The sequence below is a fragment of the Neltuma alba genome, unplaced genomic scaffold (assembly GCF_004799145.2).
Source record: "Neltuma alba isolate B1F8T4 unplaced genomic scaffold, ASM479914v2 tig00000307_pilon, whole genome shotgun sequence".
Classification (NCBI taxonomy): Eukaryota; Viridiplantae; Streptophyta; class Magnoliopsida; order Fabales; family Fabaceae; genus Neltuma; species Neltuma alba.
This window is the reverse complement of record NW_021632001.1, coordinates 1,885-73,973: the sequence shown is the minus strand read 5'-3', so window position 1 is coordinate 73,973 and position 72,089 is coordinate 1,885. Positions and strand designations below refer to the sequence as shown.

The 72,089-nt window shown below is 31.1% G+C and overlaps 5 protein-coding genes across 14 annotated transcripts in view; 2 read left to right on the top strand and 3 right to left on the bottom strand.

Annotated features, from left to right (window-relative positions):
* The window catches only part of LOC114720627 (E3 ubiquitin protein ligase RIN2), a 9,863-nt gene extending 2,300 nt beyond the window's left edge, over nt 1-7,563 (bottom strand). Inside the window, exons 1-11 of one of the 2 annotated variants that reach the window (XM_028906325.1) lie at nt 7,475-7,563; nt 6,530-6,974; nt 5,917-5,994; nt 4,171-4,257; nt 3,943-4,064; nt 3,263-3,359; nt 3,055-3,160; nt 1,411-1,580; nt 1,176-1,313; nt 1,014-1,081; nt 704-931 (exon numbers count right to left, since the gene is read on the bottom strand). In XM_028906325.1, coding sequence (XP_028762158.1) covers nt 704-931; nt 1,014-1,081; nt 1,176-1,313; nt 1,411-1,580; nt 3,055-3,160; nt 3,263-3,359; nt 3,943-4,064; nt 4,171-4,257; nt 5,917-5,994; nt 6,530-6,775 — 1,340 coding nt within the window. In that variant the 5' untranslated portion in view covers nt 6,776-6,974; nt 7,475-7,563. The remainder of the gene's footprint in view (nt 1-703; nt 932-1,013; nt 1,082-1,175; nt 1,314-1,410; nt 1,581-3,054; nt 3,161-3,262; nt 3,360-3,942; nt 4,065-4,170; nt 4,258-5,916; nt 5,995-6,529; nt 6,975-7,474) is intronic. The other variant, XM_028906399.1, reaches the window with a different exon arrangement.
* A 20,715-nt stretch (nt 7,564-28,278) lies between these two features.
* LOC114720777 (uncharacterized) lies at nt 28,279-31,325 on the top strand. Of its 8 annotated transcripts, XM_028906888.1 has the most exons (3): nt 29,829-29,970; nt 30,086-30,147; nt 30,957-31,325. In XM_028906888.1, the coding sequence occupies exon 3, from the start codon at nt 30,993-30,995 to the stop codon at nt 31,173-31,175; it is 183 nt and encodes a 60-aa protein (XP_028762721.1). In that variant the 5' UTR covers nt 29,829-29,970; nt 30,086-30,147; nt 30,957-30,992; the 3' UTR covers nt 31,176-31,325. The 8 variants fall into 8 exon arrangements, with proteins under 8 accessions (XP_028762844.1, XP_028762411.1, XP_028762639.1 ...); XM_028907011.1 differs by lacking the exons at nt 29,829-29,970; nt 30,086-30,147 and adding an exon at nt 28,279-28,513; XM_028906578.1 differs by lacking the exons at nt 29,829-29,970; nt 30,086-30,147 and adding an exon at nt 28,436-28,518 and having other exon boundaries at nt 30,928-31,325.
* Nucleotides 31,326-32,422: 1,097 nt separating this feature from the next.
* On the bottom strand, nt 32,423-33,808 carry LOC114719355 (probable glutathione S-transferase). Its single transcript, XM_028904862.1, has 2 exons — nt 33,402-33,808; nt 32,423-32,977 (listed from the first exon to the last, which is right to left on the bottom strand). Exons 1-2 carry the CDS (start codon nt 33,720-33,722, stop codon nt 32,633-32,635), a joined length of 666 nt encoding a protein of 221 aa, XP_028760695.1. The 5' UTR covers nt 33,723-33,808; the 3' UTR covers nt 32,423-32,632.
* A 4,827-nt stretch (nt 33,809-38,635) lies between these two features.
* On the bottom strand, nt 38,636-41,740 carry LOC114721251 (putative glycerol-3-phosphate transporter 1). The gene is made up of 3 exons (XM_028907111.1): nt 41,693-41,740; nt 39,843-40,919; nt 38,636-39,754 (listed from the first exon to the last, which is right to left on the bottom strand). Exons 2-3 carry the CDS (start codon nt 40,852-40,854, stop codon nt 39,198-39,200), a joined length of 1,569 nt encoding a protein of 522 aa, XP_028762944.1. The 5' UTR covers nt 40,855-40,919; nt 41,693-41,740; the 3' UTR covers nt 38,636-39,197.
* An 18,308-nt stretch (nt 41,741-60,048) lies between these two features.
* LOC114720504 (conserved oligomeric Golgi complex subunit 7) lies at nt 60,049-67,853 on the top strand. 2 transcript variants are annotated; one of them, XR_003737979.1, is made up of 11 exons: nt 60,049-60,415; nt 60,761-60,850; nt 60,959-61,078; nt 61,156-61,257; nt 61,335-61,615; nt 62,831-62,976; nt 63,607-63,805; nt 64,667-65,327; nt 66,254-66,416; nt 66,500-66,583; nt 67,082-67,215. XR_003737979.1 is itself a non-coding variant. In XM_028906182.1 (10 exons), exons 1-10 carry the CDS (start codon nt 60,131-60,133, stop codon nt 67,361-67,363), a joined length of 2,496 nt encoding a protein of 831 aa, XP_028762015.1. In that variant the 5' UTR covers nt 60,049-60,130; the 3' UTR covers nt 67,364-67,853. The 2 variants fall into 2 exon arrangements, 1 of the variants encoding a protein (XP_028762015.1); XM_028906182.1 differs by having other exon boundaries at nt 66,254-66,583; nt 67,082-67,853.
* The last annotated feature ends 4,236 nt before the right edge of the window (nt 67,854-72,089 follow it).

Below are 72,089 nucleotides of genomic sequence, written 5' to 3'. Positions count from 1 at the left end.
ATTTTCAGAGTTCAGAAAAACAATCATCTCATTTACATTGTGAGGTGTAGATCTGTCCGACTTTAAGAATTGGCCTCCCAAAATTTTCTTCCGTTTTTTTTTTTTTTTCGGGGCAAAGAAAATTTTGAGTGAGTTGGGTCAGAGGCTTACCACGGTAAGGAAAGGCCTCATAGCTCAAATAACACTTAAGAGATACTTACAATTTATCCACCAATAAGGTTCTCATATTGGCAGTAAGATTCACACCCACACTTCATGGGGTATGGGATCTGAACCATTATTTGTTGGCAACCTTTCAGTATTTCTAAGAAGCAACGGATTTGTCAGGCATTTTCTAGCAGAATAGCAGAGTCCTACAGCAAGATAATATTTCCCCAATGCCACTTATTTAGAGTTCTTTTCTCTGGGTTTCAAGGTTTGTCGGCTCATGGTCCTTCTACCCCAGGCAGGCATGCACGTTTCATTAACATAAATCAGTTAAAAGAGGTACTACGTACAATTTATTCAGAACATTTTTCAAACCTCCAAATTTATCTGAAATAAGAAAAGCTTTAGAGACCAATAAGAAACATTAAGCATATTTTAGGACCAGAATAGTGTTTTGAACTTCAAAAATACCAATCTGATAAACAAATAAAATTAACATCCTGAAAGCCAAGAATGGAGCCAGAGAAGCATAAAGCATCACATAGAAATTTTTAACCTCCAAGAAATGCCTTCCATGTTTGGTGTTTGGTTGGGAAATAATCCAGCAGCCATGACATGTCTACCAGTGTTTGGCTGATCAAGCCCTGAACCTATTTGGTGTGCATGTGGTTCTTCACTTGATGTTTCCCGTGTATTGAAGCTTGCTTCATTTTGAGGCCGGCCAACAAAAAGTGGCTTCCGACATGTTGGACAGGTATACATCTCTGTCAATCCTTGATCTAGCCTGTAATCAATTTGAGGCTGATAGTATCACGCTAAGATTCACTCCAACAGAAGAACAACAAAATGCATGAAAAGTATCATACCAAGATCTCAAACACGCAAGGTGGAAAAGGTGTTTGCAGTTTAGCTTTTTAGCCTTGGCCATGGGCTCCTGCCAAGAAAACAATTATAAGATTTGCAAAAGTATTTCAATCGCTAAAACCAACCAATGAAAAGTGCCTAGGAAAACTAGCAATCTAGCATACCCTGCAAATAGCACATTCATCATCATATGACAACAACTCCTCAGTAGTTGCATCAGGAAGAGCTGCATGTAGCGCACCTAAAGCCTTCCTTAACCTGATATAGGCTCTTATGCGATTTATAATTGCACTTAGCAGTGTCTGTTAAAAACAAGACCATAAAATCAAATATCATGCGAATCTCAAAATGAAAATTGAATCGACAGTCTAATTCATGCAGAGAGAATGAAATATTTACACAAATATTTACTCGTATGTTTAGAAATAGCACTGCATCTACAAGATGGAAAGCTATGCCATGAAGCCACCAAATATGGAAGTAATGGCCAAGAGCCGTAAAAGAAGTTGCCATGTCTAGTAAGAATCCCAAATTCCGAATAAGACTCCACTTCCATTCCAATAATGATCCTGCAGTCAGACTTGTAAATTAGGAAATTGGGGTTTCAATTAAGTTGATACAAGCAAGAGAAAGGCGCATCAGGCAGCAATATAAGAACAAATATGGTGTCAGCAGTAAAATATGTTTTCTTTCTTGGTGAATAGTATTATCAGTATTAACTAAACAGGGCCAATAGCAATAATTAGAAATATTGGGGAAAAAACATCATTGTGAATAAAGAAGTGGAAAAGAAAATTTCTACCACCCAGATACTCCCCCATCAAGCCAAGCACATGCAAGGATATACATGTCTCCAAAATATTAATTAAAAAAGAAAAGAAAACATTATAAAATCACAATAATAAATTGAAATTATTGAACTTATATTCCTTTTAACACGCAATCATACTGTAACAGTGTCTTAAAAACTAGGCTTTGTGCCGTTCATGAAGGCAAACTCGAGTTGCATTTTAGCATTTATTGTTGTTAAAAAATGGCATGCAACAGAAAAGATCACAGCTTAATAGCACAGAGAAAAATTACCAAACTAGATAACTTACGGGAAAAACACAGACATCATAAAAGTTTCCTTATGAGGGAAAGATAAGGGGGTAATAATTCTTCCCCCCCCCCCCCCCAATCCTAAGATTTGAAATTTTTAACAGAAAAGGCAAAATCTAAGTACTGAGATCAAGCCTATCTAGAATTCTGGCCTCCCACAATAGAAGCTTCATTTGTAATACCTAGGCACCTTTTAAGGCCAAGGATTTTGCTTGGACCATGATATTAGATAAAATTAATACAGATGCTTTGTTTCAGATCTAAAGGCCCAATATGGCTGTGCCTCCATATGTTCTGAAATGTGCTATCAGAGTTCAAAAATAAGAAATAATATGTTCTTTTTCTGCACAGTGAAGTAGAATGGAAGATGCGAATTACATTCTCTACTACTTTAGTGAGAGCATTGGGTGTGTTCAAGTGATGTACAGTTTTTTAGCCACTAAGTTTCTTTGTTTTGTGCTGTAATCACGGGACTGTGGTATCTTAGGTAATAATTCACGGCCTGCCTATTGTTTTCAGTACAAGTGTTTTTAGGAAGGTATGATTTGCAGATTTACAAAGGGATTGAAATCTGCTTTTAAGTCAGTGAATATTTAGTAACAGATTGAGAGTACACGGAGGATTACTTGTCTTCCCTTGTTAGATTGTTTTACCCCATGAATCGATGCTTTTTATTAGAAAAATAAAGAGGAAAAAAACTAACTACTACCCAACTGTTTTGACTGCAATTAATAGTAATACAACCACATTCATAGATGAAATTACCCCTAACTTCAGAGTATTCAGAGGATTACTTGTTTTCCCTCATTGGATTGTTTTCTCCGCATGAATAAATACTTTTTTATCGGAAAAAGAAAGAGGAAGAATCCTAACTACCCCACAACTGCGTAGATTGCAAATAATACAACAACATTTATACAAGAAAAATATTATCCACAGTACCTGCTGCTAATGTGTCGAAGAGTTTTGACCTTCCACTATCAGTGGTATTGCATGCTGAATGATGGAGCCATATATCAAGCAATTGAAAGCCATGTACCAATATAGCCTACAACTCATATCATACAACAATATCATCGAACCAAGCATCGCTATCACACTGCAAACTAAACTTTTTAGTAAGCTCAAACCTGAAGGGCCCTATACATACCTGCAGGGTCTCACAAGCGATACTAAGAGGCTCGTAGAATAGCAACAGAAGCATAGAGGATGGGTGTGTTTTATATATCGTCAGACATAGCCTTATCCTGGAAGCATTAAAAGGAGGGGGAAAACACAAGCATTTATAAACTTCAAAAACCACACTCATTTCATTCACCTAGTAAGAATATGCAATAGCATTCAAGATCAGAGAAACCCAAAGTTGACAATAGCAATCATGAAAAGAATCCAGCTTCCAGAAAAGGAAGGAAGGAGAGACTCAATGGAAGACAGTCAGACAAACTACGTTCCGTCTCCATAGAATCTCCAGTAAATAAGGGCCTCGTAGGATATTAACAAAGAAAAATGGTTTACTTGATTGTTTTTGCATCAAATTTACAACCCTAGATTTGAATTCAGAAAAAAATTTAAAATTCATCTATAACCTTATTGAGGTGCGTCTAAATTTCTAAAAGCTATTTCAAGAGTTTCCTAAGCTGTGAGAGGCTCTACTATCTACAGGTTGAAATTTTGAACTTGAACAGCATATTAGTCCGCCCAATCTTATATCATATTCCTAGTCAATAAAATTCCATGGCCAAAATAACAATCATGATAACAATAATGATGATGATGAAGATAACAGTGATGAAAAAAATAAGACAATGGACTAAAAAGAGCAGGCAATACCAAAATAAATCAACCAAGAAAACCAACAATAATGCTGAATATACACGGCCATAAGTCCAGGGTCTGGCAGATGGAGATGCATTCAATCGCTCTAAACGATCTCTGGCCAAAGTTTGGAACATCTGTGCAATGTGAAAAAGAAGTGTCAGAATAAGTAACACGGATTAATTTCGTTTGCATCAAATAAAACAGAATTTTTCTCATATGATCCATTTTGGCATCATATACCTTTAAAGAACATAGCACTATCATCCAACTAGACCATAGACCTGCCTGATATATTGTTGGAGGCACTATCATTGGTAGAAATGTCCCCTGTTCAATCAGCAATTAAACATAAATAATAATTAAACAGGGTCAGGATTATTGAACATAAAATTTCAAAATTACAATAGTATATTCAAAGTCAATATCATTTATTGTCAATACTAGATGCTTAAAGCCTTCTTCCTCCATTTCAAAAATCAAAAGGGTTGTAGTAATTTCATATCAAAAAACAATTTCACCCTTATGAGATGATAAGTGAAAATTTGGAGATACTGCAACAAAAACAAAAAGGGGCATATTCTGGAAAAGAAATTCTTTTAACTAAATTTAGTAACTAGAATGTCAGACATGACGGCAAAAGGAAACCAAAATTCAGCAATAGTCCTCTCGATCCTCATTTTTTGTCACCATCTTTTCCAACTAATCCACAAATAAAACATGCATATGTTATGTTGCATATATGTGCCATCAGTCCAAAAAGACACTCACGTTCTCAGTGGTCCTATACAATTTGAGCCCTTCAAAATGGAGGGAATCTAAAGTGATAGAAGCAAATACATTTCTATTCATATATTGCTAATGCAGGGTACATATATATTCCAATAATGACACTTAGCTGTTCAAAGGTTTAAGATTATCCTCAAAGATAAGGAAGTCAATGGCAAAATTTCAAGCAAGTTTTATACGTTTTTGGGAATCACAGATATTTTAGTAAACTTGAAATTTGTGAACATACCCTAGTGTAGGGAACAGGACTCCTTCAGATGATTCTATCATGTCATAACATTTCTTACGCTATTGTTCTAACTGCTTTCTGAATTGAAATCTACATGAAAACGAAACTAGGAACCAAAAATCCATTAAAGAAACCATAAGAACCTTTTTTTTTCCCCAATATGAACTTAATGTCGTTGGATAATACCATTGTAGCTTTTCAAAGGCTTGAAACAGCAATCTCGAACCCAAAGTTCATGCAATATTTCAATCTCACCTCTTCAATTTAAAAGCAACCGTTCTAAAGATACTTTTTTCAACGAACCCAATCCCAGCAGAAGGAAAAAATCTTCAAAATGCTTCCCAGCACAATGTTCTACAATCAATTCATTCATAGACCGACATAAAACTGCAGCCTCTCAACCAAATTGACATAAGAATTACCCTAAAGCGCCTGACGTCTTTATCAATTCCATCATAGTTGATGATTATAGCAGTTTGCTAGTTTCCTTAGCTAAATAAGCTCCATTTTCCAGGAGGTCAAATAGCCTAAAGCGCCTGACGTCTTTATCAATTCCATCATAGTTGATGATTATAGCAGTTTGCTGGTTTCCTTAGCTAAATAAGCTCCATTTTCCAGGAGGTCAAATAGCACACCTAACTTTTTATCATGGTTTAACTTGATTTAACAAAAATGAATCTCTGAAGCCAAGTCATAAAGAAAAAACCACTTGAAAAAAATGCCAATTCAATGTAATTTCAGACCAGAGTGTGTAAAAATCTGAAAAATTAAAAATAAAAAATATGAATGCAATGATTTTCATTCAAAAACTTCAGTTGTTAATAAAATTTAAAAGCAAAGCACATTGAAATCGATAAACAACAATATTAACCTGGAAAACAACGTACTTAATGAGATGCTCAACCAGATGCCAAGTCAAAGAAGCATACACCTCCAATAAAAATCATTAAAATCCATAGAAAAAATTTAACCTTGTAGATGACATAATTAATGAGACACTCAACCAGCTTCCGAATTTCAGCAGGATACAATTCAGAGAAAAACATAGTCTGCGAGAGGAGACAGAAAGAATAACATTATTTAGGTACAATATTAACCGAAAAAATTATGGTAATCTACAGAATCAGGGATTAATTCTGGACTACTTGAATATGTCAAACGAAAAGAGAAAGGAACATATAAACACCATCAAGTAAAGCATTATCAGCGCTAATTTGCCAACTAAATGCTAGTTTGCAGGAAGAAAAATAACAACCAATACCAATTAACCACCATACTTTCTCAGGAACTCTAATAAAATAACGAAAAGAACAAATTCTAAAGTAGCCCAAGAAACTTGCACCCTGATAAATTGGCAACTTTTATAGCATCGATAAGTTGTATCCATAATCCAGTGCCCTGTTAATCTTCCAACTAAGTTAAGCATCAGTATCTCACATGAAAAAATAGAAGTTACCAGCTCACCGCTAAAACAAAAGAAATCATCTCATGCAGGAAGCACAGAACATATAAAATAAAATTTACATATATGCATAATATATGACCATGTAATAAATAGTTAATCTGTTCACACAGTAAACTTACCTTGAGACAAAGATTGAGAAGGATAAATGCATTGATCACAAAATTTGCGAGCAACCATATGGTGGTGTACGACCCCAAAAACAACTCAATGACATGATTGGCATTCTCCTTATCCAAGTGAATTAAATTCTTGCCAATTATTCCTTCTGATTTCAGTTTACTGAGAGACAACTCCGAGCCAAATTGTACACCCACAAGGCTTAAAGCTGTAAAAACAGCCGAAATTGCTATAAACCTGGAAGACATTAGTAATGCTCTCAGCCTGTCAACCAGCACCGATCTCCTGGATTTTCATCAGAGTTCAATCATAGCAGCCATTTGCCCATTTTAGACATGGTTCAAAGTCAAACACAAGCATAGCGAAAAGCTTAAAGCCAGCTTAAAACGCCACCACTGCTAACTCAAATGTTGGTCATCATAAGCCTCCAAGACGAAATTGGAAATTCTGTCAAGGAAAAAGAGGAATAAGTGAATGTATCAAAAGGTTAAAAAACTGAGTAACTAATCCAGAATTGAGATTTTGGAAAGCCCAGAGAACAACAAAACTGATTCGTTGGCGTATCCCCCTTAAATGCACCCACCCAGGAAAGAAGCATCAATATAACGATTTTATAGAAGAACTCCATCACAGGTTTGAACCATGATTACGGATTCCAAGAAGCAAGTAGAGAGTGACGAGATGATCATTTGGGGAAAAAACTCTCGATAAAGTTTCAAACCCGCCAAAACCGACAAGAATGCCAAAACCCAGGAAATTAAACTCCAAAAGATTCTGAATTTAGAAGCAAATGACAGGAGATGAAATTAAATTTTAATTCAAAGTCTAAGGCAAAATTGACGCAAGAGGGGGAAATTATAACTTTAACCCGTTGCTTCGCTGCACTGAAGAATGAATCAGAAAAATTAAGGGAAAAAATTAAAAACAAAAAGGGAAAAGAAAAGAACCTGATTCGATCTAGGAAGAAGCAATGGTAGCGTGAGCTGGAGTTTCCGCTATTGCAATTTGCATCAGAATTAAGATAGTCAAGAGGTTAGAAAATGGGTGTGGCTGTGTGGGGGCGCGAGGGACAGCGTTTATATACAGCGGGTCAATTTTTGCAGGAAAGCGATAGACAGGGAAATCGTAATTATAATAATTAATAAGACCATAATAATATTAACACTAAAAAAGTGCTGGCAAAAAAAATATAAATATCATCCTGTTGAATATGACGCACTTAATTGAATAATACTATTATATTACTAATATACTCTATGATTTGTAAGTATATTATTTAAAAGGACCTGGATTTAAACGAGTGCAACTATGATTTGTGAGTATGGCATATATTTTTGTGTGTAATATATCATTTATGACATGTAACAATCATCAATACTGGAGTTATTTACACACAGCGGAACATAAGTTATGCTCATGTATTATACTTACACGCTCTGAAATTTAGATCCTTTTAACTAATTAAATTTTCAGACAGAAATTTTTTTTACCAATTTTTCCATGTTTTTGGTCATTTTAATTAAACATTTGCTAATTTTAAAATGTATATATAAATTAGTTAAAAATGATTTATGATCAGACAAAAATATAATAAATTAGTCAAAAATGATTTATGGTAAGACAAAAACGTGATAGTGTTTACCTATCCAACTCCGTACAAACTTTAATATCTGCAATGATTTATCATAATTTAACATGAACAACCTTTTTGTTTTTCCTTTTTAGTCTTTTTTATTGTAATATAAAAAATTAAGGAATATATTTTTCAATTAATATCTACATTATTTTGATGATTAATGATTAATGATTTTTAAGATATTTATAAATAAATCATGATTTTCATCTCAAGAAAAACATCACTAGCGTGTGGTTCTTTAATTCTTTAATTAATAATATAACAAGTAGCCTCACTAATACTAAAAGATACTCCATATATTAAGACAATATAGAGGACTAAGGCCAATACAATGCACCAAACACCATAATCTATAAATTGTTTTCCTTTCTACATGGTTAACAATAAGTTATCTCAATAACAGTATCGCGTTTGGATACTTTCATTCTTAAATTAATTTGATCTCAAAAGAACTATTTTTTTTTTGGCCACGTCAAACAACCATGTGAAAGGTCTCAACTTCTCGTTCATATCTCCGCTCAGAAAAAGGGGGGCGGAACTGTTGAACACATTACTGTTATAAAAATGAGAGGGTTAGAGAGTAGAAAGAGGATATCAAGACAAGAATTGGGAGAGAAAACAAGGAGTATTTCTCATATACATATATGGGTACAAATATCTTGTATGTGGCTTCTATTTATAGGCCCCCAACCATAAAAATCTAATCTAAGAGTTACAAAGAAATGAATAAGGGAATAATGACAATAAACATGGAAAACTCCTCTAAAGTCATTCATTGGGGGGTTATGGGTTTAAGACATTCAAAGATCAAGAATCCTATGAAGAATCCTAAGAGTTGGGGGTTATGGACATCCACATATATACAATATTTATAACACTCCCCCTTGGATGTCCATAACAAATATTGTGCCTCATTAAAACCTTACTAGAAAAAACCCAATGGGACAAAAACCTAGTGAAGGAAAAAGAGTACACAATATATATTAAGGCTGCCTCATTAAAAATCTCAACCAGGAAAACCCTGTGGGACAAAACCTTGGTTAAGGAAAAGAGTACAACATGATCTTTGCTCCCCCTGTCAACAGCATAACTCTATATCATTTTATCATAATAAAATATACTAGTTTCTCAAGTCGTCCAATGCTTTTTCAAGCATATCTTCTTTTTAGTCGAACTATGCATAGTATATCATCATCAGCTTATATTGAAATGTATTCCTCTAACATATCTTCTAGATATGTGGAATTATCAATATATTCTTCACTTGCACTAAGAAAACTGCAAAGAAAAGTTATTCTAAAAAAGCATCATAATATATCTTGCATCAGCATGATTAATTTAATTTGAACAAAATGATACCATATAATAGTTTTATAGAACTATATATCCAATCTTAATTTCGTTATTTACATGCGTACCTGCAGAAACTTATTTTTACCAATAAAATTATAACACGTAATATTGACAATATATGTAAATATTATTATAGAGTAAATATATGGGACTTCTAGTCTATTTAGTTGAATATATTTTGCAGACAAAATTATCATAACAAAATCAATCATTTTGCAATCATTGATGCATTCAATAACTTGATTTATGGGTCAAGTAAGATACAAAATTATTTATTTTCTAATACATTTTTTTAAGCCAGATATGTATACTCAGATTATCTTATTTAACATAATATTTTAAATATTGGATGATTTTCTTCTATATAAATGCTTCTGGCATTTTAAATCCCTCAAGAATTCTCATGTAAACCTCATTATTTAGTGAGCCACATGCATAGGCTATAACGATATCTAACAGACGCATATTTCATTTTGATATACTGCTAGACTAGTAATATATGCAAAAATTATTGCATCCACCATAAAATACTATGCCTAATCATAATCACTAGACCTTTATGAAATTCTTTATTTTCACAAAAATATTCATATGTCACATAATAACTTTGTATTTGATGTGTTTGGACTGCAGGTCCATAATTTTCACATATTAAAATAATAATTATATTTCCATTGCATCTTTTCTCTTTTCCTTTTGCTTTTGGCCAAATTTCTATTTTCATATAAGATTCTCTTTAAAATCACGTGATATTGTTATCAAAAACGTTGTCGACAATTTATCTTTTTGGTTCCATTTTTCCCCTTGTGACATAACTTATTGAGATCTCTTCATTACTTTTAGGTACCTGAACCTCTTCTGGGGCTTTTTTTTTCAACTAGTTATGTCTCAGTACTCTTCTAGAGCACATGCCTCCTTAATATAACTTTTAAATTTCATGCTCCTTTTTGTTCAATATAATTATATTGGAACCAATTCATCTCTCATGCTTCAGGCATGTCTCACTTTTATTTATACTAATTGGAGCATTTTCAGCTGGAATATGAGATTTAGTAATACTCACTTAGGTCAGTAATAGCATCTGGCACATATTTTGTAATATCTTAAGGATGCATTCTTTGATGAACTTCTGGTTCATACTATCATATATCTGAGGATCTATACTTGATAATAATAATGCATTCTATATGTTATCTTTTCCAGCTACTCAATTTCTCCCCCTCATGTTGGAAAAATTTTGTCGAATGACAATCAATTAATCATGCAGTATGAGTCTCCTCAATTCATTTGCTTCTTTTAGAAACATCCCTTTTGTTTCTTTTAGATACAAACAAGAAGGAGGTTCTTACCCAACATTCATTCCAATTTTTTTATATCCATCTATATGTATATTGTGGTGGATCAATAGACATAAGCATTGTATATTCAAACTTTTGAGATGGAAAGTATTTGGCTCCTGACCAAAAGCCAATTTCATTGGGAGAATTTTATTGGCTTGATTTGCATAAATGTTGCAACATATCAAACTAAACAAGCCAACCCTGAGATGAAGATCTTGTTCTCAAAAGTGTTGATCTAGCCATTCATGGAGGCTAATAATTCTACCAGATCCTTCTGTTAAGTAGACTTTTCAATTATTTTTCTAACAAATGCATGTTGATCACTGAAATTCTGGGATATAAATTCACAATCTTTTTCAATAGAAATTTTCTGGATCTCATAGTCTGGAACTTGTGCACTCAACGTAATGATTACTCATATAATTTTGCAAACTTCAGGTTGCAAATTAATAATAATACATGTAACCATCTTATAGATGCATCTATCAAATTTATTAAATACTTGTATGGTTTACATGCTATTGGTATGGGCCCATATATCTGAATTTGATATATTTCCAGAAATGTAGAGATCCATTTTACATCATAACTAGTGATATCAATGCAATCAATTTCTCATTGAGAATAAGCAACATATGAATTCTTGGATCATATAATATGTTGGCTATTCATGAAGAATCTTCTGGTTCTTCAATGAATGTCGATACATAATCATCAATAATTTGTTACATCATATATATTACTTATGATAATCAAACAAGCCACCCCAACTATACATTAATTGGGTGAGTAAACTTCTGGTTTACTGTAACAAGTTTCAAGTAAAACTCTATCTAACATCAACTCACACTTGTATTTCAACAGTCTCCCCCTCAAGTGTGAGTCATAAAAACATGTTTTCCTTATTCATGTATTTCAAAAACAGTGACTAGCATATAATAGGCTAATAACCTCTATCACTTGGAAGTCCAAGTACTTTCTAGTTCATATATAATTATGGATTTTAATTCGATTAGGCTATTACTTTTCCGACTCTTTCGAAACCGAAGTTCTAATGTAGATCAATGGATCATTTTTTTTACCATTAATTCTTTATCTGCCCATAAAGGAAAATATGTATTAGTTCTTCAGGAACTATATTCATATTTTTACACATAATTCTTCAGGAACTAAGTAATTTAAGAAGAATAAGGAGACAAATTCATCTTAATAATATCGTAATACATAATAATAAATAGTTATAAGTATCATAAGTTTAACTTGTAATATATATAGAATTTACACATACTGCAAAGATGATTTTGTCTAATCAATCGAAATTAATATCAACTATAAATTTTCTCATAAAGTTAAATAAATTTCCATTTTCTCAATTCAAATGTGACATAAATATATGATTTTTTCTCTCAAATGTCACAGTAAAAACTAATTTAATTGTAGATATACAATTTTCTTTTATACTTTTTCAAAATGTATGAACTTAAAGAATTAAATAATGTTTGAATTAATCCAATAATCATAATTTTTTAAACTATAATTATCATTTGCACATGCTTAATTTATTCTCATAAACAAACTCATATAATTAAAAAGAACACAAATATAGAATATCTTTTAAAATAAACTTTCTGAGAATAAAGTGTAAAATTGAACTTATTGTCAAAACTTCTTAACATTAATATATATTATTTATTTAATTTGTAATACTCAAAATATATCTTTTGAAAAATTACTTCCACATTGTATGAATACTTAGCTTTTCTTTCTCAACTAATTTCTTGTTTAGTTAAACTCAAAACAATTTCAAATGCTCACAATAAAATTTATTGTCAATAAATCACAATAAATCATTCAAACTAAGATCATACAAATAGCATATAAATAAACAAAATATGAACAATATATATCTCTTTAATTTGCGCACAAATAGCACAATAAAGTACCAATATCATAATATGACCTTTTTTTTTTTGGCTATTCTATTGATATGAAAATAAATTATATTCACAATTCATATTCATAAATATGCAAGTAAATTGGCACAATAAATTAACATTTCAAAGTGACCAATAACTACTCTTAATGTTTATCAATATCTTAATATCAAATACTTATAATAATATATTTCTACCAATCAATCACAAGAAATTTAAAATAATATTATATAACCTTTTGGATATAGCCTCCTGGGCTAATGATTATATTTTTCAACTTTGAACATATTTCTCTATAAGACATTACCTTGGGTATTATAACTACATTTTCATACTTTTCATAATATCTCTTGATCTTTTGATTTCATAACCAATTTTAACATTTACTTTCAATAAATTGGTACATATATTTGTCTATATGACTTCTGGTCATATTATGATATTTACTCATAATTGTTTTTGACTATAGAGGTATCAATATCTCCTCAATTATGGTTTAATAGCTAAAACCAAATATTATTGCCCTTTAATTATTAATTCCAACGGTACAATGTGGGCATGCTTTTTATCACTCTCATAGACATGTTCCTTACTTTCAGTAGCACATAATCAATTTATTCAAATATTAGTCTTCAGGACTATAGTAAAAATCTTTAAATAAAGCTCTTTTATGCCATTTGATGTTTGAACTATTAGCCTTCAGGGCTTTGATACTTGTCACAATGTAGCCTTCAGGGCTTCAATACTTGTCACCATGTAGCTTTCAGGGCTTTGATATTTGTCACTATCAAATCGTCAAAGTGCTATAGATTTTTCTTGTCATTCCATTTAAAAGCATCCATATTGTTGTTTCACAAAAAAACAATTGCAAAAGTGATATGACTTCTGGTCATCTAATCACATATGGCTTCTAGCCATTTAATAAAATGAATAAATAAAATAAATAAAATTCATAATCAAATATAAATAACATTATATAATCACATATATATAATACTGATAGATATAAAATGACATAATATAAACCAAACAGATATACGTAAACAAACAATAGAACAAGAAGTATGGAAAAATAAATAAAATAAATAACACAATATCACAATGGGGAGATAATAAAATTAAAACGTATAAAAATAATAAATTAATAAATAACATAAAAGAACAACATAATATATAGCAAATATATAGAAAATTAAAATTAGACGTGATAATAAGATAAAAAATAATTGGGTAAGGAGAAGTTAGTAGAAAATATTATCATATACTATAAGAATATATTAATTTACAAAAGGTTCATACCTCAAATCTTCAGAGCAAACTCGTGCTGATAACGTGTTATAAAAATGAGAGAGTTAGAGAGTAGAAAGAGGATAGCAAGAGAAGAATTGGAGAGAAAACAAGGAGTATTTCTCATATACATATATGGGTACAAATGCCTTGTATGTGGCTTCTATTTATAGGCCCCCAACCATAAAAGTCTAATCCAAGAGTTACAAAGAAATGAATAAGGGAATAATGACAATAAACATGGAAAACTCCTCTAAAGTCATTCATTGGGGGGTTATGGGTTTAAGACATTCAAAGATCAAGAATCCTATGAAGAATCCTAAGAGTTGGGGGTTATGGACATCCACATATATACAATATTTATAAATTTAGATTCACTTCCCCTTTTTTCAATAATTAGTTTCCTTTTCTCTCCACTTGGTGATTATGGTTATAAATTACTTCCCCTATTCTACATGTAAGAGTTGAATGCTTTGTAAGTTTTGATATTAATATAGAAATCTTAACATGATTTGTCTCCTAAATTCATAATTTTTTTATTATTATTTAGGGTGATTAAGTTTCATTAATAGATTGGGTTTTATGTGAAAATAATCAAATGAGTATTTTAATACAGTTTTTACAAAATAACTAATTTAATTAAACTATTTAGTTTTTACAAATTAATTATTCAGCTCATATATTTAGAATTAAAGATCATGTTTTTTAATTTGAAAACATTCCAACTAGTTGAAACTCCCAACAATTTCAATGTCTCCAATGAAGTCAGTCCAAATAAATTTAACCCCCATTAAGTCTTTTAGTTAAAGTAGAGCAAATCTAACATACTTTTTCAGTCTTAAATATACAACCTAGTTAATAAGTTAGTTCTGTCCTAAATATATAATTTCAATCTATTTTATTTGTTATATTTATTATTTTTTTCAAACAAAATTTATCTTTTTTTTTTTACCAAGGTTGTAAACAAATTTATCTAATTTACAAACTAATATATAACTCATTATTATATAAAGATATTTGAAGATATCATGTCATATTTGTAAAACTAACTAGTCTACTGTTTTCTTAATTATCTAAATTAATTAAATAAATCTTATATTACTATTTCAAAAGTCCCAAACAGTTTTGTCTAAACCAAAAAAAAAAATCCTGTTTAAATTGTAGATTGGGCTAGTATGAAAATGATTTTTTTTTGTGGGGCACAACAAGGTGGTTTTTTGGGCACAATAACAAGTTACTACTATTGAAGGGTTAAAAAAGGACAATATTGCGCTCCAATTCTTTCTGCTTGGCCTAGTGATGACGCCTCATATGCTTCTAGGGGGCACTTGAATCTAGATTTCAAACACACATACAAAAAAAAAAAACAATAGACCTGTTGTTTTTGTTCTTTTTTTTCTTGTTCTCAGAACAATTTGTAAATTGTTTTTAAAAAAAGTTTTGAACATATAAAAACAAAAGAATTTGTTTGGATAATAATTTTAAAAAATAATGTTTGAAAAAAAAATCATAAAAAATCACACTTAGCAAGTAACAGTTGTCACTAGTTTGATAGGTGGTAGATAATAAGTGAGAATATAAGAAGATTTCTCAAAATTTTTCAAAACAAAAAATACAAAAATACAAAACAAAAAAAAAAAACATATAAAAATTGTCTTGGTTTTTTAGTTTTAAAAACATGTTACTGTTTTTTGTTTTTTTAAAACAATCAACTAAAACAAAGTACCAAACAAGTTTTTTTTTTTTAAAACAAAAAATTGTTTTCAAAATAAGAAATGAAACTTCATTTTTTTTTGTTAATTATATTATATATACGTCCAAAATTCATCAAAGGGAAACAATGACTTGAAGCAGTGCTAAACTGTTTTAGAAAATAAAGAAATATTGTTTCAAAATCGATCAAGTTAAGACTCCAAAAGAACAAAGGAAGGAAATTAAATTTAATTAAATATGAAATACACCTGACGTTATGAAATTGTTCAAAGGCGTGAAGGTAGTCTAGATGGTGTGATTGTGCACACAACTGAAGAAAAAAAAATCAACAGATGAAGAAATTCAAATCATGCTCATTGCATATTTGTTCTTGTCAGATTTCTGACGTTTATCATTGACACTGACAAAATAAAAGAAGAAAAAAACTATAGCATCAATTCGGACATCTTCTTTCCCTTTCATGTTCATTCATGTGCAAAACAGAGTTGTTCAAATTCAAAAGAGTAAGAACATTTATGTCGTATAAACATATTCCCTCTCTGTTCCTTCATGTACCAAACAAAATTAAACTTTTTTTTATTTCTTTAATCAAAGGAGCAAGCATTAGGCTTTAATGTCATAGACAAAGGGGTGTGTTTGGATGAAACCAAACTATGGTTTGAAGAACAGTTTTTAGAGAATAGATTTTGTAAAAAAATAATTCTGAGAAGTGAGAGGGTTTAGATAGTTGTTATCAGAAGTACTTTTATACATACAAATTACTAAAAAAAACATAAGTTAATATGATAATTATATAAAGATAAATTTTATGATATATTTAATTTGAAGGAATAAAATTTTAATAATATATTTTTACCAACATAATTAATAATACATAAGATATGTAATTAATAAATAATTAATATGTGTATATATGTTTATAAGATATAAGGTTAAATATGTTTATAAAAAAATAATTGAGAAATGTTAAAGTCATATTATTGTTGAGATCTACTCTGACAGGCACAATCATCTCTCCAATTTGAGCCAGAAACAGAATGAATTTACTTCTCCTGAGACCATGGTTTTGGCCCAAACCATGGTTTCAGATTATTGGCCCAAAATTGATGCTGTTTGGGTGACATCTCACCAAAACCATGGTTTTGCTTCCCAAATCATGATTTTGAGGGTCACCCAAACAGATCCAAATTAAACTTTTCTTTAAATAGTCAAACTTGCAACCTCTCACTTAAAGAGTGGATTTCATATCATTAGATTATATAAAGTCATTGACATATCAAACTTTTTTTATCCTCTCAATATCCCTCTTTCTCTCCTTAAAAAGTTGCCATTCAGCAAATGATTTTGTAATCTAATGATATAAATACTCTTTCCGTTTTAATATAGGACTTAATTGTTAAATTGATTTTTGTTTTAAATATAAGATCTATTTATTATATTTATCAGTTTTTCCTAAATTACCCTTATGGATATTCCCTCAACCATAATCAAGTAGAAGGCAGAAGGAAGATATTAAAAAAGATGATTATGGTGTTTAGAAAAAATATATCATATTTTTTACAATTAACTAACTTATCTAACTTTTTTAATTTAATCAAATTAGTTAAATAAGTTTTATATTAAGGATAGAAGGATTTTTTTTTTTAAGTGGGAGGTGGTAAGTTTGATTCTGCGTATGATACAAGCCGGTTATTACCTCCCCTTTAATTAAGAAAAAGGAGGTTGAACTCAACATAGTTAGATTATCATTCATTCCATGAAAATTTCAGGAATTTAAGGGATTGTTTTATTTCCTATTTTGAAAACAATTTTTTGTTTTTGAAAAATAAAAAAACAAAAACTTTGTTTAGTCATTTGTTTTTAGTTGATTATTAAAAAAAATAATTACATGTTTTTAAAAACTAAAAACCAAAACAACTTTTGTATGTTTTCTTTTTTTTGTGTTTTTTATTTTTTATTTTAAAAATCAGAAAAATCTTCTTATCTTCTCACCTATTATCCGCTACGTATCATTACCAATGACAACTATGACCTATCAAAGTGTACTTATATATATATAATATATATTTTAAATGTGATTTTTTTAAAAATTATTTTCTAAACAATTTTCTTGTTTTTTTTTCCAAAACGTATTCAGAAAAACAATTTTATAAAAAAATTTTGATTAAAAAAAAAAGCAAATATGCCCTAAATTTCATGCTTCCCCCATTTGCTCTATTTTTTTCCTTTAAAAAATTAATACAACATGTGCTCATTTCTTGAATAAGATAACTCAATTTTAAAAAAAAAACGGTTGGAAATTGAAATTCAACTACATTCATATTCTACATTGCCTAAAATAACAATATGAATACAGAAAAAAAAAAAAGATACTAACCATACAATTTTCATCTGGACGGTAAGACTAGGGCTTGTTTGAGTGACTTCCAAAATTATGGTTTGGAGGCAAAACCATGGTTTGAGTGGAATGTCATCCAAACAGCATCAATTTTGATGCCATAATATGAAACTATGGTTTGGGCCAAAATCATGGTTTTGGAACCCAAAACCATGGTTTCAAAACCCAAAACCATGGTTTCAGGAGAAGTGAATCCATTCTGCTTTTGACTCAAATTGGAGAGTATGATTGTACATATCAGAGTAGATCTCAACAATAATATGAATTTAACATCCCTCAATTAATTTTTTATAAACATATTAATCGTATATTTTATAAATATATATACACATATTAATTATTCATTAATTATATTATCTTATGTATTATTAATTATGTTAGTGAAAAATATATTATTAACAATTTTATTCCTTCAAATTAAAATATATCATAAAATCTATCTTTATGTAATTATCATATTAACTTATGTCTTTTTTAGTAATTTGTATATATAAAAAGTGCTTCTGATAACAACTATCCAAACACTCTCACTTCACAAAATCTATTAGAGTATATATGCTCCCCAGAATCTATTCTCCAAAAGCTATTTTTCAAACCATGGTTTGGTTTCATCCAAACACCCTAGGCCAAACCATGTAACGTATATTCCGCTATGTATAAATAACTCCAATATTGATGATTGTTACATGTCATTGATGATATATTACACACACAAAAATTTATGCCATACTCACGAATCATAGTTGCATTTGCTTAAATCCAGGTCCTTTTAAATAATTAAATTTTCCAACAAATTTCGTACTAATTTTTTTCAAAGATAATATTTTAGATATAAGACTGGAGGGAGTATATTAGTAATACATTATTCAATTAAGTGCGTAATATTCAACAGGATGATATTCATATAAGATAATTTTTTGAATTTATTGTAATATAAAAAATTAAGGAATATATTTTTCAATTAATATCTACATTATTTGATGATTAATGATTAATGATTTTTTAAGATATTATAAATAAATCATGATTTTCATCTCAAGAAAACATCACTAGCGTGTGATTCTTTAATTCTTTAATTAATAATATAACAAGTAGCCTCACTAATACTAAAAGATACTCCATATATTAAGACAATATAGAGGACTAAGGCCAATACAATGCACCAAACACCATAATCTATAAATTGTTTTCCTTTCTACATGGTTAACAATAAGTTATCTCAATAACAGTATCGCGTTTGGATACATTCATTCTTAAATTAATTTGATCTCAAAAGAACTATTTTTTTTTTTTGGCCACGTCAAACAACCATGTGAAAGATCTCAACTTCTCATTCATATCTCCGCTCAGAAAAAAGGAAAAAAAAAAAAACTGTTAAACACATTACAATTTAGATTCACTTCCCCTTTTTTCAATAATTAGTTTCCTTTTCTCTGAACTTGGTGATTATGGTTATAAATTACTTCCCCCTATTCTACATGTAAGAATTGAATGATTTGTAGGTTTTGATATTGAATAGAAATCTTAACATGATTTGTCTCCTAAATTCAAAATTTTTTAATTATTATTGGTGATTAAGTTTTCAGTAATAGAGTGGTTTTATGTGAAAATAATCAAATTGAGTATTTTAATACAGTTTTTACGAAATAACTAATTTAATTAAACTATTTAGTTTTTACAAATTAATTATTCAGCTCATATATTTAGAATTAAAGATAATGTTTTTAAATTTGAAAACATTCCAACTAGTTGAAACTCCCAACAATTTCAATGTCTCCAATGAAGTCAGTCCAAATAAATTTAACCCCCATTAACTCTTTTAGTTAAAGTAGAGCAAATCTAACATACTTTTTCAGTCTTAAATATACAACCTAGTTAACAAGTTAGTTTTGTCCTAAATATATAATTTTAATCTATTTTATTTTTTATATTTATTATTTTTCTCAAACAAATTTATCTTTTTTTTAACCAAGGTCGTAAACAAATTTATCTAATTTACAAACTAATATATAATTCATTATTATATAAAGATATTTTGAAGATATCATGTCATATTTGATAAAACTAACTAGTCTACTGTTTTCTTAATTTATCTAAATTAATTAAATAAATCTTATATTAACTATTTCAAAAGCCCCAAACAGTTTTGTCTAAACCAAAAAAAAAAAACCTGTTTAAATTGTAGATTGGGCTAGTATGAAAATGTTCTTTTTTTGTTTTTTTTGTGGGGCACAACAAGGTGGTTTTTTGGGCACAATAACAAGTTACTACTATTGAAGGGGGTAAAAAGGACAATATTGCGCTCCAATTCTTTCTGCTTGGCCTAGTGATGACGCCTCATATGCTTCTAGGGGCACTTGAATCTAGATTTCAAACACACACACACACAAAAAAAACAATAGACCTATTTGTTTTTGTTCTTTTTTTTCTTGTTCTCATAACAATTTTGTAAAATTGTTTTTAAAACAAGTTTTGAAAATAAAAAACAAAAGAATTTGTTTGGATAATAATTTTTAAAAATAATGTTTGAAAAAAAATCATAAAAAATCACATTTGGCAAGTAACAATTGTCACTAGTTTGATAGGTGGTAGATAATAAGTGAGAATATAAGAAGATTTCTCAAAATTTTTCAAAACAAAAAATACAAAAATACAAAACAAAAACAAAAAAACATATAAAAGTTGTCTTGGTTTTTTAGTTTTTAAAAAAATGTTACTGTTTTTTGTTTTTTAAAACAATCAACTAAAACAAAGTACCAAACAAGTTTTTTTAAAAAAAAAATTGTTTTTAAAATAAGAAATCAAAGTCATTTTTTTTTGTTAATTATATTATATATACGTCCAAAATTCATCAAAGGGAAACAATGACTTGAAGCAGTGCTAAACTGTTTTAGAAAATAAAGAAATATTGTTTCAAAATCGATCAAATTAAAACTCCAAAAGAACAAAGGAAGGAAATTAAATTTAATTAAATATGAAATACACCTGAAGTTATGAAATTGTTCAAAGGCGTGAAGGTAGTCTAGATGGTGTGATTGTGCACACAACTGAAGAAGGAAAAAAATCAACAGATGAAGAAATTCAAATCATGCTCATTGCATATTTGTTCTTGTCAGATTTCTGACGTTTATCATTGACACTGACAAAATAAAAAAAGAAAAAAACTATAGCATCAATTCGAGCATCTTCTTGCCCTTTTCATGTTCATTCATGTGCAAAACAGAGTTGTTCAAAATTCAAAAAAGTAAGAACATTTATGTCGTATAACATATTCCCTCTCTGTTCCTTCATGTACCAAACAAATTAAACTTTTTTTTTATTTCTTTAATCAAAAGAGCAAGCATTAGGCTTTAATGTCATAAACAAAAGGTGTGTTTGGATGAAATCAAATTATGGTTTGAAGAATAGCTTTTGGAGAATAGATTTTGTGGAGAATAGATTTTGTTAAAAAGTGATTCTGAGAAGTGAGAGTATTTGGATAGTTGTTATCAGAAGTACTTTTTATATATACAAATTACTAAAAAAAAACATAAGTTAATATGATAATTATATAAAAGATAAATTTTATGATATATTTTAATTTGAAGGAATAAAATTGTTAATAATATATTTTTTACCAACATAATTAATAATACATAAGATAATATAATTAATAAATAATTAATATGTGTATATATGTTTATAAGATATAAGGTTAAATATGTTTATAAAAAAATAATTGAGAAATGTTAAAGTCATATTATTGTTGAGATCTACTCTGACAAGCACAATCATCTCTCCAATTTGAGCCAGAAGCATAATGAATTTACTTCTCTTGAAAACCATGGTTTTGGCCCAAACCATGGTTTCAGATTATTGGTCCAAAATTGATGCTGTTTGGGTGATATCTCACCAAAACCATGGTTTTACCTCCCAAATCATGGTTTTGAGGGTCACCCAAACAGACCCAAATTAAACTTTTCTTTAAATAGTCAAACTTGCAACCTCTCACTTAAAAGGTGATTTCATATCATTAGATTATAAAGTCATTGACATATCAAACTTTTTTTTATCCTCTCAATATCCCTCTTTCTCTCCCTTAAAAAGTTGCCATTCAACAAATGATTTTGTAATCTAATGATATAAAATACTCTTTCCGTTTTTAATATAGAACTTAATTGTTAAATTGATTTTTATTTTAAATATAAGATCTATTTATTATATTTATCAGTTTTTTCTAAATTACCCTTATGGATATTCCCTCAACCATAATCAAGTAGAAAGCAGAGGGAAGATATTAAAAAAGATGATTATGGTGTTTAGAAAAAACATATCATATTTTTAACAATTAACTAACTTATCTAACTTTCTTAATTTAATCAAATTAGTTAAATAAGTTTTATATTAAGGATAGAAGGAATTTTTTTTTTTTAAGTGGGAGGTGGTAAGTTTGATTCTGTGTATGATACAAGCCCGTTATTACCTCCCCTTTAATTAAGAAAAAGGAGGTTGAACTCAACATAGTTAGATTATCATTCATTCCATGAAAATTTCAGGAATTTAAGGGATTGTTTTATTTCCTATTTTGAAAACAATTTTTTATTTTTGAAAAATAAAAAAACAAAAACTTTGTTTAGTCATTTGTTTTTAGTTGATTATTTAAAAATAATAATTACATGTTTTTAAAAACTAAAAACCAAAAAAACTTTTGTATGTTTTCTTTTTTTTTGTGTTTTTTATTTTTTATTTTAAAAATTAGAAAAATCTTCTTATCTTCTCACCTATTATCCGCCACCTATCATTACTAATGACAACTATGACCTATAAAAGTGTACTTTTATATATATTTTTTTAAATGTGATTTTTTTAAAAATTATTTTCTAAACAATTTTCTTGTTTTTTTTCCAAAACTTGTTCAGAAAAACAATTTTATAAAAAAATTTTGATTAAAAAAAAAAAGCAAATATGCCCTAAATTTCATGCTTCTCCCATTTGCTCTATTTTTTCCTTTAAAAAAATTAATACAACATGTGCTCATTTCTTGAATAAGATAACTCAATTTTTAAAAAAAACGGTTGGAAATTGAAAATTCAACTACATTCATATTCCACATTGCCTAAAATAACAATATGAATACAGAAAAAAAAAAAAAAAGATACTAACCATACAATTTTCATCAGGACGGTAAGACTAGGGCCTCTTTGGGTGACTTCCAAAATTATGGTTTGGGAGGCAAAACCATAGTTTGAATGGAATGTCATCCAAACAACATCAATTTTGATGTCATAATCTGAAACCATGGTTTGGGCCAAAATCACGGTTTTGGAACCCAAAACCATGGTTTCAGGAGAAGTGAATCCATTCTGCTTTTGACTCAAATTGGAGAGTATGATTGTACATGTCATAGTAGATCTCAACAATAATATGAATTTAACATCCCTCAATTAATTTTTTATAAACATATTAATTGTATATCTTATAAATATATATACACATATTAATTATTCATTAATTATATTATCTTATGTATTATTAATTATGTTAGTGAAAAAATATATTATTAACAATTTTATTCCTTCAAATTAAAATATATCATAAAATCTATCTTTTATGTAATTATCATATTAACTTATGTCTTTTTTAGTAATTTGTATATATAAAAAGTGCTTCTGATAACAACTATCTAAACACTCTCACTTCACAAAATCTATTAGAGTATATATAAGGGTGTGTTTGGATGAAACCAAACCATGGTTTAGAGAATAGCTTCTGGAGAATAGATTCTGAAAAAAATAGATTTCATGAATAATAGATTTTGTGAAAAAGTAATTCTGAGAAGTGAGAGTGTTTGGATAGTTATTATTAGAAACACTTTTATATGTACAAATTATTAAAAAAAGAATAAGTTAATATGATAATTACATAAAACATAGATTGTATGATATATTTTAATTTGAAAGAATAAAATTGTTAATAATATATTTTTTACCAACATAATTAATAATACATAAGATAATATAATTAATAAATAATTAATATGTGTATATTTATTTATAAGATATAAGATTAAATATGTTTATAAAAAATTAATTAAGGGGTATTAAAGTCATATTATTGTTGATATTTACTCTAATAGGCACAATCATACTCTCCAATTTGAGCCAGAAGCAGAATAGATTCACTTCTCCCGAAACCATGGTTTTAGGTTCCAAAACCATGGTTTTAACCCAAACCATGGTTTTAAATAATTCGTGCCTGTTTGGGTTGTTTTTTTCCCAAACCATGGTTTTGCCTGCTATCCAAACAGGGCCTTATTTTCCCCAGAATCTATTCTCCAAAAGCTATTTTCCAAACCATGGTTTGGTTTCATCCAAACACCCCAAACCAAACCATGTAACGTATATTCTGCTATGTATAAATAACTCCAATATTGATAATTGTTACATGTCATTGATGATATATTACACACACAAAAATATATGCCATACTCACGAATCATAGTTGCATTTGCTTAAATCCAGGTCCTTTTAAATAATTAAATTTTCCAACAAATTTCTTACTAATTTTTTCCAAAGATAATATTTTAGATATAAGACTGGAGGGAGTATATTAGTAATACATTATTCAATTAAGTGCGTCATATTCAACAGGATGATATTCATATAAGATAATTTTTTTAATTTATTGTAATATAAAAAATTAAGGAATATATTTTTCAATTAATATCTACATTATTTGATGATTAATGATTAATGATTAATGATTTTTAAGATATTTATAAATAAATCATGATTTTCATCTAAAGAAAAACATCACTAGCGTGTGATTCTTTAATTCTTTAATTAATAATATAACAACTAGCCTCACTAATACTAAAAAATGCTCCACATATTAAGACAATATAGAGGACTAAGGCCAATACAATGCACCAAACACCATAATCCATAAATTGTTTTCCTTTCTACATGGTTAACAAAAAGTTGTCTCAATAACAGTATCGCGTTTGGATACATTCATTCTTAAATTAATTTGATCTCAAAAGAACTATTTTTTTTTTTGGCCTCGTCAAACAACCATGTGAAAGGTCTCAACTTCTCATTCATATCTCCGCTCAGAAAAAAGGAAAAAAAACTGTTAAACACATTACAATTTAGATTCACTTCCCCTTTTTTCAATAATTAGTTTCCTTGTCTCTGAACTTGGTGATTATGGTTATAAATTACTTCCCCCTATTCTACATGTAAGAGTTGAATGCTTTGTAAGTTTTGATATTAAATAGAAATCTTAACATGATTTGCCTCCTAAATTCATAATTTTTTAATTATTATTGGTGATTAAGTTTTCATTAATAGAGTGGTTTTATGTGTAAATAATCAACATGAGTATTTTAATACAGTTTTTATAAAATAAATAATTAAACTAAATTATTTAGTTTTTACAAATTAATTATCCAACTCACATATTTAGAATTAAAGATAATGCTTTTTAATCTGAAAACACTCCAACTAGTTGAAACTCCCAACAATTTCAATGTGTCCACTCAAGTCGGTCCAAATAAATTTAACCCCCATTAACTCTTTTAGTTAAATTAGAGCAAATCTCAGATACTTTTTCAGTCTTAAATATATAACCTAGTTAATAAGTTAGTTATATCCTAAATATATAATTTCAATCTATTTTATTTTTTATATATATTATTTTTACTCACACAAATTTATCTTTTTTTTACCAACGTCTTAAACAAATTCATCCAATTTACAAACTAATATATAACTCATTATTATATAAAGATATTTTGAAGATATCGTGTCATATTTGCTAAAACTAACTAGTCTACTGTTTTCTTAATTTATCTAAATTAATTAAATAAATCTTATCCTAACTATTTCAAAAGCCCCAAACAGTTTTGTCTAAACCAAAAAACAATTCCTGTTTAAATTGTAGATTGGGCTAGTATGAAAATGTTCTTTTTTTGTTTTTTTTGTGGGGCACAACAAGTTGGTGTTTTTGGGCACAATAACAAGTTACTATTGAAGGGTTTTTTTTTTTTTTTACCAGGGAAACTATTGAAGGGTTAAAAAAGCACAATATTGCGCTCCATTTCTTTCTGTTTGGCCTAGTGATGACGCCTTATATGCTTTTAGTAGGTGTTAACTTGCAGATTTAAAAAAAAAAAAACAATGGACCTGTTTTTTTTTCTTTTTTTTTCTCGAAACAATTTTATAAAATTGTTTTTAGAATAACTTTTGAAAATAAAAAGCAAAAGAATTTGTTTGGATAACAATTTTAAAAAATGATGTGTGAAAAAAAACAATAAAAAATCACACTTGGAAGATAACAGTTGTTGCTAGTTTGATAAGTGATAAATAGTAAGTGAGAATATAAGAAGATTTCTTAAAATTTTTAAAACAAAAACAAGAAAGCATATAAAAATTGCTTTAGTTTTTTAGTTTTTAAAAACATGTTGCTGTTTTTTGTTTTTTAAAATAATCAACTAAAAACAAAGTGCCAAACAAGTTTTATTCAAAATAAAAAATTGTTTTCAAAATGAGAAACCAAACAAGTCCGAAGTTGTTATTTTTTGTTAATTATATTATATAAACGTCCAAAATTCATCAAAGGAAAACAATGACTTGAAGCAGTGTTAAACTGTTTTACAAAATAATGAAATATTGTTTCAAAATCGAACTCCAAACGAACAAAGGAAGGAAATTAAATTTAATTAAATATGAAATACACCTCACATTATGAAATTGTTCAAAGGCGTGAAGGTAGTCAAGATGGGGTGATTGTGCACACAACTGAAGGAAAACAAAATCAACAGAAGAAGAAACTCAATTCATGCTCATTGCATATTTGTTCTTGTTAGATTTCTGATGTTTATCATTGACACTGATTTAAAAAAAAAAAAACCATAGCATCAATTTGAGCATCTTCTTTGCCTTTTCATGTTCATTCATATGCAAAACAGAGTTGTTCAAAATTCAAATAAGTAAGAATATTTATGTCGTATAACATATTCCCTCTCTGATTCCTACATGTGCCAAACAAAATTAAACTTTCATTTTTCATTTTTTTAAATCAAAGGAGCAAGCATTAGGCTTTAACGTCATTGACAAATTAAACTTTTCTTTAAATAATCAAACTTGTGACCTCTCATTTAAAGAGATGTTTTCATATGATTAGATTATAAAGCAACTGGCATATCAAACTTATCCTCTCAATATATCTCTCTCTCTCCCTTGAAAAGTTCCCATCTTTTTTAGGTGGGAGGTGGTAAGTTTGATTTTACTTATAAGGCCGTTAATGCCTACCTTTTTAATTAAGAAAAAGGGATGTTGAACTCAATATAGTTAGAATATCATTCATTCCATGAAAATTTTAGGAATGTCAGGGGTGGTTTGGTTTCATATTTTGAAAACAATTTTTTGTTTTTAGAAACAGAAAAACAAAAAAAAAACTTATTTAGTAATTTGTTTTTAATTTATTGTTTTAAAAACAAAAAAACGGTTACATGTTTTTAAAAAAACTTAAAAAATCAAAACAACTTTTACATTTTTTTGTTTTTGTGTTTTTTATTTTTTATTTTGAAAAATTGAAAAAATCTTCTTTTATTTTTATCTGTTACTCGCTGCCTATCACTAATGGTGGTAACTATCACCTATTAAAATGTGATTTTTTATGTATTTTTTCATGTGATTTTTTAAAAATTATTTTCCAAAAAAATTTTTGGTTTTTTTCCTCCAAAACTTGTACTAAAAAATAATTTTATGAAATTATTTTGAGAACAAGAAAACAAAGAACAAAAAAAAATATGCCCTAAATTTCATGCCTCCCCTATTTTTTCTTAAAAAATGTTAATACAACATGTGCTCACTTCTTAAATAAGATAATCAATTTAAAAAAAAGGTTGGAAATTGAAAATTCAACTTCATTCATATTCTACATTGACTAAAATAACAATATTAAAACAGGAAAAAAAAGAGAAGAAGAAGATACTGACCCTTCAATTTTCACATGGACGGTGAAACTAAGAGGTGGAATTTAAATTGGTAAATAAAAAGAGAAAAAGAACATCTCACTCCATTGGCCGTTAGCCGGCCTTCATTCCGCCCCCGCCCGAACCCTTCGCGGTTTTTGTGGGGATCCTTCTAGATTCCCACCTTCCTTCCCAATTCCTTCCCTTCATTCCCACAGTAACGAAATTCGCTAACGTTTGCCGGTACTTGTTGCCAAGCAATTTCCGATTTTCGTATCTATCTGGTGAAGCCGAAGCCCTATACCTTCAAACTCTGGTCATTCGATCAACAACCAGCGCCACGGGCAAAATCCTTGATTCTCACGCGGTAAGGTATGCTCGGTGTTACTCTGCTCGATGTCACAATCCTTTCTTCCCATTTTGTTTGGTTTCTTTTTGTTTATTAGGTTGTAAACTTAGTATATTCTTGTTTCTCTGATTTTCTCCTGGCATGTTTTCTGATGTTACTTCGAGGCGAGGGGTTCTGTCAGTGCTTTTATATTGTTAATTTTTTGGTGATTATTTCCTTCTTTTCCTTCCGGCTGGTGGGAGATTGTTTATGATCCATGAATGGTATATATTACGTATTATTGTATCATTTTGAATGAATGAGCGAAATCATTTGAGTGCAGCAGAACTGAGTTTGAGTGAGGACAAGAACGCCCTGCTTGTTGCTCATTTTGAGTCTTGTGGTTTTAGTTTATTTCTTTTTCTTCTTCTATCTAACTTCGCTCACTTTGAGATTCCACTTCTTGTAAGATGCATCAGCTAGCTGTGCTTGTTGAAGTTTATAATGACTTCTGGCTACCGGCCAGATTTTTAAAATTAGCTCAAAGTTCAAAATGGAAATACCTCCCCACAACTTCAAGGCACTTTTCAATTTACTTTTCGTAACTTCAAAAGTTGACTAAAAGTCTGCCTGTAATTCTTCTGTTCCCTTCTGCTTTCACACCCGGGACACTGCCTGTTTCTGCAAACCTAGACGACAAAAAGTGCATCCAATTTATCATGTCGAGAGGCAAATGCCTTGTTGTTGTAGTAGAGAGTGTCATTGGAAATGATGATAAAGCCACCTATCAATTCAACATTTCCATGCTACCGTCCAAATTAGGCAACATCTTATGTATTTACATATGGTTCTTGAAGCTTGTGCTGCCGAGACACTTGATCTCTAATGATCGTTCTGTAAACTTTCTGCGATGTACCTGCTGTTGCAAAAAGTCTGCCATAGCATGCTATAGATAATCATGATATGGATTGTATTTGTGTGGCTATATATGAATTACAGCCTGTGGTTTTAATACTATGAGAATGATAAAGTAGAATGTATTGTGTAATTTAAGACTTCCTTGAGAAGTTGGAACGTGGAAAGTGACAACTAATGTCCTATGTGCCTTGAGAACATTGTATTTACGTATTTGAACCTTAATACAATAGTTTCTGTTTTCTCTTTTGTGTTATTTTTGGTCAATATATCATTTGATGTTATGTAACTGAAAGAGTGCTTTGAGCAGGCAGAAGTGAATAAGTTTTATCGCATGGTACTCTATTAGACTATATTCTCTCAAAGCGCATACGTCTCTATATCTTTCCCCCCAGTATCACTTTGTCTATGCAGATATACAGATCGTAGGGTAGGGGCTTAATTATTTCTTTCTTTCTTTCTTTCTTCTTTTTTCGATTCGTACTTTGCATTTTCCAATGTGATCTAACTATCCACTTTATATTTAGGAAAACTCTTACATGCTATTAATGAAAAGTTGCACGTGATGTCAATTGGAGGCTGTAAGATATAAATATAATCATGTGTGTGTGTGAGTGTGTGTGGATGATTAGCCACTGATTAATTCCAGACTTTGTTGTTTGTCTTGCAATTCTTGTCATAAATTGGTATTCTTAGAGCAAAAGGCTTGTCAGAGCTTCGAGACACATGCTTAGTCATGGAAATGATGTTCCAATCAAGTTAGTAATTCTGATCTTTATAATTTTTGTTCATTCCTGCCTGGTCTAGTTATGGACTATTAGGAGCCCACTCTTAAGAAGCTAACAGAACCAAAACAAGGCCACAACGAGGAAATAACACACGGCAATGAAGAAGACCAGCCTACAGAGTCTAACTGACAAAGTGATGATATAGGAAATATCAAGGTCAGGCGAAGATGATACAGAAGAGGACAAGAAATCAGACCAGCAAACTCAAGGTGGCTAGAGATTTCCACAGCCTAGATTTCCCTAGTCAGCTTCTAGGCCTTAAGCCAGCATTCATTCTTCCCTTTCTCTCTCTTCTAACCATTTTTCCTCTGTGAAGCCAATTGTTTTCTGCCACTTGTCCATCCCTCAATTGCCACCGAAATTCCCTCTTTCTAACTTTCACTTATTTTGGCCGTTGCCAAAGAGTTTATAGGCCCAAGTCCTCTTCGGACTTTCTGAATTAGGGCCCCCGGCATAGATACAATTATATCACTTCCCTACCAAAGGATTTAATGGAATATAACTTTCTTATGCAAATGAAAAAGCAATTTGGACATGATAATTTATTTCAGTCTTACAAATAGTAAATCAGATGTGCTTCCTTATCCAAATATAGCTTTAATATGTGATTTTCGACAAGCTATTGGCCTTTCCAATCTCTCTATTGTGCCAAATTATATGTTTTAAATTGTTCTAATAATCTAATTAACAATTTCACTGCTCAAAAAATAATAACGCTGACTTCATTTTTTCTTACAATAATTCTCACAGCGATTTTGAAGAACTGTCTCTAACTGCAGAAATTTGGGGTCCGGCCAAACACTGAAGCAGCCACGATGGGCATAATCAGAAGTTGCTTCTCTTTCATAGCAGGGACGGTCTGTGGGGTTTACTTGGCTCAGAACTATAAAGTTCCAAATATCAAGAAGCTTGCTGACACTGCCATGGTCATGGCCAAGCACGTTGAGGAGCAATATCGCAAACCTAAGAAGGGTAAAGATGACGACAACTATGATTAGTGCCTCTGAGATGCCACGTCAGAATCAGATTCTTGCTTTTTTTGTTCTTCCTTCAGTCCTGGATTATATAGGATCAAACGTGTTAATGACAAATTATCGAGAAACACGAGTTATTCAATTCTTGTTATAGAAGTGTTTTGAGCATTAAAATTGCTTGCTTCGGATTTTGTAACGAGAGAAAGAAGTTGGTCAATGCCTTTCATGGATAGGAGAGAACTTGAAGGAGCTGGAAATTTCATCTTACGAGTGAGTGGAAATGGAAATGTATCATTCCATCTTTCAGACTCGACTAGTTTTCCAGTCCTGAATTTCTTACGCAGCAGTTTGTTTGGAACAATTATCAGGAGAATTCCCACCTGCATGGTTTTTTCAACTCTATTTCATCATGACGTATTGGACAAAGGGTAAATTGGTCTCGTTAGCTTCTGCATAAATTATCCGTTGCGGGAAGAAAATTGAGAATCAGGTCGCCCATGAGAACTGTTAGTCTCGAGAACAAATTTCAAACATGAAATTGAACCTGAAGCCACCACATCTTTAGAGATGTCTAAGCTCTAAAGCGCGCGTTTAATTTGCATGGTTTGAATTTCGCTAGGTTTATTAATTTGAAAATTTTTAAGTATTTAAATTTAGTCTTAACGACTCGAATTAGATATGCATCCCCCAAAAAATGTGCAGATTGGGTTTGGAATTTGGATTTTGCATGTCTAGTTCTTTTGAACATAATACAAGTTCTAGCAGTGCAGTATGGTTGGACTCATAACAATTCGAATGAGTCATTCCATTATTATGAAGATGATAAGTAGTTAATGACTCTCGAAGTGAAATGGTAGATTTTACCTTTTCGGTGGGGTTATCATTATCCTTTATGTGGTGGTGAGGTTTGTATATGTTCCTAACAAAAAGAATTTGTTCATCTTTTGAGGTCTCAAATAAGATCTCTTGAATTATAGACAACTCAAAAAACATTTGAATTGATCTACAACCCTGTGAAAAAAACGAAGCTGGGGGAGGATGAAGATTTTATATAAGAAAGAAAGAAGATTAAATTAAACAAGAAAATGAGTTGCTATGATCAGTTCATAGATAGAATGGCTTAAACTTGTCTGTAGTTAATAAAGTTGTGCTATTTAGTTGCATTAAACATGCATCATAGAAATTCATATCAGTCATTTAGAATTCCGCTAGTTTCAGGTCCATCCACTCTTTTTCTTAATGGTTAGAAATTATAAAAGCATAACCCCTTATATAACCTAGCGAAAGCATAGCCTGATAGATTCTCCATTAATTAGCAAGAGTGACACTAAATGACACACATACAAATGACAGTGAAAGATAGACAACGCTCTTCAAAGGCACACCAAAGTGTCCAATGTGCTGATACAGGACAACAACTGACCAACTCAAGGTCACTTATTCAAACCAAACATGCAAATCCTTTGACCTCTCTGTCTCATTTACTCCAAACCAAATCTCTTCCTCAACATCAAAACAAGTTCATACACTTCCTTGGGATCAGCAAGAGACTTGGCCACAGTCTCCCTTTGCATGCACCTTTTAGCCCATTCTATGAACTTAGGGCAGTGTTCCTCTGTTTTGAATTTGCCACATGTTTCATAGGCATGAAACCAGCTGTAGAAAGGGATGAGAGCAAGGTCCACGTATCCAAAGTTGTCCCCTCCAAAATAAGGCTTCTCTCCAAGTACTTCTTCTAGCTGCTTCAAGACAGCTATGAATTCCTTCTTTGCTGTCTCAAGCTCTTCCCCTTTCTTTGTCCATACCCCACTTGCCGCATCAGCCACCTAGACACAGAGAAATATAAAAAAAAAAAAAGGGTCATATTGTTTAGTTTGTGAATCTTGCAGCTGGGTCTGATCTAATATCAAGTTAAGAAATCCATTTAAAATTTTGAATAAAATGAAGAAATTGAACACCCTTGCATATAGCTGTTAAAGATCTTATATTTGATATGGGTATTGACGTTTTAACTAATACTGAATCAAGTTTGTGTCCTAGTTCAACATCTTGGAGAAAGCTTTCACTATCTCTTTTCATTGATGCTTGAGACCAATATAAAGTGGAAAAATACTATTTTAAAGCTTGGGTCAAATGAACTATGAATATATTCCAATAAGATTAAATAAAAATTTTCTGACCTAGGTTGAAACCATTTGCATATGAAAACAGAGAAAGTCGAAGTGTAATTTGAGGTTGCAAAGAACATACCTTCTTATCAACAAAATCAGCCCAGAATCTAGCTTGAGCTCTGTCATAAGGATCAGAGGGAAGCAAAGGACTGCCTTGGTCCTTCCAAACCTCATCAATATACTGAACAATGATCAGGGACTCGCAAATAGGCTTCCCGTTATGAACCAAAACTGGAACCTTTTTATGAATAGGGTTCATCTGCAGAAGCTCAGGACCTTTATCGGCCAAATTTTGTTCCTTTTTCTCATACGCAATCCCTTTCTCAGCCAAAGCTAACCTTGCCCTCATCGAAAACATGCTGCATGTCGCATCCAAAAGCACCACCTCTTGACTCGCCATTGTTTCAACCTCAAAGCTCAGAGACAAACTGTGTTGTTGCAGAGCAGAATGATGAAGAAGAAGAGGTCGTCCCCTCTGCTTTTAAGGGTCAATTGGAGAGGAGTACCGTGTTTGCCGAAAATATCGGTAAGTTTTATTTTAGGGTTAGGTACATTTTCTTGAGTATATCTAACGTGCTAAAATGTTTTTCTCAGGGTTAGTTATGAGATACTCTTCTTGATTCTAAATATAATACCTTTATATATGTCTCTTTATATATTAATATAAAAATATTACATTTAGAACTGAAAGGGTATATTTAATCTTCTCAAAACTTGCCTGAGCTTTATCTGAATCATATCAGGACTTACTCACACTTACATCAATCTTGCCTAAATCATACCAAGACTTGCCTACATTTGCTCCAATCTTGCCTAAACCATGTCAAGGCTCCAAGCAAAACTCTGTCAAGTCTTAAGAAGGTCTTCTAAGTTTATCTTGACCTTCGGGAGGTAAAATTTGAAAAAAGATAGATGAGATTAGTCGTGAAAAGAGTATATTGTTTGGTAAAAAAAATCTCCATTTATGAAACTTAAGATCTTTAAAATATTTTTTTATTTTAGTAAAAAATAATTTAGAATACTAAATACACAAAAAAACTATTTTAAAGCAGCAAACGCACTTAAAAAAAATTCAAAAGGCTAAATATATTACAAAATAATTTTAATATGCTGGATGAAAAAATAATCCCTGAATGCCCTTTATTTTATTCGTGTTTCGGTACCGCTACACCGAACGTGCAGACATGTGGAGGATTGAGATTCCGTATTTTATGTAATGTGCAAGCATTATTGGGGCTTTGTTGGGTTTTTTCTTTTTTTGGGGGGGGGGGGGAGGACCTTCAAGTGGGGTATATTATATAACAGGGTTAAAAATATTTTTTGTTTTAAAAGTATTCATGTAGGAGATATAAGTATTGCGAATTTTTTCCCCCTCAATATCACCCTAAAAGCATAAAAAAATAATGCTGTAAACGGATAAAATTTAACAATTAGGGTGACATAGTTTTTTTAATAATAATGAGAGGAAAAAATTTTTCAAATACTTACAATTTCTTTACAAATAATTATAGGGTAAAAATGATCCTTAATCCTATATAACAAGTTGCTTTGATAAAGACACGCGATGGATCAATTATATGTGTAATGGGACGTGATGTGAGGTGAGGTTTGATTTTTAAGTAAAACCAATGAGTGGTTCACATTATGGGAAGCACTAATTGCTTTCTGATAACATTTAATATGATTTTAGTGTTCATATGGCGACCATGTGTTCTTGTTTGATATGCTTTGAAAAAAATACTATAAAATGGGTCCGTTTGGTTTAAAAAAATATTATAAAATGCGTTGGTTTAATGATTAAGCTCATAGGGAGAGAAGTTCAACGTCTTTCTTTTCAAATTTTGAATTGTTAAGATTAGAATTAAAAACATTTCAGCATCTTACACTCATATTTGGTTTTATATTTTTTTAATATTTTTTTCAAAAAAATTATAAAAACACAAAATTTTATGGTTAAAAAAAACTACTAAAATTTTGTTGAATTTTTCCTTGAATTTTCTAAAGCATAATATTTTTAGTGGAGCTGAAAGGCCATCTATGCGTGGCTTTTACTTTATACGTCATAACAACCTATTTTGAAAAGTACTTGGAATGAACAAGTGGACATGTATGCTTTAATGGCGTGAAGCTGGCTTTGCTCTGCTGGTCTCTTTCTTTCTTTTTCTTCCTTTTTTTCCCTTTATTTGTAAATTATTAATGGAATAAAGTGCAACTCCAAATGAAGGCACTAAGAAATTCAAACAAAAAAAAAAACATTTAGAATATAATCTTTTAAAATCGATATATTGTTACTTTTCGAGTAGTTAATATGAAGGCAATTATAAGTATCAGTTGGGATTTTCTTTATTTATTGTTGGCTATGAAAATAGGACTAAAAGATACAAGTGGTTTAGAAAAATAGCGAATTGTATTACAATATGCGTGTTTCTTTTGGTAAAAAGATGTTCAAGTGAGTTACACATCAAAATTATGGTATGCCTATATACCAAAAGAACGCTTATAAAGTGTTACAAACCAATCATCAATAAGATCCTCATATTAATAATAGGATTTAAAGTTACAACTTTGTGAATTATGAATATATTTTTTACTAATTAAATTAATTTTTGTTGACTCTTGTGACGTACACTTAAAAATTACTCATCCGGTCCTTAATATAGAATCTAATTCTTGAGTTGGTTTTGATCCTACATATAAAACTTATTTCTCATATTTATCAATTTTCTCTAAATTACCTTTATAAATACTCCCTTAACCATAATCAAGTAGAAAAGAGAAATAGGTATTAAAAAATATTATTATGGTGTTTTAAGAAAAATGTGTCACTTTTTTTATAATTAACTAATTTACCTAACTTTCTTAATCTAATCAAATTAGTTAAATGGGTCTTATATTAATTATTATAAAATGAGTTTCGCTTCTTCTTTCTAAACATGTAAAGGGGGAAAGGGCCAAAGGCCCAAAGTGATATCAGTGGACAACTAAATAACAAGACCATTATAGACTGCTAAATGGCCTAACGAGCACAGAAGGGAAGATTGGACCAGAAATGGAGATCTCAAGACAAAGAGTCAAAGACAAACTATAGGAAGCCAAAATAACCAACAAACTATTGGTTTGGTTAAAATGGTAAGCAGTCCCATCTCTATAAAATAAATAAGGTTTTATAATTATGATTAGAGATAATAATTTCAAAAGATCAGAATTTCCTAATTGATGTTTTTTAGGTGAGGATATTCTATCCAATTCCTCTCTGTTTTTTTTTTTGGGCCAAAGTATAGGATCCTTTTATTGAAAGCAATCCTGTTCGAAATACTTTCGGGCACTAAATGTAAGCACATCTCCCAGCAGAGATTCAAACTTTGGTTCATCACGTTGTGAAGAACTAACCTCTTCCACTAAACCCAACTCCTGTTGGTGATTCCTCTCTGTTAGATGCATGTCTATCTCTTGTTTAAGGCTCTGTTTGGATAGCACCCCAAACCATGGTTTGGGGAAAATACTACCCAAACAGCCTCTCCAAAAACCAAAACCATGGTTTTGGATCAAAACCATGGTTTTGACTCCAAAACCATGGTTTTGGAAAAAGCAAAATTTTTTTGCTTTTGGAGAAAAAAGGGAGAGTGTGAGGGCCTATATGATATGTATCTTGTTATTTTTTTTATAAACATATTTTTTTATAAATATATTTAATCTTATATTTTATAAATATATATAGACATTAATTATTTATTAATTATATTATCTTATGTATTATTAATTATGTTGGTAAAAAACATATTATTAACAATTTTATTTCTTCAAATTAAAATATATCATAAAATCTATTTTTTCTGTAATTATCATATTAACTTATGTCTTTTTTTTAGTAATTTGTATATATAAAAAGTGCTTCTGATAACAACTATCCAAACACTCTCACTTCTCAGAATCACTTTTTTACAAAATCTATTCTTCACAGAATCTATTTTTTCCAGAATCTATTCTCTAGAATCACTTTTCCAAACCACGGTTTGGTTTCATCCAAACACACCCTAAATCTTGGTTACTAATTTCTTGCTTTTAGGCTGTGGCCTTGTTTTGTTAAAAACCAAAAAAAAAAAAACCAAAAGGCATCAACACAGGGAATGCTATGTTGAACAATTTTTTTTTTCAAAAAGGAAAAATCCAAACAAATCCAACTATTGTTATTATTTATAGTGAAGTACTCATTGGTCTTCATGTCACCGTGAACACCTAAATTTTCAAAATAATAGTTGTCACTACTTAAAGTCTTGTCATTATCTTTTATAACTGAAGTTGTTATTTTTAAAGTGAAATGGCCATGGATTTCTACTTCAGATCACTCCCTTCACAATAATTCCATGGCCGCCAAAGCGCCTGGCGACTAGAACTCCGGACAACGGAGACAGTTTTCACATGAGAGTAATTACGTTATTTCACAAAAACAAAGTTAATTTAAAAAAAATACAAATCTAAGAATTCATAGGGATTAAAAAAACTGTTTTGTGAGACCATTTTATCATTTGTATATTTCCATGGTCTTGAAAAAGGCCAATTCAATAATAAATTTATCAACTTTTAAATTGTTTGACCTGATTGATTAAAACATAATCAATTATTATCCGAATATAAGCCTTTAAATTTAGAAAAATATGATGGATTAATTAGTAATTTACTTATCCTTTTGATACGCACACATCCTCCCTCTTCAGTTTATCCCTTTTTACATTCAAATTAATTTTATTGAAGAGACTATAGATAACCTAACACTCTTGGATTATTCAATTATTACCCATCACCAACGTCATAGTTTGCTGATGTTTCTTACCAAACTTTCTTTGACATGTAGCTACCTTCCATTCAAAAACATGTGTTAACCGCAAGCTTGACCTGCAGATTGAGAGGAAACATTCTATAAATGCTAATAGCGTAAAGAGAAAACAATAATTCCATAAAGAATCAAAGTTCTTGAGAGATCAGAATTGACTTGTTCATTTCTTGAGCCATGCTCGTTTGAAGTTTGACAGATTTTTCACAAGAAATAAATCTCTTCATATTCAACCAGAACCTCAGATCAATCATAACACAATCTCTTGAACTCATCTGTGTAAGAGCTTTCAAACAAGCAATATGCTGGTGCTTTACATTGTTGCTCGCTTGAGTCACTTGAACCAAAAATGAGGGCCCTCCTACCCTAAATATTCATCAATATGATACTTTATTGCATCACACACACACACACACACACAGCTCTTACATAAATATCATCAGCTTCATCCAAAACATGTGCTTTCAAGGAAACTTGTATAGTTTTGTCAGGATTTGCAGTTGATAAAAAAGAATCTATCTCTGGGCCGGCTTCAGGTTAGTAGTTAACCTGGTCCAACCCAACTCTTGTACAACATTAACAAAAGTCAGAGTCAAAATATGGACAATTACTAGAACTACTGGTGTTATTGGGAACTAATTGCAATAAATTCTTCTAACAAAATCACAAAAATTACAGAGTAACATTGAGGCATTTGTTGTATGCTCACCAAACCCCATATTTAAACTCACCGGGAAATCTCAATCCTGAGCTCCAAGTGAACTTACAATGTAGAAAAATTATATCCATTTCTTGTAAAGGTCATCATTTTGTGATGACACTATGCCAAACTGGGTACATCACACATTTATGTACAAAAAAATAAGCCAAACTGCTCTATAAAATCATGGAGGGGGATAAAATTAAACGCCCTCTCCATTTCAGCCATTACCGGGCATGTCCTTTGATTTAATGACCTGAAGCAGTAAATGAGAGCTGATGGGCACTCTTGGTGTAAGCACACAACATAGCCAGATAAATGTACTGCCATCCATTTTAAAGTTTTCATACGTCTGCTGCAGACTCTTGTGCTGCATGACCACGAGAGCTGGACTCAGCAATCTTTGTAGCCACCTCTGTTATTACAAGCCTGGTTAAAAGCAGCCCTGCAATAAGAGCTGCTGCCATTAACATCGTGAAAACGGCATTCCAGCTGTCTTTAGAGATGTAGCCAGTTATTAAAGGGCCAATTGCCGCCCCTACAGAACCAGTTCCATCAATTATCGCTGTCACAGTTGCCAAAGCCCGTGAATTTCCATTCAGAGAACTGTGTGTTCCCAGGTCAGCCGAAACAGCTGTTGTTATGAGAGCATAGGGCCCGTTCACAAACATGCCAGTGATGAACATCAATGCTATGTTTAGAACCAAAGACACATGCCCATAAAACCGATAGAAGAAGAGAGCAGGGATTGCAAGGTACATGAAACTTGCTGCTGTTATCGCCCTGGCATCTAATCTATCTGAAATGTGGCCAGCCAGGATTCCTCCAAGCACTCCTCCAACATCAAATAAAGTGGACAGTGTTCCCGCTGTCTCACTAGATAGATATTTGCCATCAATTGCTGCATGATCACGAGAACAATTAAGTAAGGTTATGAAGATTAATTCATAAAGACAGCATCTAAAACATCAAGAAGAAAGTTGATGTACCTGTGTGGCTTATGTAGAATGGAAGCCAGTAGAGAAACGTATATGCAACCAACTTAGCAAAGAAAAGACAAAGAGCAAAAGGAGCAACTCCTGGAATTTTCCATGCCTCTATGAACCCTATAGCTTTCTCCTCCTCAAAAATGATCTCGGGCCTCAACAGTGGCTCTGCAATTTCTTCATCTCCATTTTTCTTTGGCGAGCTGCATTCATCTTCCTCTCCTCCAGCTCCAACAGACTCAGGTGATACAGGCAACAAAAGGAAAACCACCAAACCAAGGAAACCAATGATAATTCCTGGCACAACGAAGGACCATCCCCATCCATAGTTTAGCATAGCAGAAGCAATCAACGAACCAGAAATGTTGCCAACAGAAGTGTGGGCATTCCATATACCCATAATCAACCCTCTCTTCTTCTTTCCAAACCAGTTACCAACAACAGCAACTACTGACGGCCATCCAGTGGATTGAAACAATCCAGCAATCATTTGCATCACTAAGTAATAATAGAAGCTGTGGATGTTTCCCCAGTACCCTACGCCAAAAAGGGAAGTAAACAAACCAGTCCCCAACATTCCCACGGTCAGAAAAATCCTCAGATTTAACCTATCTCCTAAATGGCCAGAAAAATACATCCCAAAAGCATATACTGCAAGAAAAGCAACATCCAATTCACCAAGCAGGGCTGTTCCATCTGATCCATTAAATGGAGCCCAACCACTACCAAGAACCCAGGAAAATTTTCTGTTTCCAGTTGACTCATTGGTATTATTTGATCTCAACAGAGAGAACTTCAAACCAAAATCTGTTGACTGGGGATCAAGGACACTCTTTACAATGCTTGTTGTTTTTCGGGTAGCATGATAACTAGCATATGCCAAAAATGTTACAACTAGCACGATGGCTTGGTAAGTCTTGAAGGAAACAGGGCTTCTCTTATTGGACTCAAGGATCCTAATACCAGGAGGCCTACTGCAACATCTCTCGGACATCAATTCTGATGCTGGACCCATGTATTAGTTCTTAATTCAGAGGCCAGAGAAGGGAAGAAGTTAACACGTCCCCTTAAAGAAAATTTCTGCAAAGATGAGGAGACCAAAAAGAACCATTGTCAAGGAATGTATCACTGAAGAAAGAATAGACATGCACGAGTAACCAGTGTTAGTTGTGTATGTCAAACCAACAAAAAATTATTAGTTACCTCGTATTACACGGTAAACATCAATTTCAACAGTATCTTAAATGCTCAGAGCAGACACAGCCATTATCGTAACCGTGACTTTTCTTTTCCTTTCTTCTCTTTTTTCTTTTTATTTTTTTGGTTTCTGGGGGGTTGGGAAGAGGAGGGAGTGGGGCGAGAGACTGATATAAAATTCAAAGTTCCAGAAATCTAACAGTATGAATACAGAACAGCATAATCGGCAGAAACTGAAAGCTGAAAGCTTTTTAAACGAGCAAAATCATAATTGTCAAAAATTAATGATCAGAAAATTAGTGCGTTTCACTAAAAAGAAGAAACGGAATTCAACTCCAGAAGGAAACCAAATTTGGAGAAACAGCACGAAAAAAAAAAAAGAAAGTCGGACAATAAACCTCGGAAGGTAATTCCAAAAACAAAAACTCCTCCAAGGATCGAAACAGTAATCGCCGATATCAGGATCACAAAAAAAGGCTACCAAGAAAAAAGAAACAATCGGAAACCAATTTTCCACGATCAAACAGCAATGGAATCCATTTCTGAGTTGTAAAAACAGACCAAAGTCAAAATTAACAGAGCCGAGAAGCAAACTCTTACCAGAAGAAGAATCTCTAAATGCAATGAGAAAAGAAAAATCAGTAAAGGAATCATACCTCAAGCTATTAGAAGCTTTTCACTGTGTCCTTTCGCTTGCTTGCTTCGCAAAATTCTGCGCCTTCTGTTTTCTGCTACTTGCTTCTCTTTTCAATTTCCAGTCATTACACACGCAGAGCAGCGACGTGCAACGAAAGTACTTAAAATAAACGATATTATTATTTTATTTAAGTCAAATGTCAATTATACCCCTGAGTCCTAAGGAGCTTTCTTCTTTGAATGCACGCTTCCTCTTATTTACAATAACGCCATTGGTTCACGTGAATTGACGAAAATGTGCTCATTGGTTCTCCGCTGGCGTGTGATCATGACTGCTTGGGTGAAAATACGCACAAATTATTAAGAAGATTACATTGAATTTTTTTATATCATTGGATTGGATACCAGCTAATTAAAACAAAAATATGTCAATATTACTAATAAAATATAATGATAACTGTTTCTCATATATATACTCATTACAAATGCTTCTTTTTTCTTTTAATAAAACCGTATATTCATCTCAGCATTCTCATATTTTTACTCAATTTTATACCATTATTGTACTTCTAAAATACTGCTCCTAGTGTATAATATAAGACGTTGGTTAGGAAAAAAAATTGTGACTCAAAATATGAGATGTTGTTAGAATAATTAATGTAATTTTTTTCACTTTCACCTTATTAAATATAGGAAAGAGAAGAGAGATAATAAAAAGTGTAATATTAAATGCAACTTTATTACTCTTAAGGGTAAAATAAGAAAATTTTATTATTTTAAGAGAAATTTAATACTAAACTTTCACTTCTTTGTATGTGAAAAAATTTAACCAACGAGTAGCATTTTCTTTTAAGTCTAAGTAATAACATTCTCTGCCATATACTCATCTAATCTTATTTATAAGTTATTTTTAATATATTTCTTAAAGATCAAGAAAAATATTAAAATTCATTAATTTTTATTTAAAATGTAATAAATTTTTAATTTTATTTTTATTTAATATATATTATACCTATGAGAATAAAATCAGCATCATAATAAACAAAAGATTTTATTATATAAATAGGATTAAAAAACGGTGTGCTATATTTGTGGTTTTATAGAATTTTGACGAAACCTCCTTTAAAAATCAGGTACGATGAAAGTTACATTAATAGAACTAGTGGTGGAAAGTGGAAACGTAAGAATAATTCAATTAGCATTCATGGCTGACATCTTTTTGTTTGTTTTATGCTCCATCGGTGCCTTCCGCTCCATTTGTTTGTTTCCCCTTTATTACTATTTCAGTAGTTTGTCCCTTCTTGGAAACTCACTCTTCATTTTCGCTGTCCATGAAATTTGATGTTTCTGTTTTTAATTTCTGTTAAATACCTACCTGGCTTCTCCATGCACCTCTTGTTGATTGATTAGCCCTTCTAGCCATGAGGCTAAGATGCATGGGGATGCGAGCTTTAATACTCCTTCCGTTCTTTATTATAAGAGACAAATAACCGAAGTACGTTGATAAAAAAAACAGTTAAAATTAGTTGAGAACAATTAATGTGTAAAAAATTTAATTTTTTTCCAAAAATACCCTCATTAATAAGGAAAGAGAGCATGAGAGATAACAATTAATTTATTAAAAGAAAGAGAAGTGAGAGGGAAAGAGAGTGTGAGTTGGAGATAATAAATATGGATAAAATAGTAAATCAACACAAAAAAGTAGAGACAACTTGTAAGTGTCTCTTATATATAGGAACATGCCATAAGCATCAAATGTCTCTTATAATAAGGAACGGAGGGAGTAATATTCTTCTCGTTCTACTTATAAGACACTTCTAACATGTTTTATATAAATATTGAAAAAAAAATAAAAAATTTTAAACTGTATTAACTCTCTATTAAAATATAATAACTTTTCAAATTTATTCTTATTTAATAAATTACACCTTTAAAAAAATAATTATTTACATTATATAATTAAAGGACAAAATAGTACATTTAAATTAAAATTTTAATGAGTTGACTTATATATAGGACCCAAAAAATTATCTTTGTCTTATAAATAAGATTATATGAGTATTTCTTCTGATTTTTATTATAAACTTCAAATAATCAATCTGTGTGTAATAAAAAATTAATTAAAATCAGTTAAAGTTAGTGAAAAGTAATATATTTTTTTTTGTGAAATATGCTGAATTAAAAAAAATATTAAAGATAATATATATGGGAAAATGTAATGAAAGAGAGTATAGCAAAGGAAATAGAACAGAAAATTAAGAAAAATTAGGAAAAAACACATTAAATGCTGAGACAAACGCAATCAGAACTTATAATATAAATTACATCCCTTTTCAAATTTAAAGCTTATAAATAGAATAGGATATAGTCTAAATATTTAAATATAAAATTTTAATTTGCTTTATCTTTCAAATTTATAAATTTTTTTAAAACTCTCCATATACTGTATGTAGATAAGGTGGTCTTTTATTATCATAAAGAGAGTGATCTCCAATGCAAAACATTAAAAGTGATACTTTAAAAAAATCAATATAAATTTTATATAAATAATTTATGTAACTAATTTTTTTAATTTTTGTAAATTAATTGCTTAACTTTTGTATTTGAGACTTTACATAAGTGAAGCTCACTTTAAATTGTCTGTAAAAAACATGAAACTATTTTTTCGCTAATTACCAATAATAATTGTGATTGTGGGACAGTGATGTTGGACATAATTGTGTGTGTTTTTTTGTTTTTTTGCTTTTTTGGGATTGGGATAAGAAAGGAAGACAGAAGAAAGGAACAGAACGCGAAGGAAGTTTCCCGCGAAGATGCAGACCATCAGCTTTTGGATGTTCCTTGATTTTTCTTTTCTTTTCTTTTTAGATGTATTTATTTCCATTTAATAATACCCATCATGCCTCCCTCGCACCACTCCCCAAAGTTTATCCATTTTTTTAAAATAAAAGAAAAAGACATAAAGTGATCAACTTGTGTAAGTTGTGTGTTAATTAAACATTAAGTTAATTTTTTTATTTTGTAAAAAAATTTATGGATTTTTTATTAATTTTCAAAGCCAAGAAAAAACTTTTTTGTTGAATTTTACTGAAAATTAATGCACATGCTTCTCTCCCTTTTTAAAATTTTTAGAGAACCATCTTTTTTGGGTAAATTAAAAGTTTACGCTGAAGAGTCTTACATAGTGTGTGTGTGTGTGTGTGTGTAAATTTTCAAAAGAAGTGGGCATAAATTTCAAAAGGAAGATAAGGAAAAAAATCAGTTCAGAATTGTATACTTTATTTTATATCTGACTCATACAGCTCGGGCGCAAGCGAATTCCACGTATTTTTTGTTAATAAAAAATTAACTGGGGAAAAACACAAAAGCAGGGATATATCCAAACGTATTGAAGCACGGTGCATGTTTAGGTAGGATAATGTTCTTGACCTTCGGATACAAAGATACCTACCCTTCAACTACATGACACGAATAATTATTGTGACATGCGGTTCATAATTTATATATTCCTCCATCATCAATTGATTTTTTGCATTAAAACGACAGCTACTAACGGATTAGAGGGACAACTATGACCGGGACTTAAGGTTGCAACTTGCAAACGAGATTGAATCGATACTGACCCTGTTTGCCATCATGATTGAAATCACTTATAAACACGTTTTATGTAACTCGAGACAAAACTCATCTTATATATTTACCTTGTATTTCATAAATCACAATTGAAAAGATACTTATAAATTATTCCAAACAGATCTATTAATCTTTGCATAAAATCCAAGATGAATAATATGAGTATATGACCTATTGCTGGCCTTACCCAACGTTAAGTTAGCTTTCATGGATGGACCCTGCTTAGATTGGACACTTGTGGAGAGCCTTCATTGCAGCATGAGATAAGTACGACAAATAAGGAGAGAGACAAATGCAAATAGAAATGCACAGCCATCCGTCATGGCCGGCCCGTTCTTGCTCAAGCTATTTGGGAACGGGGCAGACTTGTCCCAAGCACAATTGGGACGAGACTCGTAATCACCCTCAGGGCATTTTGTCCTAGTCCTATAACTTTCTCCTCTTTTTTTTTTTTTTTATAATCTTTTTCACTTCCTGGTGGATGTTTCGGTTTTGTTCCATCCGTGCACATCTCTAGATGCAAAATAATATTCATTTCATATTACAAAGTAAAATTAAATACATATACGTGCCACGAAGTTACAAGGCTATTGACTTCTATTCCTACATGCAAATTACAAATAATTGAATTACCTACATTAAAAAATTAATTAAAATTAATAAATACATAAAAAATACATGTTTTTGAAATATATTACTCCTCCGATCCTTAATATAAGACCCATTTAACTAATTTGATTAAATTAAAAAAGTTATATAAGTTAGTTAATTATAAGAAAAGTGACATATTTTTCCTAAAACACCATAATTATCTTTCTTAATACCCTCTCTCCTTCTTCTACTTGATTATGGTTGAGGGAGTATCCATAGGGATAATTTGAAAAAAATTGATAAATATGATAAATGGGTCTTATATTTAGGACAAAAACCAACTCAATAATTAGGTCCTATATTAAGGACCAGAAGAGTATATCTTATATTTAGAATGGGAGATATTAAGAGACTTGTAATTAACTGAGGGTAAAAATTAAACAAATGAATTAAATTTTCAGAGCAGGCGCAGAGTAAATGTACTACTGTAACTTATAAAAATGATCAATCCTACCCTAAAAATTGTAACTTACATATATGACCAGAGATAGCAAGTCCCGTTGATATTTCCATTAGTTTTAAATATATAAAATCTAATTTATAGTGTAATTTTATACTAAGTTCTTATATTTTAGTACGGTGTAGTTTATTGATTTGCATCTTCTTGTTGCATTTTACGATCTAAGCATGTGTTATAGCGTGTGCCCCTATATGCTTATTCGTTCGACATAAAGGTTTCAAAAGATCGATGCCGTGCTGATGAGGTTTCCAGTATTATTAAGTGGCTGATCTGTCCTCACACGAAGCTTCGCGCACACATATATATGGGGCCTTCAACCTATGTCGCGACTTTATAGTTTTCTCTTGGATTTTTGTTGTTTTTTTCATTGTTGTCCCCTCATATATATATATATATATATATTAATCTCTAGAATTGTCCTTAATAATTAAAGTTTATAAGATATAATTTTTTTGTACAAAATTATTTTCTGCTGCGTTTCACGTTTTTTTGGTTCTAGCTTTGATTGATATTCATGTTTGCTTGTGGGCTGCTTCCAATAATTAGTCAATTATCTAATAATGCTTTCTAATATTATTTTGTTTTATTAAGTATATCAGACAAGCTCAAACCAGATTCAAAGCTAGCATAATCCAAACCCACGATCTCTTAAATGCAGATTAATAAATTTAAACATGCAAATACAATTACAATAAACATTTTTTTTTAAAAATGCAAACCATGTTTTCATTCAAAAAAGCACGGCAATTATTAGGATTTAGAATTAGAAATTGTTTAATATTCTGAAAGATCCCATGCCACCGTCAGCATAATCCACAAAGTCAAAACTTACCCGCGGGAGTATTGACCTCATTGCAAAATTTATTACCAAAGATAAATATCATCCATTTTGTACATAGTAAAATATTAAGACTTATTTTATAATATAAATTACATTATAAAATGAATATTATATTTAGAGGTGAAAGAATACATCATAACTAATAAGTTGTTAGTTGAGATGGTAAGCAGTCTTATTTCTTTAAAAAAAAGAGAATATAAATTTGAATCCTAAAAATATATTTATTGAGAGGACTTTAATCCCAATCCTCCCAATCCAACATAGATTGATCTCAAATCCAAATGACTTGAGACTCTGGATTTCCGAACAAGAAAAAGTTACATGTCAAAGAATTAGGTAGCTCTGAGTAATAAATTTTATAATTATAAATTTATTTGCAATTTTTCTATTTTTTAACATTGTTCAGAAAAAAAATGTTTTATAAATTTTAGGATAAAATAAACATTAATTTTTTAAAGCCATGAATTTTTAAACTACTTGTAATGTCAACCGCGCAAAGATTGAAAAAGCGTGGTCCACAAGCTCCAGCTTGCTGTCCGAGGAGGGCCTTTTGGCCATTCTACGCAGAAATCAAACAAGGTTCCAGGGGCGGGCTTGGTGTAATTTCTGTAGAGACAAAGGGGCATAATTGTCATTGTGTCAGCAGCCTCAATCAAATTGTTCGGATGCCGCGGGCAGAACCAGCGGAAAAGAATATTCGAATATCCGAAAGGAATTATGCCCTGGGTTATGCGGATATCCGCCCAACGAAGTGGGGCCCGCGCCTTCCGGATCTTGAGAGCCTGCTGATTGTGACGTGGCAGAACTAGTGGATCGTGTTTTCTGGGTCGCACGCACTGAAACTATAGCTGGGCGCCACGCGGATTCGTTATTCCTCAACGGAATTTACTTCCTTAAGTTAGATTTGTTTCTTTTAATTATTCAGACGTGGGTCCCACAAGGCAAAGAGCATAAAATGTAACTTTTACTATTTATAAATAGTTAGTTCAGAGTCTTTTTAGTTTATATTTCACTAATTACGTGCATAAATTTTGACGCGTTAATTTGATTTAGATGTGGGTCCCATAGAGCATGGAGTATAAAATGTAGATTTAACTATTTAAAAACGGTTGGGTTAGAGTCCTTTTAGTTTATATTAATTAATGTTGATACATTATTTTTGAAAATTAATTTGATATAAAATTTATATTTTGTTAATTAGGTATTTACTTGAATTATATGATATATAAGGTTTACTTCAACATCAAATATAAACTTATACTAAGGGATACTGTTTATAAATTATCAAGAGATATAAAAGACCAAAACCAAAATCAGAATAAATTTTATTTATATAAAAATCACTGCTACTAATAAAGTAAAATTTTGAATCATCAAAAAGGATGGGAAAAAATTTTCCTTAAAATAGTTTCATATACCATGTCTCCGGAAAAAAATTAACAAAATTCATATATAAAATATACGTAATAAGACTTTGTACTTGGGTGATTTCTCTTGAACCCTATAACATAAATTTGTGCTCATAATAAATAATATGGTTTATTTGTTAAAAACTTTTGTAGTAGATAAGGAAAAATATATTCGTTTTTTATGTAACAAGTGCCGTAAAAACAATTGTAACAGCTCACAACAAATGTGAAAATATATGTGCTCAATCTGGTCTCTTCGACTCAAGGCAAAATATTTTATTTTGTCCTCATATATTAGAGAATTTATAAATATTTTTTTGCCATTACTTTATATACTACCTCTGATCATAATTATAAGACCTCATTTATAGTCTACAGATAAAATTTTATAATTAAAACTAGAGGTACCATATTTTTATATTCTTAACTCCACGTACGGAGATAAAAAAATGTATTATTTTATAAAAGATAAGATGGTGCACATACCAACCGCTAGTCTAGTGGACATTAACCAATAACCAAGATTAAATAATAAAAGAGAAATCAAAGATTTGCCTCAAGGTGACCGCAGAGCCACACAATACCATTAGCAGTCATAATACTATCTATAAACAAATCAGTAAAGACAGCAAGAAGAAACCATGCGGGAGAAGTAATTGAGTGTTACTTTTATTAGTTTAACTGTTAATGCAAATTATAATTTATGTTAAGCCACCGACTAAGATTAATATAACTCAGGATAATATGAATAGTAAAGTTATTATATTTTAAGATGCTTGATGTTCGATCATCGTGTTTGAAGAAAACATGATTAGAAAAAATATAAGAAAAATTGGTAAAAGATCTCTTGTTTAAAAATTTTATAATCATCTGCTTCCTAAAAAAAATTGAAGAATTTCTTGAGAATCTCACAAGATCTGTTTGTTCTTTTTTCTCTCTAATATGGTTAGAAAGGTGTGAATTTGAGCACTTGTATTTCTTTTATATAATATTTTATAGAGTACTAATATTTTCTGTGTATTAAAAAAAAATCAAGACCTTTAACCTAGTCAATAAAATTTCTAAATAGAAAATTTTCACTATTTTTACAAAAGTATTATTTCTATTTTGAATTGAAAAAAATATTATTCATTATTGATTGCTGACAACAGCACCATGAATTGTGATAATGATATGAAAACCTTGAAAAGCTAGTTAGATGAGGTGACGAAGAAATTAAACTAAAATATAAAGTACTCTTCCGATCTTTAATATAGGACTAAATTGTTGAGTTGGTTTTGGTCTTAAATATAAGATCCATTTTTCATATTTATCAATTTTCTCTAAATTACTTATATGGATACTCTCTCAACCATAATCAAGTAGAAGAGGGAGAAAGGGTATTAAGAAAGATGATTATGGTGTTTTAGGAAAAACATGTCACATTTCTTATAATTACTTAACTTATCTAACTTTCTTAATTTAATTAAATTAGTTAAATTGATCTTATATTAAGGACCAGAGGAGTCTTTCATTTTATTTTTATAATAAGTATCTAATAAGAACTTTCCCCAAATTAATGAAGTTGGTTAAAATCAGTTTTTTTTTTAAATGTTAAAATTACACTTAACAAGTCATTGGTTAAAAAAGTTTAATTAATTAGTTAGGGATAGTGGTGGGAAAAATTTAATTTATACAAAATATGTTACTACATCATGTCCATAATATAAGAGTTATATAACTAATTTGGAAACACTAAAAAAATTAGTTAAATTAGTTATTTATCACGAATGTATGTTGGTCCCCTTAAATTATGATGTCTAATCATGTGCATCAAATGATTGGAATTATTCCTTAATAAAAACCCTTACAATCAATAGGAATTTTTTTTTTAAAAAAAGAGAGATAGAGTATATTAATATCTTATATTTAGAACTGGATCTAATACTTCAACTTGTTCTTATATTAAGAACTAGATGTAGTGTATTATGAAATATCTCATAAATTCTTATAACAAGAATAGAAGGCCCAGGCTTACTTGTTAAAATTTGTTATGAAATATCTCGTAAATTCTTACAATAATAACTTTACACAAATTAAAGAAATTAGTTGAAATTTGTCATTGATTGGTATTAGATATTAAAACTATCCTTAATAAAAGCCATTAGTTAAAGAAATTTGATTAATTAGCTAGAGATATTAAATGGAAAAAATAAATACTTTAAACAAAACATAATATATTGCCGGCGAAGTAATATGAAAATTGGAATATCAAGTGTGTTAAGGAATGGTAAAAGACCAATAAACTACTTTTATTAGTTTAATACTTTAATGTGAGACTGTGAGTGCAAATTCACGAAGACTCCTTTCTTTGCCAAAAAGCTTTACTTAGCTTTATTATTCAAAATTAATAATGTTACTTGGCGTGTCCGCCATCTTGATTCTTTAGAAAAGAATCAAGGAACGAATGTTAATGTTAATGTCATACTACTACTTGGTATTCCTATTCATACGGACGCATGTTATTGTTAATGTGGGTGTATGAACATGAGCTTGACCAGTCCTTAATATAAGAATTATTTAATTAATTTGATTAAATTAAGAAAGTTAGGTAAGTTAGTTAATTATAAGAAATGTGACATATTTTTCCTAAAATACCATAATCATCTTTCTTAATACCCCTTCTTCTTCTTCTATTTAATTATGGCTGAGGGAGTATTTATAGGGGTAATTTAGAAAAAATTGATAAATATGAAAAATAAATCTCATATTTAGAATCAAAACTAATTTAATAATTAGCTTTTATATTAAGACCCAGAGGACTGGAAAAGAAAAAGAAGGAATGGGGGATGATGATCATGTGCACCTTTTTAAGAATATGGGTGGATGATGAAGTGTGCCACAACTCGGCAATACGGGACTTCAATTTCGTACCATCCATCATCGTCGTCATCATCAACTAGGCCGACCATTGCGCCGCCCGTTTTCCATGTGATACTAAATCAATGCTATGATAATTAATATAAAAACTTATTTAATATTTAATTTAATTTTAAATGTAAAATCTTCAATATATTTTGTCTTTTATAATTATTTTTTTAAAAAAATAGTTCTTATAGTAGTTATACATGTTAAAAATTTCATTAAATGGTAGTTCTAGTTAATATATATTTAAGAATTGTTAAGAAGAAATAAAACCTAATTAGTAAAGATATTTAAGAAGAAATAAAACCTAATTGTCACAAATAACTAATTTAACTAACTTTTTAATCTATTTAAATTTATAAACTAGCTCTTATATTAAGAATAAGAGGTAGTGCATGATACTCTTCCTGAATTGTTAATATAAAAGGTAAATAACTAATTTAGATTTTAAAGAAATGAAAAAAAACTAGTTAAATTATTTATTTGTTAAAAAAACGTGTTGGTTGCTTTGATATGAATTATAAATTTATGATTTAAAAATAAATTGAATTGATATCGTATATTTATAATTAAAATAAGCTCTTTAGCTAGTTTCTATATTTAGGGGGTGAGGGAGTATAAAACTATACATGTCAACGGTAGCAAAGTTTCAAAGATTAAATTAATAACAATTAAAAAAAATTAGTACATAATACATAATATAAAACTATTTAAATTATATTTGGAACTATTTTTTCAAAAAAAAAAAACCTAACATTTATAAATTCAATTTTTCGGGGATTTGACTATCATTTTTATCAATTTAAATACGATTTTTAAACTAAAAAAATTTAAACGAGCATATTTTCATAAGAGTATTTGATATCAAAGAAAAAAAAATATACAGAAGATATCTGGTAGCAAAAACAAATTTGGTGGGAAGTTACATAAAAATAAAAATGTAGAATTTAATAATATTTAAAAGATCCATATGGCTCGCACAATATTTTTTAAAAAAGAAAAAGGAAAAAAAAAAGGAGCGGATTAGATCCAATTGATGAGTTTCTTTCAATCCTAGGCTCACTGTCCCCTACCTCCACTCTATCCATACATACAAATGCTTCAATAAAATAAAACCAACGACAATTATTGTTTTAAAAAGGCACAATCCGGAGACAGTCCGGTATCCACCAAACATTCTTCATTTTTGCCACCAAACTATCTTCTTCAAATTTCTTTGGGCCTAAGCCACCAAACTATATTGGTGAGCATAAGCACACATTTCCATAAACTTTAGTTCTTCAAGACAAGTTTGTTTCTATTCCTTCTATATTACCAAAATTAGCCTCCACTATGCTTTTTGTTCCAGGTGACATTGTACAGTGTCACACACATATAGTACATATTCTATCTGCCAACTTTCCTACCTGCCCGCCTATTGGTATTTCTCTTTGTATGTTTGTGTAGTTATATTTGGTAATGTAGTAAATTAATTATTTGAGTGGTTATATTTTTTTGCCAATTATTTGAGTATTTGTATTTTCAATGATACGGGGTCTTTTATTAAAACAAAAAAAAATTAAAATACATATTATCATTATTTTTCAGATTAATTTTAATAGGGGTTCTTTCGTTATGATTTCTTTTCTATTAGCAAGATTTAAATTTGAGACTTCATTTAAGGGGAGCTGAGATTGCCACTTAAATCCCATGACTAATACATAAAAACTCTTCACATTCTTATGCAATCACTTCTCAGATAAAGAATTGGGTTTTCTTTTTAAATACCTGAAGAATTGGTTAATTATATATCTTTTTTCAATTTTTAAAAATTTTGGTGAGTTGAATTTGGGAGAGAGTTGGGAAATGGGCCAGTTAGGCTCATATGGGCCTCATCCATAAGAGCTCAGGCTCATAAGTTCTGGTACCCCAAATGGAAACGGTTTTTTTTTTTTGAAAGCCCGCCTGCTTATGGCTGAGTCTGAAACTGGTTTGTTTTTTTTCCAAAAAGGGGAAAAAAAATGAAAATTGAGTTTCTTAAAAACTTATTTCTAAAAAAAAGTTAACACTCCTCCTATCCTTAATGTAAAACCTATTTAACTAATTTAATTAGATTAAAAAAATTAGGTAAGTTAGTTCATTATTACCTCCGGTTCTTAATATAATACTACCTCTGGTCCTTAATATAAGACCCAGTTTGACTTTTATTTTGGTCCTAAATATAAGACCCCAATCCACTTTGTCTCTCATATTTATATATTTTTTTTCCAAAGTAGCCCTTCTAATAATAAGAGTTCTAGTCAATATACTTGATTAGCAAGGACATTTTAAGAAAGACAACACTTATTTATGACAAATAACTAACTTAACTTACTTCTTTAATCTCTTCAAATTAGTCAACTGGCTCTTATAATTAGGACCGGAGGTAGTACCCCGTTTGACTTTTATTTTGGTTCTAAATATAAAACCACAATCCATTTTATCTCTCATAGTTATACATATTTTTTCTAAAGTAACCCTTCTAATAATGATAGTTTTAGTTAATACATTTGATTAGCAAGGATATTTTGGGAAAGACAACACTTATTTAGGACAAATAACTAACTCAACTTGCTTCCTTAATCTCCTTAAATTAGTCAACTGGCTCTTATAATTAGAACCAGAGGTAGTATAAGAAATATGACATGTTTTTTCTAAAATACCATAATCATCTTTTTTAATATCCTTCTTCTCTCACTTACTTGATTAAGGTTGAAAGAGTATCCATAAGGATAATTTAAAAAAATTGATAAATATAAGAAATAAGTTTTATATTTAGAGCCAAAATTAATATTATAATTGGTTATATATTAAGGATCGGAGGAGTACAATATTTGGTCCTTATAGTTTACCTTAATTCTTGATTTTTATAGTTTCAAATCATAGATTTTAGTATTTCAAAAGACAAAATAGTTCAGAAAGAATTAAAACCAAAATAATGGCAAGTTATAAAGACTAAATATTGTATTAACTCTTCTTAAAATACATATATCAATTGAATCAAGCTGGTCACCTCTTGTTTGTTCAATTTCAATAATCTTTTTTGGCCAAAAAAAAAATTCAATAATCTTTACTTGCTGAGAGAAATGAAGAATCAAACAAAAAAAAAACATTTGGCTAAAAAACGAAGAAAAATAAGAAAAAGGACAAAGACGAACGAAAACAGAAGTCTAATCCTTCTAACTTTATAATATTTATTAATGAATACTAGTAACATGTTAATCAAAAAGTTTAAACTAACTAAACAAGTTGTTGAAGTGATTTGAATCAACCCATAAGACTTCATTCTAGCCCAACCGGGAAAAAAAAAAAAGTTCTCTCGACATATTACTCACAGACACGCCTAGTGCTTCCTCTATTTCGTTTCGGTTGTCATGTACTTTGATTCTCTATTAAAAAAAAAAAAATTGAGATGCTTTACGTACCTGTTGTGGTAAGTTTACATAATAGCCGAACTCTGAAATCCTTCACAATCCCCAATTCATCCAAAGCCAAATCAAACCAACCATGAAATTCATAATATATACTCCTCCAGTCCTAAATATAAGACCTTTATATACACTAGTATAAGGGTCTCATATTTAAGACCAGAAGAGTACTACTCTTATTAACAATACAATAACAATAAATTTTAAGCGAAAACATCAAGATACATGTTTACAGTAACAAGAGTTGATTCAGTTGATCGATTTTACACTCGTATTTCCTAACAAGATTTCATACCTCAGTCTTCTGAAAGGAAAATAATTTCTCTTCAAAAGACTTTTATGTCCATGTGACCAGATCATGTGCCTGTTCGATATAGATTGTTGGAGCAAAATAATTCTTGCCCTCGAGAGATCTCGATCTGGCGCATCTTCAGCTTTCTTATGCTGGCTTCTATGTTCGAATCAATATGAAAGCTCTAATTCTTATGAACAACATAGAGGACTTTAAATATGAGGCCATGTTTTGACCCTTAAATCAATCTTTTTCACATAAGTAATCAGAATAACAAAAATAAACATGGAATTACCAAAATGTCAATAGAAATGTAATAAAAAAAAAAGCTGCTTATAATGCTAATCTATTTTCCTTTATGCATGGAAAGGATTGGTTTTTATAATAAAACATATATATATTCTTGATTCTTTATTTGTAAGTTTACGAATAGAATATTATTATGCAAAAATCAATATATGTTTTATGTTTGAGTTGGTTAATTAAATTAGACGGGGTGTAAGAAATTAAGAATGGAGTTTGATGGGTATAATCGTCAATTAAGATATTATAGATGATCGTTGAAGTCAGAGGTTAAGAAGAATTTTGGAATATCCAAAACGTATTATTCTTTGCGTGGGGCTGAAGCAGATCGATGTTTGCTAAAAGCAAATTACCATGAAAACTTGATTAACAAAAATGATCAACATAATTTCTAAATATGAAACAAATTAATCAAAGTCTTAAATTAATTCATGAACTATATGTTATTGATCCCAAACATTATTATCAAATTCACGAGGCTGACTTTCTAATTTTAATATTTTTATGTTTTCAACTTACAAAATTATGTCTTGCCAAACACTGTAGTTAGTTTTGATAACATTGAACTACTTGTAAATAATAAAATATTTTTATAGAAATTACTTAATTATAATTTAGTAATTTTAAATTTCTTTTCGTTAGATTTTATTTTTTTCTTTATTGATGAATATTTTTGTTAAAAAGCATCAGGTCTCACGTTGTTTTGACTTTGGGAGGTGGAGTCGTTGCAGGTTTTGAAGCAGCATATTTGAATCCGTACTCGACTTCATATATGAAAAAACCACACATACATAAATATATTAAGTATTAGTGTTACTTTGGCTCAAAATTCTTAAAAATAGAAATACAATATCCCTATTCTAATTATAAAACCTCATTTATAAATTACAAACGAGATCTTATAATTAGAACCAGAGGTAGTGTGTAGATTCTAGCATACTATGATTATTCTAGAAAAGATTATTGAAACAAAATTCGGCAAAAAAAAAAAAATCGATATAATTATATACATACTGGTCTATCAATGTGCTGCATATGATTATTGCGAGTGGAAAAGAAAAACATACAATTGACTCCTTGGTACATTGCCCATCCATATCTGTCGCCACAAAAAATTTGACTTTCAGCAACAAACTTTTATCTCAGTCAAGTCATTACTGTAATAATTATTGCTGCTAAAAGGTGTCTTTAGTGGCAATCCCATGTGTTGCTGCCAAATGTGAGTTTTGACGGTGACCCTAGATGTATACACGCCAATAATGAAGAAATTAAAGTTGGAACATTTACACATTGGCTATATATACTAGCTTAATAAAAAAAAAAACATGTTAGTGATGTATCATTCATTTTAAATTAAATTATTAATTTAAGCACAAAACCTTTGAAAATAAAAATTTATTAATTATCTTATTTTATTTCTTCATGATATAATAACGCATTTAATAATTTGATGTGTTAAATATTATATTTAAAAAATTATAATAATTGATGATAAAAACATGACTAAGAAAATAATATTGATTTTCAACAACGATGTTTTATAGTCGCCACTAAAAGGATCACATTTAGCGGTAATTATTATTGTCACTACTGATAGTCTAACTTTTAACGGTGACTTTTATCACTTTTAGTGACGACTTTAAAAAATAGCCACCGAAAGTCATACTTTCAATAACGACTTGTGCTGTTGCTGCAAAAAGTCAAGTTTTAAAATATCACTGCTGAAAGTTATTTTTTTGTAGTATATGTAAGCTAGTGTATGTGTATGTAAGGGAGATGATTTATTTAGGAGATGAACCGGTTTTCTGTTATGAAAAAAAAGAATATGACCTCGGAGGAAGATTAATATGGTAGAATTTCAATGTTATCTTCTACTATTTTATCTCGTCCTGAAGAGCTGCTCATGGAGATTCTAGCCCCAGTTGCTTCTTCTTCATTCTTTGATCTCATTCGTGAAAGATTAAGGTTATGAACATCTATCTCTCTCTCTACACATGATCTTTCGTTTAAATTACACAGTGGTATATATAATATTATATCTAAGTAAGTGGCTGCAGTTGCAGGGATTTGAATGTGATGATGCTGAGAATAATAAAGGCTATATTTATAAGCAAGTTTCACTAAAGGGACTGCCAATTAATGGATGGGGTTATTATATATAATAATACAGAACAAGTTTCTTCCGTCCTGAGAAACCGCACAGGAAATCAGAATTCAGAAGCTTTGTATCATCAAGGACTGGTAATTTCTTTTTTACTATGAGCCGTCCTTCAATTTAAAATCTATCTATTTTGCCCTCATGTTGCTTGTAAAATTAATTGAGTAATATATATATATATATATATATTAATTGCAAGTAACTATATGCGTTAATTTGGTTTTATAGGTTGAGTATTTTAATAATGAAAAATTGGAGAAAGGACTAGAGTACATAAAAGGATCATCAAATTCATGTCACCAAGGTGCTTCCGTGACCATGAGAGTCCCAAATATTCTAAAAAATTAGGCATGACACTACTGAAGAACATGATGAAGAAAAAGAAGACAACGACAAACTCATCATCATTATAAGAATGTTGAGAGAAGTTCATGGATACTATGAAATATCAATGGCGTAACAAGAAATTAAAACCTAACCCTAATTCTTCCCAAATGAAAGATGAGCACAAGGTGAAGAAGAAGAAGAAAAAAAGTGGGTGGTTAAGTGATGAAATGGAGAGGGCACAAGAAATTACGTGCGAAAATGGTAGATGTCATTGGGAAGTTACCTATATTTGTAATTGTTGCATGGTAAATTAATTTATGAATTTTAATTAGTAACATAATATAATACTAGTGTAATTTATAATGTGCATATATATATATATGGGGGATACGTTTACCTTTTTTTAAGAAAAAAATTTCGGTGCTACAAAAGTCCAAATAATGACTCATTTTGTGTATGATTTGTAAATAATGTAATGTTTTTATATTTTCATGGTACATTTTGATATATCGAATGAATTGATTGATTTAATTGATTTTTTTTGGTTGGTTTAAAAACTAAATTTTTTTTCTTAGTAAAAATCTAAAGAGTGGGGTGGTAAATAGGGGTGCACAAAGACCAAACCAGACCGGGTTTAACCTCAACCCGAGGTTTGGTCTGGAATGACCTCGGGTTACACTTTCCTACCCGAAGTCTAGTCCGGTCTGAAACAAACCCGATAGCAGACCAGACCGGGTTGGTCCTTCGGGTTAACAGACTGGTCCACCAAAAAAGAAAGAATAAAAAAAGAGGGGAAGTTAAGATTCGGACGTTCCTACCTTCACCCCCAAAACTCCCACCATATCAATCTTCCTTTTTCTCTTTATTCTTATTCCCTATTCCAATCGCAAACCATAGTGAAAAAAGCATAAGAAATAGAAGAAGTAGAAGGAAGACAACAAATCTGGTAATGGAGTTTTACAGCTTTCAAGCTCATTAACAATCAACAATCTTCATAGCAACACATCAACAAAAATATTTGATAGCAACAGAATTTTTTTTTACAAAGCACAAAAAAATATCAGGATGTTGCGAACTCATGAAATCGAACAAAGCAAGCACAAAAAAAACCCATGATCTTCATCTTTGCTTCAACAGATCTGATACAGGTTCTTTGTCTTCAGCTTCAGCAACTTTGGAAGATGCCATCGACAAGTTCGTCTTCTCCGTCCTTTGCAATGGCGTACTATGTTGACCCACCTTGATCCAGATCGGGCAATCTGTGAAGAGGCCGAAGAGATGATCAAGATTGGATGCCAAAATGTTTGTTGTTACTGCAGATCAGGACGGTGGGTGTCTTGATGGAAGATCCGGAATGAATCAAGCATTAAGGGAGCTTGATAGCTGGTGGATTAGGGAGATCGAAGTTAAGATGAGAGAAGAAAACGTTGGAGGATTGGTAGGTGGAGGCGGAGGCTTCTGATTAAATGAGGAGACAGGTTAAGAAATAATTTTTCTAATAAAAAATAAATAAATATATATATATATATGCCGGGTCAGACCAGACCATTTGGTCTGAGGGGCTAACCAGAAACCCGGTCTAACCCGATGACCAACCCGGTGTAGTCTAGTTTTTTTTTTGTTCGGGCTGTATTTTTCCTGGCTGAACTGGACCGGGTTTCTTTAGACTAGACCGGGTTTACCTGGACCGGGTTTTTTTTGAACAGCCCTAGTGGCAAACATTATCTAATTGAACTCCACTAAATAGTTGGGCTTCTCCTTCGGATTCAGGTTTAAATTGACAGTTTCTGGTCCAAAAAATTGACAATGGGCTTCTAACAGAAACAGCCCATTTAGCTCCGCGGAGTGCAAACGGTGCGTTTTCAATTCTTCAAATTTATAGGCAGCGACCCCTTGAAAACGATTATTTTATACTTTAGCCCCTTCTTTGTTCGCTCTCCAAAGTCCGAACTAAAATCACAGTGACAGACAAATCTTCATGGATCTCCCGCTCTGAACATAACTGAGTCGACTCGTTTCTCATCCGATATCATCATGATGCTCGATTTGGGTCCGTTCTCGAATGAGAACTTCGACCCGAAGAAGTGGATCAATTCGGCATGTCAGGCTCGGCACCCTCAGGATTCGCTGGATAAGCACATGGTGGATCTGGAAATGAAGCTCCAGATGCTGTCTGAGGAAATTGCTGCATCACTCGAGGAGCAGAGTGCTGCGTCTCTCCTCCGCGTCCCACGCGCCTCCCGTGATGTCGTTCGCCTCAGGGACGACGCCATTTCTCTCCGTTCAGCCGTCTCCGGGATTCTGCAGAAGATCAAGAAGGTATGCATTCCTTCTATCATCAAAATGATGGCGAATTTCTGCTTGATTCATTGGGTTTCTATCTGAAAGAGTGGTGGGAATTGGAAATCTGACCGGTGGTATTAGATTTCACATTTTTCTTGTTTCCTCTCAGTTATACACTGAGCCGAAGAACGAATCTTTATGATCTCGGCATTTTCCCCGTGCAAACAAATATTTGGTTATACGCAGGGGATGCAACAGGGAGGATACTCGTAGAATTTGAGTTGTTTACGTTTTCATGTTTTAAAGAATGCCTTTTCCCTCAGGACAGTTCATTGGGATCGCGAAATTATATTATCAGTTCCGTTTCTCTCTCTTTTGTAGGCAGAAGGATCATCAGCTGAATCAATAGCTGCCCTTGCTAAAGTGGACACTGTCAAGCAGAGGATGGAAGGGGCATATGAGACATTGCAGGTAGATATTAATCAACTCTTATGTTTATAAGTTCCAAATGCCAATTGATGTAGCTCAATGAGACTGTTTATAATGATGGAAACTCTTGCTTTTGCATTTCAATGTCAGGATGCTGCTGGGTTAACTCAATTAAGTTCAACAGTTGAGGATGTGTTTGCTAGTGGTGATCTGCCTCGGGCTGCAGAAACCCTGGCTAACATGAGGCATTGCTTGTCTGCTGTTGGAGAGGTTCTTTGTGATATGCTTTACTTTTGGTTTGCATTAGATGCCGTAGTTTTGTTTTTCACCCTCACACCTTGTATTAGGTTGCTGAATTTGCTAACATAAGGAAACAACTTGAAGTCCTGGAAGATAGGCTAGACACCATGGTGAAGCCTCGCCTTACAGATGCTTTAACCAATCGCAAGGTGGTATTTTCTCTAAAAAATCTTTGTTTCTTTAATCTGCAGTTCATGTTTACTTAGCTCCTGTCATTGCTTTTCAGGTTAATGTAGCTCAAGATTTGCGTGGAATTCTCATTCGGATTGGAAGGTTTAAGTCTCTAGAATCACAATACACAAAGGTTCACCTTAAACCAATAGCCAAATTTTGGGAAGACTTTGACTCGAGACAATGGGCTAATAAGTCTGCAAATGAGAAGAATGAAAAGGAGAGGCTAGCTAGTGGTGGTGAAGTTCATTCAGTTGCATCTTCAATATCATTTTCCAGCTGGTTGCCAAGCTTCTATGATGAGATATTACTTTATCTTGAACAAGAATGGAAATGGTATCATTTATACTGTTAGCTTTGAATTTTTGTTACTGTTACCTACTATTTTGTTCCACATGTGGTTACAATAAAACAAGAGAAATTTTATTAACCATGGAGGAAAATTAGTATAGAGATGTTCCCAAAACAGCCAGAATGCAGTGCCAAGGAACAAAAAGAGATGCCTTAGCTCTAGAGATCTTGCAGTTCATTCACATATTTGACGAATTAAGATCCCTGTAACACCATGTGGTTTGTCTCAAAGGGAGTCTATAAAAGAGGTCTATCCCATTGAAACAGAGGGGAGTCTATAAAAGAGGTCTATCGCATTAAAACAGAGGATATCTTTTTAAAATTTCAGTCATCATGCTTGTTCTAAATGCATCAAATGGTTATAAACTGAGCTCACCTCCGGAAAGCCTAAATATTTCACTCAGAAAGTAGTAATGTGCTTTGCTCAGGATGGATAGCATTATTAATAAATCTTCTATGGACTCTTTATTCCAAAAGCTTAATTTTTTTGGAGAAGACTCAGTATCGATTCTATTAATATTTAACTTTCTCCTCATTAGAGGCGTTCATTCAATGATTAACTTATGTGAATGGGGCTGACAAGACTAAAATTTCTGATCATCTGATCATAGGGGCTTTAATATATGTCAAGAACGAGTACATCCTCAAAGCTTTAGCTATAAGGAGAATGCCTATAGTGGATTTTTTAAATATCTCTTGCACCACCTGTTATGGTCCTGAAAGATATAATAATTAAATTCAATGTGCTGACCATGGTTCTATTAAAGCTTTTAGAAATTTGTTCTGTTCTTGGTTTCGTATTGAAGATATTGCTGTCAATGCAGTATGAAATGGCAAAACATTATCAGATTAAGATTATTGAAATATGGAATATTATGTCATAATAATATTCTAATAGGATTATGGCTTTTTTTTTTTTTTTTGGGTTTAGGGTTTCCTTAAAATTGTCCTGTACCCGCCTAAGAAAGTTATCTCATTTTTATGTGATGATGATGTTGCGTTACTTAATTTAATAGAGTTCACTTGAGAATTTGGGCTATTCTCTTGTTTCTCCTATTTCTCTCATTCATCAATTGTTGTCATTGTATTTCTTTTTGTCATGCAAGATGATAAATGAAAGAAGAAAGCAGCAAAGATACTAATTAAAATTTCATACTTAAGATGTTGAAAAGAAGTTTTTGTTTTGACTGTTGCTTGCAGGTGTATGCTTGCTTTTCCAGAAGATTATAAAATTCTTGTTCCAAAGTTGCTATGTGAGACTATGACAACTATAGGTTCCAGTTTCATATCTCATATCAACCTTGCCGTTGGTGATGCTGTTCCAGAAACAAAGGCATTTGCAAAAGGTTGTTTTGATCTATATATTTATCTATCAGAGAAAAATATGGTAGCTGAGTTTACACGTACCTAAATCTTTATGTATACATTGCTTGGTCAGGCAGAAAGATCTCCCTGATGAAAATGCATGCTATGTTGTTATCTGACTTTGAGAGGGTTCATCCAGGGTTAACTGATGTACATAATCCTTGAGAACAAGAGTCCTTCAAGGAGGAGAGTACTGTCAGGCCTGTTAGTATGTTAAAGCATTAGTTGGATCTTAGTTATAACAAGTAACTGGTTAGTCTGTTAGGAGTCAAATGTCTATAAATAGAATTGCATTGGGAGGCCACTGACTGAACAATTCTGTTGGTCCCAAGCCCAAGTTCCTTGATCCATTTGCTATCTGCACCAGTGAGTCTTGACTTCCTTTTCTTTTTATTGCTATCTCCAAGCAGCTTTTCCATTTTTACAGTGCAGTATTTTTGAGGAAGGCTATCTTAAGTTTAGATATCTTACATACAACTCTTAGAAAAGATAACTTCTATTATTTTTTGGGTCATAACTTCCCGGTTAACTGTTTTGCTTTGTATCGACTCTAATGTTTTGGTAGTTTGCCTCACGAGTTGTAATAATCTTCATATCTCTTTGTGCTTTAGGTTTATTAGATATTTTATCTGGAGATATGCAAAAGGGTATCAAGATTCAAGCAAAGCATCTGGAGGCCTTGATCGAATTACACAATACAACAGGAACCTTTGCTAGGAATATTCAACACTTATTTTCTGATTCTGATATTCAGGTTTTGATGGATGTATTAAAAGCTGTCTACCTGCCATACGAGTCATTCAAACAGAGGTAAGAGATTGCAATTCTGGTTAAATGGTAAATAAAAAATTTTCCTGTTAAGGCTACTTATGGTTTAGCTAAATTGTAATGGAGCACCTGGGTTGAGGGTCTTGACTTGATGTCTCATGATTGAGACGTTTACGGAACTGGAAACAGAATCGTTACTCCTATGAGAGTAAACTGTAAAAGCTGACTGATAATCTCTTTTCATGCCACTTTCAATTTCATTAGTAAATGGAAAGGTGTTAACAATTTTGAATCTAAAAGACATAGGAAAACATCTAGAAGAATAGAAATGTGAGATTCTACTCTTATCTTTGGTAGGATCCATCACAAACGTTGAAGAATCAGAATTGATATATATATGCGTCCTTTTCCCTTTTCTTGCCAGAACAATTTGTATGCTTGCTTATTTGCTGCATAATTTAATTTCTTTAGCAAAGTTCTCTAAAACCTCAAGCAAATCCTTCGATTCTTTCACTGGATTGTGTCAAAAGATCCCTTCCCTTTTCTAATTCCTAACAATCTCTCTTGTGCTTCTCTCAGATTTCTCTATGATTTTTCTAGCAACTCTAGAGAGAACATCCAACCTCTGTTTACGTGGGAAATCTGATAAGATGCTCAGGATTGCAATAAGATAAAAATCTTCTCTTTATCCTAGTAGAGAGATTTATCCTACAGTCTTTGAGAAAATATATGACTTATAGTATGAAATTAATCTATCAAAGAATTTCTGCAATATCATCACACGTTGATTCTTCCTTTATCTGTATAAGAGGACTGCCCATGTCTCTTTTTAGCCCCCTTTATCAATTCTGAGAATTATCCTTGCTTTATTATATTTCATTACATCATTGGCATGCTTTACAGGTATGGACAAATGGAGCGTGCCATCCTTTCTTTTGAAACTGCTGGAGTAGATTTACGAGGAGCTGTTATTCGAGGTGTGGGAGCACAGGGAGTTGAACTCAGTGAAACAGTGAGAAGGATGGAGGAGTCAATTCCCCAGGTTATTGTGCTTCTTGAAGCAGCCGTTGAGAGATGCATCAACTTCACTGGAGGTTCTGAGGCAGATGAACTAATTCTTGCTCTTGATGATGTAATGTTACAATACATCTCTACTCTGCAAGAAACCCTCAAATCACTGAGAACTGTCTGTGGGGTGGATAACATTGGTGATGGTTCTTCAAAGCGGGAGATGGATAAGAAGGATGGAAACCAAAACACAAGGAGAGTTGATTTGATCTCAAATGAAGAGGAGTGGTCAATCGTCCAAGGGGCCTTGCAAATCCTCACAGTTGCGGATAATTTGACAAGCAGAGCTTCTGTCTTTGAAGCATCTCTGAGAGCTACTCTTGCTAGATTGAGCACAAGTCTTTCACTATCAGTATTTGGTTCGAGTTTAGACCAAAACCAGGTTACAAGTGGCACTGAAGATGGTTTAGGTGGAAGGGCTGCCTTGGATGTGGCATCTCTTCGGCTGGTTGATGTGCCTGAAAAGGCTAGGAAACTCTTTAACCTTTTGAATCAGGTATATATTGGATTACCTTTAATGTCAGCCTCTCTTTTCTTAATGTTAGAAGTTCTATTAAGCTGAGAGATAGCAAGAAGTGGGGATATGTTTCAAATACGGGAAGTGGGGGGACATTAAAAAACTAAATGTGCTGATTTTCACTTCCATTCTTTTAAGCATCACTCACTCTCTTCTCCCATCCTCCTTGGATTGTGGTGGAATTTGAGACATGGTCAAAGTTAACTTCTTGATGGCTCTTGTCCTCCTTTATCTCCCCAGCAATGGGTTACATTTGAGAAAATCAAAATTAGCAAGAGTTCCGTCTCAGTATGGTTGTATGTTCCTTCAAATCTATCCACCCTGTCTCATCTCTTCCCTCTCTGCTTCTGCTTTACTTTGCATTAAATGAAAGTGATAAAATACAACTATTTCCTTCTATCCAGGAATAAAAGAAACAGCTACTTTTATGTGTGTGTAAACTGAAGATATTATTTCTTCCAAAGGGGTGAAAAAAAAAATATACAATAGATTTTTCAGTGATAAATTTATGGGTTAATATAATCTTTGGTTCTTCAAGTTTGCTCTCATTTTGGTTTTGGTCTCTCAAGTTTCAAACCATAGGTTTTGGTCCTTTTAAGGGGCAAAATGATTCAGATTTTTATTTGATTATAGGGACCAGTATTTTAAATGAAAAGAAACTTAAGGAACCAAAACTAAAATGAGGACAAACTTGAACTTATTTATAATTTTATATTTCTAATTGCAAGTTCTTGGCAATATTTTATGGGAATGATTTTCAAACTGAATTGACATTAATCCTACAAAGCAATAAATTGCAACTTTTACTTTCATTCTAAATGTATTGGTATCAAAGCTCAGATGGGCTTAAAGGTTTATTTACTTTAACAACTGTTTCTCTTTCTAAAATATTGTCTTTGTTGCAGTCAAAAGATCCCCGGTTTCATGCACTTCCCCTTGCTTCCCAGAGGGTTGCAGCGTTTGCAGATACAGTAAATGAACTTGTATATGATGTTCTCATATCTAAAGTTCGGCAACGGCTCAGTGATGTGTCCCGTTTACCAATATGGTCATCAGTTGAGGAACAAAGTGCTTTTCCTCTTCCTACCTTCAGTGCATATCCACAATCCTATGTGACCAGTGTTGGTGAATATCTCCTTACTTTACCCCAGCAGTTGGAGCCACTTGCTGAGGGCATCTCTAACAGTGACACCAGTGAGGAAGCTCAGTTCTTTGCAACTGAATGGATGTTCAAGGTAACTAACTTATTGTAGCCAAAAAAGGGTGATTGATTTATAAGTGAAGTTTATATCTAAGCCAAATGATTTTTTTGCATTTTATCGTTCTTCTTTTTATTTGCTGTTGCCTGATTTGAGTGTCATCTCCCTTCCATTTTTTGGATGCTTTACCATGAAGCTAATATTCTGAACTCACCATCTAATTATATTTTCTGCCTAAATGTAAAAGTTATAATTCAAAATTGAGCAGTGTGGCACTTTAAGTTAGTTAATAGCTTCTAATTGCTGAAAGAAAATTCTTTTCCAATTTTTTTCCCAAAGGAGCCTCCTGGCTATCAAAATTCTTAAAAACCAAAAAGGGGGTAGGTTTATAGAGTTATGTGACGATGGGGGCTGGTGTATTAAAAATTAAATTATTCCAAAAAAATGGCACGTGATGTTCTTTACTCAAATTTTTTATGCTGTATGCATCTATGAAGTGTTGTTTCCTAACTTTTTTATATTATCGTATTTTAGGTTGCAGAGGGTGCAACAGCTCTTTACATAGAGCAGTTGCGTGGGATTCAGTACATTTCTGATCGTGGAGCCCAGCAGCTATCAGTTGACATTGAGTATCTCAGTAATGTACTTTCTGCTCTCTCAATGCCAATACCCCCAGTTCTTGCCACATTCCAAACTTGTCTTTCTACCTCTAGAGATCAGCTAAAAGAACTTTTGAAGACAGATTCAGGAAACCCACTTGATTTGCCGACTGCCAATCTTATATGTAAGATGCGGCGTGTGAATTTAGATTCATGAATGTTTCTTATGTGACATGGATCCTTTGCAGTTATAAAAGCAAGTGCATATGGTACACCTGGGAGAGAGATGAAAAAAAAAAAAAGGAACAAAAATGTGTAAAGAGAAAAAGTTTCTTTGACACATATTTCTGTGACTCTCTGAATGCATGATTTAGGGACTGTTCGATTCAATTTGGTTTCTCTCATCACACTTCTTGCAGTTTTGTCCTCCCACCCTTTTGCTCTGCCTTTGCAGAGGAGACTGATTGTACTTCGGCATCCCCTACATGTATTTTCATTTGCAATCAGTGGACAAAAAGCATACAATATGATAGAGTAGTTATAGTATATATTGTATATTAGTCAATTGTTTTACAGCGCACTTTGTAGGACTCAATTGCTCCGGAGTGAAACTTTTTTTCCTTTCAAAGAATATATTTGTTTATTCATAAATATTGGATGGCATCATTATGAGTCTCAATCTTATTTTGCTTCAGACACTTTATTAATTGCTGATGAACTATATCTGGTATCTTGCGAAACAGGAAGTTCTTTCCCCTTCTTTTTTCTTTTAAAAAAATTGTGGAAATTGTGCGGGGTTTATCAGTAGATGTTATGTACTTCAATTATCTCCACAATTACAATAACTTTACTGGAAATAATCAAATAAATGGAGTAGAAGAAGTAATTTGCTGGCAGTCAGACTATGGGATTTATTGTTTCTATTACATGTGATGGGGAAAAAAAAGCTTTTTCTGAATTACCAATTTTTAAGTTTTGTCTTGGAACAACTTAGTTTTTGGGGTTTATTGAATTAATACATTAAAATGACTAAATTGTCATGGTTGAAAAAATTCTAAGAACAGGTTTGGGTCGTTAGAGTGAAAATTTAGAGATTGAATTGATAATCGAGAAAAAGTTTAACAATCGAAAGTTCATTTTTTTTTGGTTGAAAAAACACTATATTCTAATCTTGAAGTTGAGTTTGGAAACGAAACTTCGGGAGTGTTTGGATGAAACCAAACCCTAGTTTGAAAATAGCTTCTAGAGAATAGATTCTTGGAAGAATAGATTTTATGAAAAGTGATTCTGGAAAGTGAGTGTTTGGATAGTTGTTATTAGAAACACTTTTTATATATATAAATTACTTAAAAAAAAGCATAAGTTAATATGATAATTGCATAAAAGATAGATTTTTGATATATTTTAATTTGAAGGAATAAAATTGTTAATAATATATTTTTTATCATAATTAATAATACATAGATAATGTAATTAATAAATAATTACTATGTTGTTCTATCTTTATAAGATTAAGATTAAATATTTTTAAAAAAATAATTGAGGGATGTTAAAGTCATATTATTGTTGAGATCTATTCTGACAGCACAATCATACTCCAATTTGAGCGAGAAACACTAATGTATTCACTTTTCTTAAAATCATGGTTTTAATTCCAAACCATGGTTTTAGATATTGGCCTAAAATTGATACTGTTTGGGTGACATCCCATCCAAACCATGATTTTGGGGCCACCCAAACAGGCACTTCATCTATTTACTTAAATCCCCACAAATATCTACGAAAGGATTATACTATTTTCATTTAGAATAACTTATAAACATTTTTTACGTAAATTAATAGAAAACTTTTTTTATATATCTACTTTATATTTTATTAATTATAATTGAAAAGCTGTTTATAAGACATCTCAACTGATCCTAAAGGAGCTCATTGAACATCACTAGTCATGTCACCCTTTGAGATGCCACATTTTTGTTTGATAGACTAGTGGTTGTATTGCTTTCCTGATTATTAGAAGTCTTGGGGACGTTTGTTCATGTAGACGTGGAGAAGAAGAAGAAGAAGAAATAATCTCATACGACAACTCGCTAAAATCTTGCGTCCCACTTATATAACGTGGCCATTCATTTTGCCACAGGTTGGCCGATAGCCTCTTCTTCGCCCATAATTTTGTTTTCCAGTGATATATTTCGTCCATATTCGTGCGCGCGCTGCTTATTATGGTTACATCAGAATGGATTAATCCTTATATAAGAAAATTGAATCCTTTACGTCTGCATTTGAGTATTGCTGAAGATCGCGTCTGGCAACTCTGGCATCAAGGAAATAGTCACGCAGCATAGCCATCACGATATTTGCAAGTCAAATCTAATTCATTTTTGCAATGTCTACTCTAATTTCTTTAAGTTTAAAATAACAAAATTTTTATCTACAAGGAGCCTCGCGCTATTAAAAAAAAAAAAGTAAAATACTCTAACTATTATTGTCCTTTGTATCAATTACACAGATCTCTTATTTATTTTAAAAGCATATAATTTAGTTTAATAAGTTAATACCATTAGAAATATTCTAAAAAACTATTATTTTTTAACTGAAATTTATATTAAAATAAATTTTATTTACTATTTTTACTCCTCTTTTTAATAAATTCCTAAATTATATTTTTATAGACACATGAATTTCATTCAGTTAGGACAAACATAAAAATTTGACCACGGAGACATTCATAAACCGCTCTACCATAATTCTTAGTGGATAACCCAATTTTTGGTTTAATAGTACATCCCAATAGGAGAAAATTTTATTTTTCTATTTAACTCATTAATTCAATTTCTAAAATGGAATTAACCTTCTCGAAAAAGTATTGTAACAATGTTTTCGGTGATGTTAGTAGATGGTTTCGAACTGTCCCAATATCCGTGCCAGGAGATTAATAACATAAATCCAGTAGTCCAAACAAGATGTCCAATAAGAACATCCACGCCCAGACTGATACTAAAAATTTAATTATTTTTTTTCAATAATATATATATACTGGCTAAATATGTTATAAATTTTTGTAACAAAAAATATGTTTAAAAATTTTAAACTATAATTTAAATAATTTATAAAATTTCTTTCAAACTTTACTATAAACAAAAACTTTGATTTGAAATATGTTTTTACAGTTTAAAAAAGAATCAAAATAAATAATTTTTTAATGAATTGATAAAAAAAGAAAATTATAAACAATAGTAGAAATTTTAAAAATATATGTATTAGAATTATTTTTTAATTTTATAAAATTTATTTTTTGGAACATATAAATTTCTAAATAATTACTATGTTAAAAAGGAACATTTGATTAAAAAAATAATTTAAAGTCTACTTAATGGTCAACTAACGATATAAGTGGATGGAAATAGAATATTAAATATAGGAGAAAGTTTGTGTAATGTATATTTTAATTTTAAGAAGGTTTTTATATGTTTTCAAAATAAAAAAAAAAATTTACAATTGAAGTAAAAAAAAGGGCGGTGGGTGTATTTTATTCCAAAAAAAAAAAAAAAAAAAAGCCCCTTCTAGTCACTGCTTTCTCTGTTGCCCTACTCTATTCAAAACTAAAACTACGTCTTTTGGGTTAAAAATAAGAAGGATTAAATGTTTTTTTCAGTAAGATCCAATATTTTAAAATGTTTTTTGAAACACCTTGCAACCGCAACCTCCATTTTAGAATATTTTTTTCTTGTAGTATCTAGTATCCTCAAATAATTTTGATTTCAATATCACTTGCTATCTTAAAATATTTTCAAAGTAACAAGAAGTACCTAAAACTTATAACACTAATACTATTCCTATAAATTTTTTATAGTGCTAAATACATTAAAAATTATTTTAAGGCAGAGGGCGCTATTAAACAAAATTTTAAAATGCAAAATATACTAAAATTATTTTAGGATACACGGTGTCAGTGGGTGCCCTTAAAATATATTTTAGATTATTGAATATATCAAAATGATTTCAAAATATTACAAATACTAGATCTTATTTTTCTTGGGAAAAAAAAATTCCACACCTCATTTTCCTTCCAAATGACAGTTTTGGGTCGGGGGGGCAGCGGATGCAAGCGCCCCAGAAGATTATCAACATTTTTCCATTTTACTCCTACTGCAATTACGCAAATATATATATATATATATATATATAATTTAATGCTCTCATTTGCTTCTTGGGTAATTATTAATTTCTATTTTGAAAAAGTAACCATCCAGTTATACGAGCTCTTCACTACAGTATTAGATGCTAGTAAACAATTCAGTATAGTAATTATCAGCACTTATGTCAGCATATACCGTTTGCTGTTCTCTCTCGCTGTTGTATTTTAAGTATCCATTTGCTTCAGTTAATACAAAGCCTATAAAAGGAATTGCTATTCCAGGCCAACAATTGTATCAAATGTTCTGATAAATTAACATAAAATAAAGAAACCCCCCCAGTCAGGCAAAGTTGTGCATACCAGAATCACTCAGTGCTCCAACATTGCTCTATCTAGTCAACATTCACAATCTTGCTATAAGAAATAGCAAAATATGTTTGTTTATCACGACTCTTGACAGTTTCACAACAGGAATACACATTATCCAAAACTTAAAGAATGAGGTTACTTTTCCCTCCACCTTGTTTCTTCTTCCCAAAAGCAGAATGTTCTAAGTTAAATTTTCCCACGTCACCACTAACAGAAACAATCTAACCACCAATGGCGTTCCTGTCAACGAAATTATGCATTATCATACAGATGAGAAAACCAGTTACCTCCAGGCACCACATTTACAGTTTTTGATGTTTGTTCGTAAAAGAAGATACCCTGCATCTCAGTACACTGATTAATTTTCATGCAAATGACAACCTTTCCCCTCGAGCCACCCAGCAAAACAGTTAAATACCTGTAATTACCGGCCTCT

Coding starts and splice junctions, on each gene's coding strand:
- LOC114720777 (XM_028906508.1), top strand. CDS start 30,345: ATGATACAGAAGAGGACAAGAAATCAGACCAGCAAACTCAAG. Junction 30,387..30,956: donor ATCAGACCAGCAAACTCAAG/GTGGCTAGAGAT, acceptor CTCTAACTGCAG/AAATTTGGGGTCCGGCCAAA.
- LOC114719355 (XM_028904862.1), bottom strand. CDS start 33,722: ATGGCGAGTCAAGAGGTGGTGCTTTTGGATGCGACATGCAGCATGTTT. Junction 32,978..33,401: donor CTGATTTTGTTGATAAGAAG/GTATGTTCTTTG, acceptor CTCTGTGTCTAG/GTGGCTGATGCGGCAAGTGG.
- LOC114721251 (XM_028907111.1), bottom strand. CDS start 40,854: ATGGGTCCAGCATCAGAATTGATGTCCGAGAGATGTTGCAGTAGGCCT. Junction 39,755..39,842: donor ATTCTACATAAGCCACACAG/GTACATCAACTT, acceptor GTGATCATGCAG/CAATTGATGGCAAATATCTA.
- LOC114720504 (XM_028906182.1), top strand. CDS start 60,131: ATGATGCTCGATTTGGGTCCGTTCTCGAATGAGAACTTCGACCCGAAG. Junction 60,416..60,760: donor TTCTGCAGAAGATCAAGAAG/GTATGCATTCCT, acceptor TCTCTTTTGTAG/GCAGAAGGATCATCAGCTGA. Junction 60,851..60,958: donor GGGCATATGAGACATTGCAG/GTAGATATTAAT, acceptor TTTCAATGTCAG/GATGCTGCTGGGTTAACTCA.